This window comes from Pongo abelii, chromosome X (assembly GCF_028885655.2).
Source record: "Pongo abelii isolate AG06213 chromosome X, NHGRI_mPonAbe1-v2.0_pri, whole genome shotgun sequence".
Taxonomy (NCBI): Eukaryota; Metazoa; Chordata; class Mammalia; order Primates; family Hominidae; genus Pongo; species Pongo abelii.
The window spans coordinates 49,030,626-49,101,028 of record NC_072008.2 but is presented as its reverse complement, the minus strand read 5'-3'; the positions used below and the strand labels follow the sequence as shown (position 1 = coordinate 49,101,028).

At 47.9% G+C, this 70,403-nt stretch overlaps 3 protein-coding genes and 1 pseudogene across 7 annotated transcripts in view; 1 reads left to right on the top strand and 3 right to left on the bottom strand.

Annotated features, from left to right (window-relative positions):
• The window catches only part of WDR13 (WD repeat domain 13), a 7,680-nt gene extending 4,469 nt beyond the window's left edge, over window positions 1-3,211 (bottom strand). Inside the window, exons 1-6 of one of the 4 annotated variants that reach the window (XM_024240264.3) lie at window positions 3,087-3,211; window positions 2,665-2,744; window positions 1,755-1,995; window positions 1,249-1,358; window positions 994-1,124; window positions 84-391 (exon numbers count right to left, since the gene is read on the bottom strand). In XM_024240264.3, coding sequence (XP_024096032.1) covers window positions 84-391; window positions 994-1,124; window positions 1,249-1,358; window positions 1,755-1,995; window positions 2,665-2,705 — 831 coding nt within the window. In that variant the 5' untranslated portion in view covers window positions 2,706-2,744; window positions 3,087-3,211. 4 annotated transcript variants of the gene reach the window in all.
• A 20,262-nt stretch (window positions 3,212-23,473) lies between these two features.
• Window positions 23,474-26,605, bottom strand: RBM3 (RNA binding motif protein 3). Its single transcript, NM_001131261.1, is given in 7 exon segments — window positions 23,474-24,099; window positions 24,453-24,536; window positions 24,960-25,056; window positions 25,145-25,250; window positions 25,481-25,749; window positions 25,897-26,003; window positions 26,281-26,605. Coding segments are annotated over 3 exon segments (273 nt in total). The 5' UTR covers window positions 26,384-26,605; the 3' UTR covers window positions 23,474-24,099; window positions 24,453-24,536; window positions 24,960-25,056; window positions 25,145-25,250; window positions 25,481-25,686.
• An 11,950-nt stretch (window positions 26,606-38,555) lies between these two features.
• LOC112131202 (small nucleolar RNA U13) lies at window positions 38,556-38,644 on the top strand (annotated as a pseudogene).
• Window positions 38,645-39,131: 487 nt separating this feature from the next.
• TBC1D25 (TBC1 domain family member 25) lies at window positions 39,132-60,880 on the bottom strand. 2 transcript variants are annotated; one of them, XM_024240531.3, is made up of 6 exons: window positions 60,453-60,880; window positions 58,933-59,042; window positions 55,317-55,471; window positions 41,321-41,448; window positions 40,998-41,186; window positions 39,132-40,732 (listed from the first exon to the last, which is right to left on the bottom strand). In XM_024240531.3, exons 1-6 carry the CDS (start codon window positions 60,573-60,575, stop codon window positions 39,371-39,373), a joined length of 2,067 nt encoding a protein of 688 aa, XP_024096299.1. In that variant the 5' UTR covers window positions 60,576-60,880; the 3' UTR covers window positions 39,132-39,370. The 2 variants fall into 2 exon arrangements, with proteins under 2 accessions (XP_024096299.1, XP_054400490.1); XM_054544515.1 differs by lacking the exons at window positions 58,933-59,042; window positions 60,453-60,880 and adding an exon at window positions 58,863-58,920 and having other exon boundaries at window positions 55,317-55,472.
• Window positions 60,881-70,403: the final 9,523 nt, after the last annotated feature.

Genomic DNA, 70,403 nt, shown 5'->3' with positions numbered 1-70,403 from the left:
CCCTCCTTATACTCTGATTCCCTCGGATAGCCTTCCTGACCCAGCCCACCAGCCCTTGGTGAGTGGGTGTCCTGGAGCCTGACCACAGTGAGGTTGTTGTTGACAGGCTGGAAGGTGCAGCAGAGCAGTTCAGCGCCATCGGGGTCAGGGATCTCCCGGATGCAGCGGCCATCCTCAGAGGCCCAGATGCGCATGGTGGCATCCAGTGAGGTGGACACGAGGATGTCATTGGAGAGGGACCAGGCGAAGTCGGAGACACCGCGGGTGTGGCCCCGTAGCACGCGAAGCACTGTGGGTGGGGCAGGCACCAGCTGGCACAGGGAGATGCTGCCGTCGAGTGAGCAGCAGGCCAGGCGGTGTCGGTCATCATTGGCGAAGCGCACCCTTGGGACTACAATGCCAAGAAGCCATTAGTGGGAGTCTGCACACTCACTGGGCACTTTTCTCTCTAAAAGGCTCTGATGTGTGTGCCTGGGGCTGGGGCCCCACTGCATGAGGCACAGTGGCCTCAGCAAAGGGCTTTCCTTGGCTGACAAAGGGAACTGTAACCCCTGAAGACCCTCTGCCAAAGCTCCCTAAGTCTTAGCAGCTCCTTTGGAGATTGCAAAAATCTTCTGCAACGTGAAAAAGTTCCTGTCTTAGCAAACACTTTATAATCAAGGTCTTGGCAATTTGCAAAACCCTTGACACTGTAGCCCACTCTGCCCTCTGCAAGGGGATTTATCATCAGCAAAGGCTTTGAACTCTTCCAAGTGACTCAGGAACCCAGGCAGCCTGCTGCAAAGGGCTCTCTCTTAGGCTTCTGAGGCCCTTTCCAGTAGATGAAGCACTGACCACTTTGCAGAGGGATTTTCAGTCTACAAAAGGCTTTATGGATGGTCATTCTTCCTTTGGAGGTGTGCCAGGGGCCTTGGATTCAGAAAAGGATGCCTTGGTTGGTTGTCACAGTTTGGGCAAATGCTTGGTGATGTAACCCGCCACCCACTGGCTCACCTGCCTCATCCACGTGCTGGTCAAAAACATGGTACATGCCCGCAAAGGCATAGTTCTCGCTCAGTGATGTGTCCCCGGCCATGGCCCGACTTGCCTCTGCCGCTGATGTGGGCACCACGCTGCCAGGGGGCCTGGGCCCCAGTAGGAAGTGAGGGGTGACAGGAGGTAGATGCGAGAGTGTTCAGTCTGCCATTGCCCCAGGGCCCCTCTCCTCCTCGCAACCCGCCCCCCGCCTTGGCTGCCTCTGGTGCATACCTGTCCTCATAGACGGCACGGTTCATCTGCGCCTGCAGCTGGTAGGAGCCTCTGCTGACAGAACGACGGTGCCCACGGGCCCCCAGAGCCCGAGGATCATCCTCAAAGTCCTGCAAATGGAGAGGGTCAGGGTGGGTGCATCTTGCAAAAAGCCCAAGAACCTTTGAGGTGTGCAGCCCTGAAAATCTACCTAGAGTCAGATCACTTCTCACTGTGTCCCCTGCCACCACCACCGCTGCCCACTTGTACTACTGCAGTGGCTTCCTCACGAGTTCTGCTGTTCCTGCCCTCCCCCTGCTCAGCAGATACTAAAGACAGGGCTTGCTATATGTTTACTGACCTGTTTACCAAGTTTGTGTGTTTACTGGTTTACTTGGCATATTATCTTTTTGTCCTCTGCTGATGCAGAACAGTGCCCAGCAAAGAGCAGGTGCTTGATGAAAGTCAGTGGAGTGAATGTGTGCAGGCAGGGTATGCCCAGGGGGTGAATGTGGCCAGGAGCTCACCTCCATGCGGTCAAGAGTAGTACGGCTACTGCGGACGATGCTGTTGCTATAGGCACGAGCACTGCCTGGCTCGGAGAGGGGCCCGTAGCGCTGGCCGAGCAGCTGCCCCCGAAGCCTCAGGTACTGCCGACGCAGCGCTGGGGGGTGCCCAGCCTTGGCATTCTCCCGCAGCAGCTGGCTGCGCCGGCGGATATACTGCGTCCGAAACTGTGGAAACGTTGGTGTGCGGTACGCGTTGTACCTGCAGGGTCAGGATGCAGGGCAGGCAGCAGGCACAGGACAGAGGGAATCAATCAGCTCGGGGGGGTAGGGCAGGAGAGTGAGGTGTGTGGCAGTGACTGGGGCCTAGGTGGTAAGAATGACTAGCAGTGGTGAGGGGGGACCTCCTGTGGTGGGAGTGAGTCTGCAGTAATAATGAGCATGGTCATGAGGTCAGTTTGCAGACAACAGAGTCAGTCTGCTGCCGTGCTGGGGTCCCTACGGGGTGACTGGGTCAGCGCAGACAATAATTAGGGTCAGTATACCAGGGCGACAGAAGTCAGACTGACATGATGGGGGTCAGCGTTGGGAGGTGATGGGGTCAGAATGGGGAAGTGATGATGTAAAAAAAAAAAAGTCTAGGGGACACCCATAAGGGATAGGATGTCACCTGCCCGAGCCCCACCTCCCTCTCACAGGCAGCCTCTTTGCGCATGCCCACATCTGACCACATTTTCCTAGCTTGCTGTTTAGAATCCTCTCCGGCCCAGCCAACTCACCGCCGGCGTGCCCGCCCCCGCTATTGCGCATGCTCACCTCCGGCATGCCCACGCAGCCGCACAAGGCAAGTTCTCCGCCCAGCCTCACTTATCGCCATTGCGCATGCACCACAGTAAGTTCTGCTCCCATGGGCTTTGACCCCACGCCTCACCTCGCGTCCACTGCTAAGACTTGCTGCCACACCGCGGCCATTCCCCGGCCTCCTCCTCTGGCGTGTCCGCCCGCGGCAGCCTGCAGGACAAGGGCCTGGAATGTGAGCGTCCCGAGCGAAGGGATCTAGTTCCGTCCCTTTCACCAGGCGACCATTGCCATAGACATCGAGTCCCTCCGCGCCAGAGATGTCACGAACTCCCACCCGGCTGTTACCATGGTCATCACCCCAGCCCTGCCCTTCCTGGGCAGCGCCCGGGTGACACACAGCGATTCAGAACAGACACCGCCCCCCCCAGTCGCCATAGCAACGCCCCTCCCCCGCCTAGCATTCCTCGCTTGACATTCCCCACCCATCTTGTCCCCGCCGCCCTCCGCCTTCCCTTCTCAGGTCCAAGAGCATAGCCCGGGATCGGGGACCACCTCCGGGGCTGCCTCCGGTTCTTGAGGCCCCCCGGAGCGGCCCTGAGACCACTGTCGCCGGTTCCTTCTGTCTCTCTTCCCTTTCTCAGGCTCCAGGCAAGATGGCTGCCTGCTATCAGAAAGAGCTGCCGAGCCCAGAGCGAATCGATAGGCATCCTTCCCAGGGCGTGGGAGTCTCGCAGGCGCATTGAGGGACATTCACTTCAAGCCCAAGGACGGAGGCTCCACCCCTCGACTTCTACCCACTCGTTAATGGCACTTTTTGTATATACAAGAATAATGTCCCAGGGACATAGCGTCAGGGGTGAGTTTGCGAATCATTCCCTAGAAATCAGAAGTACAACATTATAAAAAAGAGAAGAAACACGACTTTTAAAACTGGTGTAGGGCCGGGCGCGGTGGCTCACGCCTGTAATCCCAGCACTTAGGGAGGTCGAGGCAGGTGGATCACTTGAGGCCAGGAGTTCAAGACCAGCCTGGCCAACATGGTGAAACCCCGTCTCTACTAAAAATACAAAAATTAGCCGGATATGGTGGCGGGCGCTTGTAGTCCCAGCTACTCGGGAGGTTGTGGCAGGAGGATCGCTTGAGCCCAGGACGCGGAGGTTGTAGTGAGCTGAGATCGCGCCACTGCACTCTAGCCTGGGCGACGGGAGTGAAACCCTGTCTCAAAAAAAAAAAAAAAAAAAAAGTGGTGTAGGCCACTTTTCAGCAGCACAATCTTGTCCAAGCAAAACTTGAATAATAGAATAAAAAATCATCATATATGCAAAGACGCCTTGAAAGTTCACCAGTTCTTGCAGTGGGCCTCTGCACACCCCTGGGATGAGTAAGGTCGGATGTGTGTGTGTGTGACTGGGATGGTTGGACTTGGATGCCCCCAGAAAGCTTGAGGCTTGAGTTTCTTTTTTTTTTTTTTTGAGACGGAGCCTCGCTCTGTCGCCCAGGCTGGAGTCCAGTGGCGCGATCTCAGCTCACTGCAAGCTCCGCCTCCCAGGTTCACGCCATTCTCCTGCCTCAGCCTCCCGAGTAGCTGGGACTACAGGCGCCCGCCGCCACGCCTGGCTAATTTTTTGTATTTTTAGTAGAGACGGGGTTTCACCGTATTAGCCAGGATGGTCTTGATCTCCTGACCTCGTGATCTGCCTGCCTCGGCCTCCCAAAGTTCTGGGATTACAGGCGTGAGCCACTGCGCCCAGCCGGGGCTTGAGTTTCTAAAGACAGAAGATAGAATTAGGCAAAAGAAGCTTTGGGGTTTGGATCCAAGGAGGCTGTCTGAATCATCTCTATTTCAACTTCCAGCAGGAAGCTGCATTTCAAACTGTTCATCTTAACGTTATCAGGGTAAACTTCCTGTTGGATCTTAACATCAACTGACATAAAATTCAAAGCTGTTATTTTCCACATTATTTTTATAACAAATACAATCAATTCAACAATGTTTTAAAGTCACCGAAAGATCACACTGTATTTTATTGACTCAGCATCTCCCTTGTCCCTGTAACAAGCTTATCAGTGTCTTTTCATATTAAATACTCTTTTGTAACATGATTGATAAAGAATAAACTCTATTTCACTGCACAAACGTGTAATCTTAACAAGAACAACTAATATTTATGAGACAATGTGCTGGGTACTGTTCAAGGTATTTTATACATATATTTATTTATTTAATCTTTTTTTTTTTTTTTTGAGATGGGGTTTCACTTTGTCAGTCAGGCTGGAGTGCAGTGACACGATCTTGGCTCACTGCAATCTCCGCCACCTGGGCTCAAGCAGTCCTCCTACCTCAGCCTCCCGGGAGCTGGGAACCACAGGCATTTGCCACCACGCCCGGATAATTTTTCTGTTTTTGGTAGAGACAGGGTTTCACCATGTTGCCCAGGCTGGTCTCAAACTCCTGAGCTCAAGTGATTCGCCTGCCTCAGCCTCCCTAAGTGCTAGGATTACAGGTGTGAGCCACTGTACCCAGCCAATTTAATCATAATAACTGAAGGTTATGGGTCCTGTTACTATCCCCATTTTACAGATGAGGATATCTGAAGCCCAGGGAATTCAAGGGTGACATTTTATTGAACTGGTTCCCTTAAGATTTTTTTTTTTTTAAAAAAAGACATGGTGTCAACTGGGCATAGTGGCTTATGTCTGTATTCCCAGCACTTTGGAAGGCTGAGGTGGGAGGATCACTTGAGTCCAGGAGGTTGAGACCAGCCTGGGGAACAAAGTGAGACCCCATCTCTACCAAAAATTAGGCATGGTGGTACATGCCTGTAGTCCCAGCTACTGGGGAGGCTGAGGCAGAAGAATTGCTTGAGCCTGGGAGGTTAAGGCTGCAGTGAGCTGTGATCATGCCACTACACTCCAGCCTGGGCAACAGAGCGAGACCCTGTCTCTGAAAAAAAAAAAAAAAAAAAAAAAAAAAAGAGGTCAGATGTGGTGGCTCACACCTGTAATCCCAGCACTTTGGGAGGCTGAAGCGGGCAGATCACCTGAGGTTAGGAGTTCGAGACCAGCCTGGGCAACATGGTGAAACTCTGTCTCTACTAAAAATACAAAAAATTAGCTGGGCATGGTGGCAGGAGCCTGTAATCCCAGCTACTTGGGAGGCTGAGGCAAGGACAATCACTTGAACCCTGGAGGCGGAGGTTGCAGTGAGCTGAGATCGTGCCATTGCACTCCAGCCTGGGCAACAAGAGTGAAACTCCATCTCAAACATAAACGAATTAATTAAAAAAGAGAGAGAGACATGGGGTCAGCTGGGCATGGTGGCTTGTACCTGTAATCCCAATACTTTGGGAGGCCAAGGCAAGAAGATCACTTGAGTCTAGGAGTTTGAGACCAGCCTGGGCAACACAGTGAGACTACATCTCTACAAAAATAAAATTAGCTGGGTGTGGTGGTGTGTGCTCATAGTCCCAGCTACTCAGGTGGGTGAGGTGGGAGGATCGCTTGAGCCTGGGAGGTCAAGGCTGCAGTGAGCCATGCCACTGCACTCTGGCTTGGATGTTAGAGTGAGACCCTGTTTTTTTGTTTTTTTTTTTTAAAAAGAGATATGGGGGGTGTCTTGATGTGTTGCCCAGACTGGTCTCGAACTCGTGGACTTGAGGCATCCTCACACCTCAGCCTCCCAAGGAGCTGAGATTTACAGGCATGAGCCACTGCACCCAGCCCTGAACTGGTACCCTATTTGTGACTGGCATTGGGTTTATTTCCATGTTCTTTTTTCACCATAAAGAGTATTGTGATAAATACCTTTCCCATTGACTTCCACCTTCTCTCAACAGAGCCCTGCCCCTTCATCCCACCACTCTGCTTCCAAAGAAATATGATGGAATGAAATAACAGAAGAGTCAGGAATTCGAGTCAGGGATACCTGGGAAATTCTGTTTCACCATTGGAATGAATTCTTTTATTGTTGTTTTTCAATATTAACATATTAAATTTATAAAAATTATTTTTAAAACGTCTTCCTATAAAGCTATAAGATACTAGACAAAACAAGCTAATGAAAGGTTTGTTGGCCGGGCACTGTGACTCACGCCTGTAATCCCACCACTTTGGGAGGCTGAGGAGGGTGGGTCACTTGAGGCCAGGAGTTAGAGACCAGCCTGGCCAACATGGGCACCTCTGCCTCCCAGCTCAAGCGATTCTCGTGCCTTAGCCTCCCAAGTAGCTGGGACTACAATCGTGCACTACCACGCCTGGCTAATTTTTGTGTTTTTAGTAGAGATGGGTTTCACCATGTTGGCCAGGCTGGTCTCGAACTCCTGACCTCAGGTGATTTGCCTGCCTTGGCCTCCCGAAGTGCTGGATTATAGGCGTGAGCCACTCAGCTGGTTTTTCTTGATTAAACACTCCTCTGCTTGTTACAAGCTTTCGGTTAGTTTTCAAAGTTTGAGACCTGCCTGACAGCATGGTGAGACCCTATCTTTACAAAATAGAAAAAAATAACCAGGCGTGATGGTGTACACCTGTAGTCCCAGCTACTCAGGAGGCTGAGGTGGGAGGATCACTGGAACCTGCAAAGTTGAGGCTGCAGTGAACCATGATCACACCACTGCACTCCAGCCTGGGCAATATAGTGAGACCCTGTCTCAAAAAAAAAAAAAAAAACAAGAAATGCAAAGGAACGCAGTGGACCACATTGGCTGTGTCTGCTTTTCATTGCTACCACAGGCTGAAATAAAATCTCAAGTTGGGCCCCAACTTCAGGGGACAAAGTAAAAGTGTAGGTGGGAAAGTGTAGGTGGTTCAGGGTGCAGGTGTGCTGAGAATCAAGGCCAGAGAGAGAAACGGGAGGAGCCATGGAGCTGAGGTGTAATTGGAGTGGAGACACGGAATCCTCATTCACTTATCTCATCCCTGAAGTTTCTTCCTAAATGGGGCGAGTGGGGGTTGGGATATGAGGTCATAACTCATCATTTCCTGATGGGAAAACATTTGCCTCTGAAGCCGAAGTTCTCACAACCCCCAAATGGGGGTTGGTGACAACTCTCTATGCCCTAAGTCAGAAATAAAATTTCTGCCTTTGGAAAAAGCCTCAAACAGAGCACTGTGCGGTCCCCGGCATGCTGAACTAGCGAGCCAGCCTTCTGACAGATACTTCTTCAGTCCCTGGAGCTACGATTCTAACTGCCAAGATCAACAGTAAGAAAGTAATAATGTAAGAAATTGGTAAACTTGTAAATGAAATAGTAGTTTGGCCAGGCACGGCGGCTCACGCCTGTAATCCCAACACTTTGGGAGGCCGTAGCGGGTGGATCACTTGAGGCCAGGAGTTTGAGACCAGCCTGCTCAACATGGTGAAACCCTGTCTCTACTAAAAGTAGAAAAATTAGCTGGGCATGGTGGTGGGTGCCTGTTATCCTAGCTACTGAGGAGGCTGAGGCAGGAGAATCGGTTGAACCTGGGAGGTGAAGGTTGCAGTGAGCCGAGATCACGCCACTGCACTCCAGCCTGGGCAACAGAGTGAGACTCTTCTTTTAAAAAAAAAAAATAGTAGTTTGGTTATTGTTGCTGGGGGCAGGTGTGAAAAATAAATTTGAACTGAAACCAGAATGCACAAAGCCTTGGACTGCTAAGTGTGAGGATAAGGCGGCTGTTAAAGCCTGTCGGCCACGGATTCAGAGCCAGTGGAAATCACTTCACAGGGGTAGGACTAGGGTCACTCTGGTCTTAAGATCTCAATTCAGCTTGCCCAGTGAGGCATTCAGGGCTAGATTGCAGGTCTGGGAGTGTTTAGCCCTTGCATCTGATATCACAGTCCTAGGTGATTACAGCCCTTGATTCACTTTCTTTCCTGCTAATATGTTGAACTACATCTCATGCTTTTCAAATGTCAAGCCACCCTTGCTGTCCTGGGATAGGTCCCACCTGGTTGTGGTGATAGCCTGCATTACTGAGTGCTGACTATACTGATCTTATCTGTACTGTCACAAACCTAAGGAGGTAGGTATGACATTTAAGCCCCATTTTGAAGATAAGGAAAGTGAATTCTAGAGGGGTTTACTGCCCATGGCCGCAGATGTAGACAATACTAGAACTAGTATTTGCACTCCAGTGGGAAGTCGAACTGTTTTTTTTTGTTTTGTTTTTTACTTTAAGTTCTGGGATACCTGTGCAGAACATGCAGGTTTGTTACATAGGTATACATGTGCCATGGTGGTTTGCTCCCGTCATCTAGGTTTTAAGCCCCGCATGCATTAGGTATTTGTCCTAATGCTCAAACTGGACTGTTTCTTATCCTGGACACCAGAAACCACCAACCCCTGGTAACCAGCCAGCATTGTTGACAATAATGCCGCGTCCTTCTCCTAGCTCTGTGCACCCCCAGCACTAAGTCCCAGATCTAGTTCTGTTCCTGGTCTCTTCTGACCTCCAGGACTGCTATATGCGCCAAGGTCTGCAATGGCGTCCAGCTACCGTGAGGGGCTGATCTCCTCCTAGGCTTCCTCTCTAACCTCGCCCCTTGGCACTCTTACTCCATCAGGTTATGTTCCAGCCACGCTGGCTTCCTGTCACATGCTTTGAAAACTGTACAAAGTGTTCCTGGTATCTGGAATGCTCTCTGCTGTGACTCACTTCCCTGACACTTCTCATCCTATGGTCATGTCACTAATAACAAGCACTTTATTTATGCCAGGCACTCTTTGAAGCACTTTATTTATTTATTCATTTTAATTTGTTATTTTTTTGAGACACAGTCTCACTGTCATTCAGGCCAGAGTGCAATGGCGCAATCTCGGTTCACTGCAACCTCCGCCTCCCGAGTTCAAGCAGTTATCCTGCCTCGGCCTTCCGAGTAGCTGGGATTACAGGCATGCGCCACCATGCCTGGCTAATTTTTGTATTTTTAGTAGAGATGGGGTTTCTCCTTGTTAGCCAGGCTGGTCTCGAACTCCTGACCTCAAGTGATCCACCCGTCTCGGCCTCCCAAAGTGCTGGGATTACAGGTATGAGCCACTGCGCCCAGCCTGAAGCACTTTACAATAGAAAACCTTGCGTAATCCTTACAACAGCAGCCTTGTGAAGTAGATACTATTGCCATCTCATCTCACAGGTGAGGAAATGAAAACAAAGAGAGGAAGTGACCTGCCCAAGGTCACACAGCCAGTAAGCAATGGAACTGGATTTATACGTAGGTCACTTGGCTCCGAATTCCTGTTCTTAACCACAACAGTAACACCAACTGTCAAGTTACTTTTTGTGAGTTCATCTAGTGTGGATTCCTAACAAGTACTTTGTCATCCTGCCCTCGCTTTGCTTGATCTATCAGCAAACCCTGTGAGTTCCACCTTCAGAATATGCCAGAATCCGAGCTCTCCTCTCGGTGTCCACTGCCGCCACCACCATCGCTGGTGTGGATGACTGCAGCAGCCTCCTCACCACTGCCATCCTCGCCCCCTCTCCTCAATCTGTCCTCATGGCAGCCAGAATGATCCTGTTGCAACCCAAGTCAGCCCAGGGCCCTCCTCTGCTCAGAGCCCTGCCGTGGCTCTCATCTCTCTCAGAGAAAAAGCCAAAGTCCTCTCCGTGGCCCACGAGGCCCTCCGGGCCCTCCCTGACCTCACCACCCACCACTGGCCCCTGGCTCACTCTGCTCCTGCCCCGCTGGCCTTCTTGCTGTTCCCCACACACCAAGCAAGCTCCTGCCTCAGGGCCTTTGCACCTGTTTGCTTTTCCCTCTGCCTTTAATTCTCCTCTTCCAGATGTCGAAGCAAGGTAAGGCTGACAGGTTTGGCCGGAAATGAAACGAGCCCTTGTTACATTCAGATGTTACTTACGTGGACCACGAAAGCAAGAACATCCACAGATTCTGGTTCATGTCCCTTGTGCCGGGCAACACCGAAATGAAAGGGGTGAGATGACCACACACCAGGTGGCAGGACACCTTGTTGCTGAGGAGCTAATTTCATGCTGCAGCTAAGCAGTTCTATAGCCCAGAGGTGAGGGGTAGAAAGCCTCAAACCCCACCAGAACCTCAGGAGGTAGGGAGAAAACTGTCTTACAATAGGCTCCTTGCTAGATAGGGAGGTGAATGGTAAATGGCCTCGTGAGAACTCCCCACAAACCTTCCGTGCTCTGTGTTCCGAGGATCATAGGGCATTCTGCCAAGACTTACATCAGCTTACCTACGTGGCCCATGTGGAGACGTGCAAGGGAGCCACAGCGCTGTGAAGGAACCATCCCCACGAACTAGATCACTGGATATCCTCCTTGACTGCTCTCCCTCGAACATTGGGTCTCTGTTGAAAGGCACCTTCTCAGAGTCACCTTCCCTGACTGCCGTGTGTAAACCAGCACATCTCACTCTCCACCCCCACCCTGCTTTATTTCCCTTAATGCTTCCCACTCCCTAACATTACATTACACAGCAATGTTTCAGCTTATTGTAGGTGGACCCCACCAATGCATGATATAATGAAACTTCACAAAATCAAGTTTTAACAAATTTAAGAAGAATGAAAACATATGAAGAGCCTTTCTGACCACAATGGTATAAAAGTAGAAATCAATAAAAGGAGGAAAATCAGAACACTCACAAATATGTGGAAATTAAACAATACACTTCTGGCTGGGCACGGTGGCTCATGCCTGTAATTCCAGCACTTTGGGAGGCCAAGACAGGAAGAACTGTTTTTTGTTTTGTTTTTTTTTTTTTTGAGACGGAGTCTCACTCTGTCTGGAATGCAGTGGTGCTCTCTCTGCTCACTCCAACCTCTGCCTCCCAGGTTCAAGCGATTCTCCTGCCTCAGCCTCCCAAGCAGCTGGGATTACAGGCGCCTGCCACCACGCCCAGCTAATTTTTTGTATTTTTACCAGGGTTTCACCATGCTGGCCAGGCTGGTCTCAAACTCCTGACCTCAAGTGATTTGCCCACCTTGGCCTCCCAAAGTGCTAGGATTACAGGCATGAGCCACCGCACCCCGCCAGGAAGATCTCTTGAGGCCAGGAATTCAACACCAGCCTTGGCAACATAGTGAGACCCTTGTCTCTACAAAAAATAAAAGAATTAGTCGGGCATGGTGGCGTGTGCCTGTGGTCTCAGCTACTTGGGAGACTGAGGTGGGAGGATCCCTAGAGCTCAGGAGGTGGAGGTTGCAGTGAGCTGTGATCTTGCCACTGCACTCCAGCCTGGGTGACAGAGCAAGACCCTGTCTCAAAAAAAAAAAAAAAAGAAAAAAGAAAGAAAAGAAATAAAGATCTCAAATAAACTAACTTTATACCTCAAGGGACTAGAAAAAGAATGAAGTCCAAAGTTAGCAGAAAGATGGAAATAACAAAATCAGAGCAAAAATAAATGAAATAGATGAAAAAAATAGAAAAGATTAATGACACTAAGAGTTGGTTTTTTGAAAAGATGAACAAAGTAAATAAAATCAGAAACATTACAAGTGAAATGACAGAAAAACAAAGGACCTGCCAGGCACAGTGGCTCACGCCTGTAATCCCAGCACTTTGAGAGGCTGAGGTGGGAAGATCACTTGAGGTCAGGAGTTCGAGACTAGCCTGGCCAACACGGCGAAACTCCATCTCTACTAAAAATACAAAAATTAGCCAGGCATGGTGATGTGTGTCTGTAATCCCAGCTATCCAGGAGGCTGAGGCGGGAAGGATCACTTAAGCCTGGGAGGTTGAAGCTACAGTGAGCTGTGATTGTGCCACTGCACTCCCGCCTGGGTGACAGAGTGAGACCCTATCTCAAATAATAATAATAATAAGCCTACTAAACACTACTATGAACAGTTGTTACACAAATTGGATAACCTAGAAACAATGGACGCATTCCTAGAAATATACACTCTACCAAGACCAAATCAGGAATAGAAAATCTGAACAGACTGATAACAAGTAAGGAGATTGAATCATTCATCAAAAATCTCCCAACAGGCCGGGCACAGTGGCTCACGCCTGTAATCCCAGCACTTTGGGAGGCCAAAGTGGGCAGATCACCTGAGGTTGGGAGTTGAAGACCAGCCTGGCCAACATGGTGAAACCCCGTCTCTACTAAAAATACAAAAATTAACCGGGCATGGGGGTGGGTGCCTGTAATCCCAGCTACTCAGGAGGCTTAGGCAGGAAAATTGCTTGATCGTGGGAGGTGGAGGTTGCAGTGAGAGCCGAGATCAAACCACTCCAGCCTAGGCAGCAGAGTGAGACTCTGTCTCAAAAAAGGAAAAAAAAAATTGAAGAAGAGGGAACACTTCCAAACTCATTTTATGAGAATAGAATTACCCTGATACCAAAGTCAGATAAATGGTAGTGGCGGTGGGAGGAGGTGGGGGTGGTTAATGGGTACAAAAAATAGAAAGAATGAATAAGATCTAGTCTTTGACAGGATAATAGGGTGACTATATCCAATAAAAATTTAATTGTACATTTAAAAATAACAAATAAGCTGGGTGCGGTGGCTCATGCCTGTAATCCCAGCACTTTGGGAGTCCGAGGTGGGCGGATCACCTGAGGTCAGGAGTTCGAGACCAGCCTGACCAATATGGAGCACCCCCATCTTTACTAAAAATACAAAATTAGCCGGGCGTGGTGGTGCATGCCTGTAATCCCAGCTACTCGGGAGGCTGAGGCAAGAGAATCGCTTGAACCTGGGAGGCAGAGGTTGTGGTGAGCTGAGATCGCGCCGTTGCACTCCATCCTGGGCAACAAGAGTGAAACTCAGTCTCAAAAAAAAAAAAAAAAATAGCTGGGCATGGTGGTGTGTGCTCATAGTCCTAGCTGCTGGGGAGGCTGAGGTGGGAGGACTGCTTGAGCCCAGGAGTTCGAGACTGTAGTGAGCTATGATTGTGTTACTGGACTCCAGCCTGGGCAACAGAGCAAGACCCTCTTTAAACACACACACACACATGCAAACACACACAGACACACACCCAGTGGAACAGAATCAAGGGCCCAGAAAATAGGGAGTATCTCTGAGCCTACTCTGGCTTGGGAGGCTGCCTGATAAAAACAAAAAACAAAAACCAACCCCCAAAACCCAAGAGAGCCCAGAAATAAACCCACACATACAATATAAACTAATCTTATCCCCCACCACCCTAGATGGAGTCTTGCTCTGTCGCCCAAGCTGGAATGCAGAGGTGCGATCTCGGCTCACTGCAACCTCTGCCCCCTGGGTTCAAGCGATTCTCCTGCCTCAGCCTCCCAAGTAGCTGGGATTACAGGCATGTGTCACCATGCCCGGCTAATTTTTTTTTTTTTTTTGTATTTTTAGTAGAGACAGGGTTTCACCATGTTGGCCAGGCTGATCTCAAACTCCTGACCTCGTGATCCGCCTGCCTTGGCCTCCCAAAGTGCTGGGATTATAGAGGGGAGCTACCGCGCCCAGCTAGTATCAACTAATCTTTGACAGAGGTGCCATGAATACACAGTGGAGGAAAGACAGTCTTCAATAAATGGTGCTGGGAAAAATGATGGACCCTTATCTTACACCATACACAAAAACTAAAAATGGATTAAAGACTTAGACATAATATCTGAAGCCATAAAAGTCCCAGAAGGAAACCAAGGGGGAAAGCTCCTCGACATTGGTCTTATCAATGATTCTTTGGACATGAAACCAAAAGCACAGACAACAAAAGCAAAAATAAACAGCCAGGTGTGGTGGCTCGCGTCTGTAATCCCAGCACTTTGGGAGGCCAAGGTGGGCGGATTGCCTGAGCTCAGGAGTTCGAGACCAGCCTGGCTGACATAGTGAAACCCCATCTATACTAAAAATACAAAAATTAGCCGGGCGTGGTGGTGCACACCTGTAGTTCCAGCTACTCAGGAGGCTGAGGCAGGAGAATCGCTTGAACCTGGGAGGCGGAGGTTGAGCCGAGATCGTGCCACTGCACTCTAGCCTGGGCAAGACTCCGTCTTAAAAAAATAAACAAGTGGGACTACATCAAACTAAAAAATTTCTGCACAGCAAAGGAAAAACAATCTACAAAATGAAAAGGCCACCTATGGAATGGAAGAAAATATTTTCAAACCATTTATCTTATAAGGGATTAATACCCAAAATATATAAGGAACTCATATAACTCAACAGCAAAAACCCAAATAAACTGATTTTAAAATAGCCAAAGGACCTGAAAAGACATTTCTCCAAAGAAAACATACAAATGGCCACCAGGTATACAAAAAGGGGCTCAACATCACTAATCATCAGGGAAATGCAAATCAAAACCACAATGAGATATCAACTCATACCTATTAGGATGGTCACTATAAAAATGAGGAAAGGGCCAGACATGGTGGCTCATGCCTGTAATCCCAGCACTTTGGGAGGCCGAGACAGGTGGATTGCCTGAACTCAGGAGTTCGAGACCAGCCTGGCTGATGTGGCGAAACCCCATCTCTACTAAAAGTACAAAAATTAGCTGGGTGTGGTGGTGGGCACCTGTAACACCAGCTACTTGGGAGGCTGAGGCAGGAGAACTGCTTGAACCCAGGAGGCGGAGGTTGTAGTGAGCCGAGATTGCACCATTGCACTCTAGCCTGGGTGAGAGAGTGAGATTCCATCTCAAAAAAAAAAAAAATTAGGAAAGATAACAAGTGTGAAGGGAACCCCTATACACTATTGTAGGAATGTAAATTAGTACAGCTAGTAGGGAAAATTGTGTGGAGGTTCCACAAAACATTAAAAATAAACTACCAAGTCTGGGCATGGTGGCTCATGCCTATAATCCCAGCACTTTGGGAGGCCAAGGTGGGCGGATCACGAGGTCAGGAGATGGAGACCATCCTGGCTAACATGGTGAAACCCCGTCTCTACTATACAAAACATTAGCCAGGCGTGGTGGCAGGCGCCTGTAGTCCCAGCTACTCGGGAGGCTGAGGCAGGAGAATGGTGTGAACCTGGGAGGTGGAGCTTGCAGTGAGCCAAGATCGCACCACTGGACTCCAGCCTGGGCGACAGAACGAGACTCTGTCTAAAAAAAAAATAAATAAAAAATAAATAAACTACCATAGCATCCAGCAATCGCACTTCCAGGTATATATCCAAAAGTTATGAAATTACTATCTCAGAGATATATGCACTTCCATGTTCATTGTAGCATTACTCACAATAGCCAAAATGTGGAAACAACCCAAATGTCTATGGCAGATGAGTGGATAAAGTAAATGAGGTGTATATGTACAGTGGAATATTATTCAGCCTTAAGGAAATTCTGCCATTTGCAACATGGATGGAGGACATTATGCTAAGTGAAATAAGCCACTCGTAGAAAGACAAGTACTGCATGATCTCACTTGTATGTGCAGCCTAAAAAAAGTCAAACTCATAGAAATGGAGTACAATGGTGGTTACTAAGGGCTGGGGAAATTTTTGGTCAATGGGTCCAAGCTTTCAGTTATAACATGAATAAGTTCTGGAGATTCAATGTACAGCACGGTGACTATAGTTAATAACACTGTGGTGTATACTTGAAATTGTCTAAGTAGATCATTAAGTGTTCTCATTTCACTCACAATAAAGGTAACTAAGTAAGGTGATAGATGTGTTAATTTGTTTTATTGTAGTGATCATTTTAAATGTGTATATTTATCAAACACCCTGTTATATATATATATATATATTTTTTTTTTTTTTTTGAGATGGAGTCTTGCTTTGTTGCCCAGGCTGGAGTGCAGTGGCACGATCTTGGCTCAGTGCAACCTCCACCTCCTGGCTTCATGGAATTTCTCCTGCCTCAGCCTCCCGCGTAGCTGGGATTACAGGCATGCGCCACCACACCTGGCTAATTTTTGTATTTTTAGTAGAGATGGGGTTTCACCTTGTTGGCCAGGCTGGTCTCAAACTCCTGACCTCAAGTGATCCACCCACCTCGGCCTCCGAAAGTGCTGGGATTACAGGCGTGAGCCACTGCACCTGGCCTATACGTCTTAAATATCCTCTTTTTTTTTTTTTGGTTAACCACACCTCAAAAGAGCTGGGCAAAAAATTAAGTTAATGTGAAAAGTTTCCATCAAAAAATGACTAATAATCCAGAAAAGATTTGCTAAATAAGACTGGGCATGGTGGCTCACACCTGTAATCCTAACACTTTTGGAGGCTGAGGTAGGAGGATTGCTTGAGTCCAGAAGTTTGAGACCATCCTGGACAACATAAATATAGTGAGACCCTGTCTCTACAAAAACCAAAAAAGATTATTGGGCATGGGTGATGCAGCCCTGTAATTCCAGCTACTCTGGAGGCTGAGCTGGGGGGATTGCTTAAGCCTGGGAGGTCGAGGCTAGAGTGAGCTGTGATCATGCCACTGCACTCCAGCCTGGATGACAGAGCAAGATGTCATCTCAAAAAAAAAAAAAAAAAGTAAAAGAAAAGATTTGCTAAACAAGCTTATAGTAGGGGCATTAATTGATCTTATAGTGTGAATATTGACAGATGTACTTACGCAGTTTTTTTCTTTTGTTTTGTTTTGTTTTTTATTGAGACAGGGTCTCGCTGTTACCCAGGCCAAAATGCCACTCACTGCAGCCTAGACCTACCAGGCTCAAGCAGTCCTCCCACCTCAGCCTCCCAAGTAGCTAGGACCACAGGCGTGCACCATCATACCCGGCTAATTTTTATTTTGGTTTAACAGGGGCAGGGGGCAGGTGGCGGGTGCCTCACTATGTTGCCCGGATTGGTTTGGAACTTCTGGGCTCAAGCGTTCCTCCTGCCTCAGCCTCCTAAAGTGGTGGAACTACAGGTGTGAGCCACCGCACCCAGCCCAGATGTACTTACATTTAAAAAATGTTAGGCTGGGCGCGGTGGCTCACACCTGTAATCCCAGCACTTTGGGAGGCTGAGGCTGGTGGATGACCTGAGGTTGGGAGTTTGAGACCAGCCTGATTAACATGGAGAAACCCCATCTCTACCAAAAATACAAAATTAGAAGGGTATGGTGGTGCATGCCTGTAATCCTAGCTACTCCAGAGGCTGAGGCAGGAGAATCACTTGAACCCAGGAGGCAGAGGTTGCGGTGAGCCAAGATCACGCCATTGCACTCCAGCCTGGGCAACAAGAGTGAAACTCCGTCTCAAAAAAAAAAAAAAGTTTTCATGCAGGAAAATGGTGCTGGCCATGCTGGTGCTGGGGGTTCTGCCATGGCCTGTGGCCTGGGGACTGCTCTGCAACTTTTAGGAGTAACTACAGTGGAAGCTTCAGCAGGGCCTGCCTGGCTTTCCCAGTCCTCTATGGGGATGAGCATCAGCAGGCCGGCCATATTTAGAGCCGGCAAATGATACCAGTGTAAGAATTCCAGCCTTTTGGATAGTATCTTTTGGATGGCAACTCCCCAGAGCAGATGCACCACTGAAGTTAACTGGTGTAGAAGAAATCCTCAGAAGCTTATCAAAGTTAAGAACAATAGGCTGGGTGTGGTGGCTCACGCCTGTAATCCCAGCACTTTGGGAGGCCGAGGCCGATAGATCACCTGAGGTCAGGAGTTCGAGACCAGCCTGGCTAACAAGGAGAAACCCCCATCTCTACTAAAAATACAAAAATTAACCAGGCATGGCGGCTCATGCCTGTAATCCCAGCGACTCGGGAGGAAGGATAACCGCTTGAACTCGGGAGGCAGAGGTTGCAGTGAGCTGAGATCACGCCACTGCACTCCAGCCTGGGCAACAGAGTGAAGCTGTTTCTCAATAATAATAAGTTAAGTACAATATAGACATTTGTTCTGAATGTGATCACCTGTAACAGAAACATGTCCTTTGGGGCCACTGCTATGAGAAGGTGGGCAAGGACACTGCAGAAGTCAGATGACAGATAGGGAAACAAGGAGGCCCTTTTAAGGCTCCCACTGTAGAGACTATGGTGTTGTACATGGGAGCGACACCGTCTGAACAAGATCAGGGTGAGGATCATAGAACAAGACAGGAAGCAGCCATCCTGGTTCACCCACAATTAACACCAAAGATGTTAAAAGGTTAAATTCACAGTAAATCATTTCTCCTGAAATAGAGGAAGATTCTATCTTTATGTTGTTGTGCTTGTTTTTAAATCATCAATATAGCTTAACACATTCTTTCTAAGCAGTTTTGTGTGGGATAATTTGAAGAACATGGGTAAACTCTAAAAAATGTTTTCATGATATCCATGATAACTAGCAAGGAAAATAGCTGATGAGTAGGTGAACTTGCTTTCTCAAGTAGGCACATTCCCTAAGTAAAGGTTTTTGTATGAGTTAAGCCTCATGGTAGATAAACTTGGATAGCAACATATAAACTGATGTTAAGTTGCAAATTCTTCATGTTTCATGCACTGTGCACTTTGGATACCATGGAGTTCAAGCCAGCACACAAGGCAACCAAGTCCCATAAACTGGATGATTTCAATGCAGGCTGACACTGAACTCCCCCGTCTAGGACTCCACTTTCTCCTTTACCAAATGGTTTTCCTTTTTTTTTGAGACAGAGTCTCACTCTGTCGCCCAGGCTGGAATGCAATGGCGCAATCTCTGCTCACTGCAATCTCTGCCTCCCTGGTTCAAGCAACTCTCCCACCTCAGCCTCCCAAGTAGCTGGGATTACAGGTGCCTGCAATTAGGCCCGGCTAATTTGTGTACTTTTGTAGAGATGGGGTTTCACCATGTTGCCCAGGCTGGTCTTGAACTCCTGACCTCAGGTGATCCACCTGCCTGGGCCTCCCAAAGTGCTGGGATTACAGGCACGAGCCACCGCACCCAGCCCCAAGTGATTTTTTTAGTAGCGCATGCCCGACTACCTTTTACAAGACAGACTCACATGCTGATTTTCCAGCCTTCAGCAAGAGTGTGGAGACAAAAGTTACTCCATCTTGGATGCCAATCCACCATGTTTACTTCTGATTAGCACCAGTCCTATAAATGCCTGATTCCTCCTTTGCCATCCCTAGTTTAAGAGCTTGTCAGGGGCCAGGCGCGGTGGCTCACGCCTGTAATCCCAGCACTTTGGGAGGCCGAGGCGGGTGGATCATGAGGCCAGGAGATCGAGACCATCCTGGCTAACACGGTGAAACCTCGCCTCTACTAAAAAATACAAAAAATTAGCCGGGCGTAGTGGTGGGCTCCTGTAGTCCCAGCTACTCCGGAGGCTGAGGCAGGAGAATGGCATGAACCCGGGAGGCGGAGCTTGCACTGAGCCAAGATCGCGCCACAGCACTCCAGCCTGGGCCACAGAGCGAGACTCCATCTCCAAAAAAAAAAAAAAAAAGCTTGTCAACTTTTACATTATCGCACAGATCAGATGATGATGCATATCGCATTCTGCCTGTTCTGGAGTTGCCTTCATCTTGCTGGAGCACACTCTTTCCCTATGGTATGTAAGCCGTGGGTTGAAGAGCAACAGCATGGAGAGTTATCTTGCTGCCACCCAAGGCCATACTTATTTTTGAGACAGTTGGTGCTCTGTCGCCCAGGCTGGAGTGCAGTGGCGCGATCTGGGCTCACTGCAACCTCCACCTCCTGGGTTCAAGCCATTCTTGTGCCTCAGTCTCCCAAGTAGCTGGGATTACTTGGCGTGCGCCACTACACTCGATTAATTTTTGTATTTTTAGTAGAGACGGGGTTTCACCATGTTGGCCAGGCTGGTCTCAAACTCCTGACATCAGGTGATCCACCCACCTCGGCTTCCCAAAGTGTTGGGATGACAGGTGTGAGCCACTGCGCCCGTCCCCACGTCATGCTTCTAAGTCCCCCCAGTAAAGCACCCTTTACTAACAATTTTTGTCTGCCTTGTTTCTTGGCTCCTTCGGCATTTGGAGGTTTGCATACAAGGCTCTTTCATGGGAACAATGAGTAAATGGATATATATGTATTTAAAAAACGAATATACTCTTTCACAGCATATTAGAAATGTTTATTAAGAATAATGGCATGAACTGCTTTTAACAATTTAGAAAAGACCCATTTCCCCCCCCCCCCCCCAGATCCAGGGCACTTCCTCTAAGTAAACACAAGTATTTCTGTAGTGAACTGTATGCATATTCCCACTGAGTAAAGGTTATAAGAAGCCTCAGGTCAGGTCTTACCACCAAAATTGGAAACACTTGGAATGCAGCTGGGCAGGGACTTGAGCAGGTTTTGTCTTGATAAGCAGGCAAGAATGGCAGAACACTGGCTTATTGTCAGCCAATGTTTTTTTATATACCTGAAGTATTCACAGCAACTTATTTTAAGAAGCTTTTTAAAAGTTCTACACCTCCACCCCCACAACTCCCCAATCCAGAACATGGAACAAGGGTGTGGAGCTGTTTGATGGACTTGGTCTGTTCTTAAGATTTTACATTTAATACTCTTAACCCCTAGGCCAGGCGTGGTGGCTCACGCCTGTAATCCCAGCACTTTGGGAGGCCGAGGCGGGTAGATCACTTGAGGTCAGGAGTTCAGGACCAGCCTGCCCAACATGGTGAAACCCTGTCTCTACTAATACAAAAATTAGCCAGGCGTGGTGGCAGGCACCTGTAATCCCAGCTACTTGGGAGGCTGAGGCATGAGAATTGCTTGAACCTGGGAGGCGGAGGGTACAGTGAGCTGAGACTGTGCCACCGCACTCCAGCCTGGGAAACAGAGTGAGACCCTGTCTGAAAAAAAAACAAAACAAAAAAACCTCCTAACCCCTGTGTGAGGTGGGTATTATGATTTCCATTTTATGGATGTTGTAACTGAGGCAGAGAAGAAATTAAACTAGGAAGCAAGGATCTGAAGTGATTTCTGCCTAGGTGGGGTAGGAGGGGTGGGGCTTAAGACTTGAAAGCCTAATTGAAAACCAAAAGCCAATCTCTTAATTTATTCTGGACCTTGACAAGAGATTTGGTGAATGGTTTAGAAAGATTTTTGGTACAGACAAGTTCCAGGGCTTGAAAGTGAAAACTAGTCACAGGCCATGTGTTTGGTCTTTGCAGGTCTTGGGATACATGTTCTCAAGGTACCTTGAGTGTTTGGGGGGTTTCTAGCCTCAGTGGGTTCTTGACAAACGTGCATCAGTTGGATGCTGAAGACAAACCAAAGTAGGAGACCAACAAGCACTTTAAGGGTGGTTGCGGGTTGACCTCAAATCTGGAACTTTATTCATCACGGACTATGGCACTATAGAAAACTGTGGGCTCTCTTCCTTAGAGCAGATAGACAGCCAGAGACTGGGACTCCCTGGGCTGGATGATCACAAAGCACATTGTAAACACAACAGAGCAGAGCAGGTTGAAAGTTGTTCTACAAATAAATTTTGGTCTTCATTGATTCTACTTAGGAACATTTTGTTGCAGGAATATTACTGATTATGGATCCTATCTCAGCTGACACTGGGGGTGAGAGGTACATTGCTATCCTGAGAGGCAGGGAGCAGAGGACCCCCTCCAATCCCCCGACCTACAAGGCATTCACAGCAGTCCTCCTGCCAATTCTCACTGCCTTAGCTCCCTAAAGGCCCAGAATAGGATGCCTCCTCAGACCAAGTATCCACCTGGTGGGGTTAGCCACAATGCCCCACAGCCTGGGCCTGGCTTAGTGGGTGAGGTAGAAGTTTCCAAGTCTCCATCCACCTGCCAAAGCAAATTCATGACTGTTTGGGTTACAGGAAGAAGGGATATTGGGGCCTGTCCTAACTAGCTGGGAAACTCAGGAGGCAGGCCTCCAGGACTGGGACTCATAATACAGGGTGTTCCACAACGCACCAGCAAGGGAATAGGCAGCTCAGGACAATAATGTCCTGGAGTTTGCAACCTGGTGGTAACTTAGCTCAGTATTAGCCAGGTGAAAGCCATGAATACAACAGATTTTTCTGTTCCAAACTAGAACCAATGGAGGGATAACACCCATGGGGCCTCAATACAGCCACTAGAAACAACCATGACTAAAGGGAGCAGAACTGAGGAACTAAGACCAGCTAGAATTACAAAATTACCACCACCTTACCACCCAAGACACACACACACCAAAAAAGATCAAATCCCCGTGACTGAGAGCTTTGCCAACTCTTCTCAGTGGCTTTATATGTCAATTAATCTAACCCTCCACAGAAAATGTAAAATGGCATAAGGCTGAAATTAAATGACTCACCCGAGGTCAAATACCTGGGAAGTAGAAGAGCCCCTACATAAATCCTGGAATCTGAGCTCCTAGCATTGTTTTCAAACCAGGCCTCTCTCATGGCCCTCATACACAAAGATGAGTTCAGTGCATCTCTCCCCAACCCCCATCATTTCAGGGGAAGGAATGAACTGGTACCACTATTTATGATAGGGATTAGCTCACGCCATGAGATTAGGTGCTTACGTTCTCAGAATAATGGGACTGAGACCAGTTTAGGAAACCCAATTCCAGCAGGCCTCAGGCCTCAATGTACACCTAACCCTCTGGCAGTCCCTGCCCACCCACCAACCAAATATTCTCCAAGCCTCCCTCTCATTGATATGCCCCCATTTTTTTTTTTTTTTTTTTTGAGACAGAGTCTTGCTGTCACCTAGGCTGGAGTGCAGTGGCACAATCTCAGCTCACTGCAACCTCTGCCTCCTGGGTTCAAGCAATTCTCCTGCCTCAGCCTCCCGAGTAGCTGGGATTACACGCACCCGCCACCATGCCCTGCTAGCTTTTGTATTTTTAGTAGAGACGGGGTTTTGCCATGTTGGCCAGGCTGGTCTCGAACTCCTGACCTCAGGTGATCCGCCCACCTCTGCCCCCATTTTTAATTTGCAAACTGGGCTGAGTAAGAAAAAAGAAGTTTGTTCTCAGGTTTCATCTTTTTAATAAGCTCTGTGAAAGACATCCTAAGCACTGTATGAAACACAACAGAATATTTTTTCTTCCAGTATTAAAAAAAAAAGACATTTGCAAACATTTTAAAGCCAACTCTTCTATATAATCAGTTTGATGATCTGAATTAGAAAATACCCCTGGATAATCATGTTCTTGATACACATTTCCTTTTTTTTTTTTGAGATGGAGTCTCGCTGTTGCCCAGGCTGGAGTACAGTGGCGCAATCTTGGCTCGCTGCAACCTCCGCCTCCTGGGTTCAAGCGATTCTCCTGCCTCAGCCTCCCGAGTCACTGGGATTACAGGCACACACCACCATGCCAGGCTAATTTTTTTATGTTTAGTACAGATGGGGTTTCACCATGTTGGTCAGGCTGGCTTGATGCACATTTCTTATAGGTACATTTGGAAAATTGCTTTCTAACCACAATAAACACTGTGTACAGGTTTTTAAAATGTCCCTGGATACACATTAATTTTTTGAAGTCAGTCTGGCCAAACTTGCCAGAACCAATTATTGCTAGCTCCAATAATCCTAAGAGCTCAAACTAAAAAATTGGTAAAAAGAAAAATACTCAGGTTCTACAAACGTCCCATAATTTGTCTTTAAATAGGCAGAAAAATTTTAAAAAAAGATGGAACTGTCTAAAAGGTCTTCAGCTACCTTGGCAGGTCAATTTAAAAACAAAAGGTTGATATACTATAAAATAAGATGCTTCAGTGCAGCTCCAAAAACCTTTATAAATACAGCCATTTTGGAAGGACGATCCTGGATCAGAAATTATTCCTTGTGTATCTGAGAACAGCAAGAGGGGGAGAATTGTGATGTCAAGAAGGAACAGCTGACAACATGCTCACCTCCTAGAGCTGATGAAGATGCTGAGGGTTGGACAACAGGGACACACCTTCATTTCCTCCATCCCACACAAGAGCAGATTTATAGGAGATGGGTTTTCAGATCCCACCCCCTAGCAAACTTGCTCTGACATGCACCTGAGAGCAAGGAAGGCCTAGCTAGGAATGTTTGGTAGGTTGGCTGGATGAGGTATGAGGGCAGCAGAAATGCAGAACAGTCTTGCCAGAAAAGGTGAGAGGGTCACGACAGAGTGTGACAAACAGGTTCACTCAATGCTGATATCCAAGTCTCACCTATATTATGTGCATGTCTCATTTCAGTTGTCATAATTGTCTCTGTAATTTCCTCCTGAGTAGCGGTCATAACCACCCTGGTTTCTGGGGGGAAAAAGAAACACAAGAAAGTTTTCTGGGACTGCATTATACACCACTGTCATTAATTATATGCGTCACGTTTTATAGTATGGGTCATAATGTAAACCTTACATATCAAAAACAGGATATGTTAAGCATATGAGTATCACAGTGAACAGTTTTATGGCATACAATTTATACGCAGTATATTAAATCGTATTACATGTTAAAGCAATATAGTTATATAACCCACACAGCACAACATATATAGTATACTTTACCATGTCGCAACTATATGACCACACAATTAACTTAAAATGCTAAATTTCATACTCCTTTTAGGCACACATTAGTAACAGCAAGGTGTGGTATGCATAAACACCCAGGCGCTGAGTTCTTAAGGAGAGGAAAGCAATAGCAGAACATTCCAGGCCCTTGGCTACCCACCTGCCATTATAGTCTCTGGAACGTCCATATCCATATCCATACCCTCCAGGTCGACTGTCATAATACCTGCCACTCCCATAGCCCTGGTCCCCACCACCTAGAGCAGAAAAATATTTAAATGGCAGTTGTCCACACATAGGCAACTCTCCCTCTCACCCCATGATCAAAACGATCACTGCACTCACCTCTAGAGTAGCTGCGACCACGCCCATGGGCCCCAAAGCCACCTCCTCTGGTTCCCCGAGCAGACTTGCCTGCATGATCCACACGGATCTGACGACCATCCAGAGACTAAGTGTGGGAGACACAAGGAGGATGGGTTGGCAGTCAGTCAGGGCAATGGTGAGGGAAGAGCAGACAAGGGTAAGTGGGCAAAAGAGGCCAAAAATTCCTGCTGGGCACCAGGTTCTGGGTGCCATGTTCCAGAATAAGCTCCTTTACCCCAGAATGGCTTCATCAGGAGCTATAGAATCCCACACAAAATGACCTGAATGCACCATGTTCCCCTTGCTACTACTTACATCTTGACTGAACTCAGGCTGAGTTCTCCTCCCCACTCCTCTAAGCTGCCCGACTATCAGGGCTAGACAGACACCTCTCTTGGTTTGAGGCTTCAGAGTCCATGTCAGAAGACTCACGAGGTCCTCTCCGGGCCAGGCCCACAGGTCTGCAGACTCTACTACCTAAGCCCAAGGCAGGTCAACCATCCACAGGTGGCTTCTCGGCCTCATGCAGGACCAGTCGTCGCCTCCCAGGCGGCCAGGCTCTGTCTGCCGCTGCCCTCCACCCCCTAGAACAAAAGGCAGTCATGCTCCTGTGAGTGGGCACTGCGGGGCTTGGTGGCCACGCTGCCCCGAGCAGACACAGAGGGAAAAACAAAAAGAATGAAGGAAGCCGCAGATGGGGGCAAGGTCCCTCTGCAGATAGGAGGCCCCACCTCTCCGTTCATGGCTCTCATGGCAACTGAAGCATGCTCTGGGTTGGTGAAGGTGATGAAACCAAAACCCCTGGACCGCTGAGTCTCCCGGTCCTTGACAACGACCACTGTGAGAGGGAGAGAAGATGGAGCAATGTGGACCAGTCAGCACCCCAAAGGTTAAGTGGCAAAGGGTGGCCGGAAAAGGAGATGGCGTAGGTAGGGAAAACGGAGCCCTCCCACCAATCCCGAAGACGGTTCCCCTCATCCTTAGCCTACACCATAGGCTGACGAAGAAAAAGAATTTGGAGGCGTGGGTCCTAACTTTTCAGTTAATACTCCTTGAAATGCAAGGATCCCAGACTTTCTCTCACCAACCCCCATTGTGAGTCTGGCCCGTCTCACCCTCAGAGATAGGTCCGAAACTGCTGAAGTGGTCTTCCAGTGCCTGCTCGTCGGTGTTAAAGTTGAGCCCTCCCACGAAGAGCTTTCCTTCTTCAGAGGACATGGCAGTTCAAGTCCTGTCGGAAGAACATCAAGAATGGTGGCAGGAAGGAGGAAGAAAATGGAGACGTGAGAAAACAGCGAGAGGGAAGGCAGAGAAACACATAAAATAGACAAGAAAGAGGAACAAAATATGGGTAACTACAGACAAGCTGAGAAAGGCGGCCAATAAGGTGGTAATCTGCGGAGCTGGCTCAGCGCAGCCACCATTAGGGGGCCACATTGCGCATGCTCTCACATTCACAGCCTCCACGCCCGTCATTTTGTGCCACTGCGCAAGCGCAGAACATCTCTGCGTTCCCTCAACGCCGGCAGAACAAAATGGCGGCGGCCACGTGGGATAAGGAAAGCAAGTGTCGGCTGTCGCGTGGTCACTGCCACCACCGACGCCACCAGTCCCTCCCGGTAGGCCTCACATTCAGATACAGCGCGCCGGCCTCCCACCAACCGAAATGTTTCACCTCCGAGCACGGGACCCGCCCGCCCCAGAGAAAGCCAAGCCTACGTGTCAGCGGCCATTACTCTCCCCACTCGCTATTCCCCGGTCACGGCCGGCGTGGCGCGTATGTGGCGAGGAGCCGCCGTCCCGCAGGGCATACGCAACTTACCTGGAAATTAAAACGTAAAAAACCCGGACAAACAGCAAGCTCGAAGGAGCACAGAAAACAGGGATGGGGCTGCGCGGGAAGACGATTGATAAAGAGTACGTAGCGAGAACGCCCGGAACGTTCCCCTTGCGCGTCCCGGCGTGCGTGCTGATTGGCTGAGGCCAGCAGGGGCGGAGTGGTGGGGAGAGGAAGGGACAGCAAAGCGAAGGGAGCAGTGTTCTCTGCGAAATGGGGTGTTTCCGGAAATGGGGTCGACTTTTGCACAGCTGGTGCACCCTAAACGTCAGCATCCCCCCCACAACCGGCTGAGCTGCCTTGATCCCTTCCACAAAGGAACCTTCTCAGTCTCATACTACTTGCCGTCCCTGACATCATCCTCCCGTCCTTGCCATTATTTCCCCCGCTGGATCTGATGTCTTCCTCACCATCGTAGTCGTCTTCCTCTAGGTCCCTGCCATTCTCTGATGTTAACCTCTTTCACCTAGTTCTTTAACCTCATACCCTTTAAAGGCCTGACATTTTATCCCCCACCGTCACTGATGTCATCACCCTTCACAGTCCATGATGTCAGATCCAACGTTTTAAGGTTTGACCCTGACTCCTACTCTTTCTCCTCTGTGCTCAACATCTAGCAGCCTGTCATGGGACCCTTTTCCCTGGCGTCATTCCATCTCATCTCTGACTTCAGCCCTCACCCTTGTCTGACTGCTGGTGTGAAGCCAGCCCCTTAATTTTCCCACCAATAGACTGCCTGAGATGGCTTTTACAAAACAGGATGCTGGCCGGGCGCGGTGGCTCACGTCTGTAATCCCAGCACTTTGGGAGGCCAAAGTTCAGGAGTTCGAGACCAGCCTGGCCAACATGGTGAAACCCCATCTCTACTAAAAATACAAAAAAAAAATTAGCCGGGTGTGGTGGCACGTGCGTGTAGTCCCACCTACTCGGGAGGCTGAGGCGGGAAAATCGCTTGAACCCGGGAGGCGGAGGTTGCAGTGAGCTGAGACCACGCCATTGCACTCCAGCCTGGGTGAAAACAAAACAAAACAAAACAAAACAGGATGCTACGATCTTCAGAGGTTGTAAATCCCAATCCACAGAGCAATTTTTGCTCTCTTCGAAAGTAACTGAGCCCTTGCCGGGCGCAGTGGCTCACGCCTGTAATCCCAGCACTTTGGGAGGCCGAGGTGGGCAGATCACAAGGTCAGGAGTTCAAGACCACCCTGGCCAATATGGTGAAACCCTGTCTCTACTAACAATACAAAAAAAAAATTAGCCGGGCGTGGTGGTAGGCACCTGTAGTCCCAGCTACTCAGGAGGCTGAGGCAGGATAATCGCTTGAACCCGGGAGGTGGAGGTTGCAGTGAGCTGAGATCATGCCACTGCACTCCAGCTTGGGCGACAGAGCAAGACTCAGTCTCAAAAAAAAAAGTAACTGAGCCCTTGATTCACAGAAGGGACTTTCACAATACACAATAGACTTATCCCAATCAAGTAGTGTCTGAGCCCACTGTTCACAATTTGGTCTTCAGTGTCTTGGCCACCTTTACAATAAATGGATTTGACAGATTTTTCACTTCTGAGCACCACATCAACGAAGAATAAGTTAGTTTGCCCTCAGAGGCTAAATTTCTTATCCATAGAATGAATTTGCCCAACACAGACCAAATTTGCTAACATACAGAATACAGTACATCCATATTCCTGTTGGGGTAATTCCCATATTTATCTTCCTGTTGATTGTCAGGGATTCCTCACATAGTCTCAGTATTAATCCCTTAGGTGTTGGAAATAGCCTCTCCAGCTCTGGCATTTGTGTTATTAACTTTGTAAGCAGTAAACTTAGTTGAATAAAGATCCATAATTTTGATATAATCATTTTTCCCCCTATGGTCTGTGCTTTTTTCTGAGACGGAGTCTCACTCTGTCGCTCAGGCTGGAGTGCAGTGGCGTGATCTCAGCTCACTGCAACCTCCGCCTCCCAGGTTCAAGTGATTCTCCTGCTTTAGTCTCCTGAGTAGCTGGGATTACGGGCGTGTGCCACTATGCCCAGCTAATTTTTGTATTTTTAGTAGAGACGCGGTTTCACCATGTTGGTCAGGCTGTTCTCAAACTCCTGACTTCATGATCCGCCTCCTCGGCCTCCCAAAGTGCTGAGATTACAGGCGTGAGCCACCATGCCCGGCCTGGTCTGTGCTTTTAAAGAAATCATTCTCTTCCCCAGGTCACAAAATGTTCCCCTACAGTTTCTTTCTTTCTTTCTTTTTTTTTGACAGAGTTTCACTCTTGTTGCCCAGGCTGGAGTGCAATGGCACTATCTCGGCTCACCGCAACCTCCGCCTCCTGGGTTCAAGCGATTCTCCTGCCTCAGCCTGCTGAGTAGCTAGGATTACAGGTGTGTGCCACCACGCCTGGCTAATTTTTGCATTTTTAGTAGAGACAGGTTTTCGCCATGTTGGCTAGGCTGGTCTTGAACTCCTGGCCTCAAGTGATTCGCCCGCCTCGGCCTCCCAAAGTGCTGGGATTACAGGCATGAGCCACTGCGCCTGGCCACATTTAGGTCTTTAATCCATGTAGAGTTCGTCCTTGTATATGATATGAGATAGAGCTCCAATTTTATTTTTCTCTGTGTGATGAGCCAGATGCCCCATCACCATCTATTAAGCAATCTGTCCCATCCCTGTGTGTGTTTTACCACCTCTATCATGTATCAAGTTCCACAGATATATGGGTCTGTCTCTGAGGTGGTTTGTTGCTGGTTTTGTTGTTGTTATTGTTGTTTTTAAGAGATGAGCCCAGGCTGACTCCTGGCCTCAAGCATTCTCCCCAACTCAGCCTCCTGAGTAACTGGGATTACAGGGGAGCACTATTGTACCTGACTTCTGAGCTTTTTTTTTTTTTGACAGAGTCTCACTCTGTCGCCAGGCTGGAGTGCAGTGGCGTGATCTTGGCTCACTGCAACCTCCACCTCCTGGGTTCAAGTGATTTTCCTGCCTCAGCCTCCTGAGTAGCTGGGACTACAGGCGCGCACAACCACGCCCAGCTAATTTTTGTATTTTTAGTAGAGATGGGGTTTCACCATGTTGGCTAGGGTGGTCTTTTTTTTTTTTGAGACAGAGTTTCGCTCTGTCGCCCAGGCTGGAGTGCAGTGGTGCGATCTCAGCTCACTGTAAGCTCTGCCTTCCAGGTTCACGCCTCAGCCTCCCGAGTAGCTGGGACTACAGACGCCTGCTACCACACCCAGCCAATTTTTTTTTTTTTTTGTATTTTTTAGTAGAGACGGGGTTTCACCACGGTCTCGATCTCCTGACCTTGTGATCTGCCCGCCTCGGCCTCCCAAAGTGCTGGTATTACAGGCGTGAGCCACCGTGCCCGGCCTTCTCTTCTAATTGGTCTACTTCTTAGCTCTTGGGCCAATATAGGTTTGTTGTTTTTTTTTCCCCTTTTATTACTAACACCTTTAATATGTCTTAATATCTAGTGGGCAAATCCCCATCATAACTCTTTCTTTGAAGGCTGTCTTAGCTGTCCATGATTCATTAGTATTCTAAATTCTAATGTAAGTGTATTGCAGTTCTAACAAAAAGAAGTAATGAGGTCAGGCATGGTGGCTCACGCCCAAATCCCAGCTACCTGGGAGGCTGAGGCAGGAGGATCGCTTGAACCCAGGAGTTGGAGCCTGCAGTGAGCTATGATCGTGCCACTGCACTCCAGCCTGGGCAACAAAGTGAGACCCTGTTTCAAAACATTAAAAAAAAAAAAAAGTAATGGAAGTTTTATTGAGATTGCATTGAATTTTTACATTTTGGGAGAAATAACGTTTTTTTTTTGAGATGGAGTTTTGCTCTTGTTGCCCAGGCTGGAGTAAAATGGTGCAATCTCTGCTCACTGCAACCTCCGCCTCCTGGGTTCAAGCAATCCTCCTGCTTCAGCCTCCTGGGTAGCTGGAACTACAGGCACCCACCATCATGCTCGGCTAATTTTGTATTTTTAGTAGAGACAGGGTTTGTCTATGTTGGTCAGGCTGGTCTCAAACTCCCGACCTCAGGTGATCCACCTACCTCGGCCTCCCAAAGTGCTGGGATTACAGGTGTGAGCCACCATGCCTGGCCAAAATGACATCTTAATAATATTAACTGTGGAGGTTTTAAGATATGGTCACACTCTGATACTGCACTCGTCAAGAGTTGGAGCCTAACTCCCTTCCACTTGCATGTGTGCTGGACTTAGTGACTCAATTGTAAAGCACAGAATGAGGTGGAAGTGATAGTGTGTCATTTCCAAGACCAGGTTGTAAAAGGCACATCTGCTTCCTGCTCTCTGTCACACAGACTGCTCACTCTGTGGGACATTAGCTGGTATGTCATGAGCAGACCTATGGAGGGATCTAGGTGGCAAGAAAGTAAGGCCTCTTGCCAACAGCCATGTGAGCAAGCCTTCTTAAAGGTGGATCCCAGCCTTCAGATAACTGCAGTCCTGGCCAACATCCTGATTGTAGCCTCATGAGAGGCTCTGAGTCAGAACCACCCAGTTAAGCCACTCTCAGAATCCTGACTCTCCGAAACCATGTGAAATAATAAATGTGTATTGTTTTAGCCACTAAGTTTTGGGATAATTTGTTAAAAATAACTTATGTATTACCAAAATCTTTCCAGCAAAGAGCATAAAATGTCTCTCTTTTATTCAGATTGATTTCTATTGTTAGAGTTTAAATTCTTTAAAATAGAGGTCTCTTGTATTAAATTCATTCCTACTTTATTTTTTTGTTGGTTATTGCTGCTATACAGAAATGCTTTTGATTTTTACAGGTTGATGTTGATTTTGTATTGGGAAACCTTGCTGAACCCTTTTTTTTTTTTTTTTTTTTTTTTTTAAGATGGAGTTTTACTATTGTTGCCCAGGCTGGAGTGCAGTGGTGCGATCTCGACTCACCGCAAACTCCACCTCCCGGGTTCCAAGCGATTCTCCTGCCTCAGCCTCCTGAGTAGCTGGGATTACAGGCACGTGCCACCACGCCCAGCTAATTTTTTGTATTTTTAGTAGATACGGGGTTTCCTCATGTTGGCCAGGCTGGTCTCGAACTCCTGACCTCAGGTGATCCACCCGCCTCAGCCTCCCAAAGTGCAGGAATTACAGGTGTGAGCCACCACGCCTGGCTGCTGAACTCTCTTATTAGTCCTATTAGTTGTTTTTGTCATTCTGTTTTTTTTTTTTTTTTGTTTGAGAGGGAGTCTCGCATTGTCACCCAGGCTGGAGTGCAGTGGCGCAATCTTGGCTCACCACAAGCTCCGCCTCCTGGGTTCACGCCATTCTCCTGCCTCAGCCTCCCAAGTAGCTGGGACTACAGGCACCTGCCACCACGCCCAGCTGATTTTTGTATTTTTAGTAGAGACGGGGTTTCACTGTGTTGGCCAGGTTGCTCTCGAACTCCTGACCTCGTAATCTGCCCACCTCAGCCTCCGAAAGTACTGGGATTACAAGCGCGAGCCACCACACCCGGCCTGCATTCACTAATTTTCTAATTTGGATCAATTGTATTCCTGGGATAAACCCTACTTATGATTTAAAACAAAATGCACTATTGAATTCAGGTAGCTAATATTTTATTTGAATTTTTGCATCTATATTCATAAGTCCAGTGGGTCTATAAATTTATTGTTTAGTATTTTCCTTATCTGGTTTTAGAATCAAGACTATTTTAGTCTCATAAAATGAGGTGTATGGCTTTTTCTCTTTTCCCATTTTCTGGAACAATTTGTATAAGATGGGAATTACAGTTCCTTGAAAGTTTGATAGAACTATAATCTGCAAAACCGTCTGGGGCTGGGCCTGAGGCTGTTTATTACAATAAGATGGGGTATCTTTGATTATCATTTTAATTTTTCCTAAAATTTATTGTATATTCAAGTTATATTCAAGCTTTCTATTTCTTTTTGCATTCATTTGAGCACATTTTAATGTTTCCTGAAATTTTTGTTTTTCATCTATCTTTTCAAGTGTATTAGCTTACAATTTGTAGCCTTTTTGTATCTATAATTTTCCTTTGTTATGCATTTTGCATTGCATTGTTTTAAATCAGTCTTGGCAAAGGTCTATCATTATTAATTATTTTCAAAGTACCAGCTTTTTTTTTTTTTTTTGAGAAGTCTCACTTTGTCACCCAGGCTGGAGTGCAATCTCAGCTCACTACAACCTCTGCCTCCTAGGTTTAAATGATTCTCCTGCCTCAGCCTCCCGAGTAGATGGGATTACAGGTATGCGCCACCACACCCGGCTAATTTTGTATTTTTAGGAGACGAGGTTTCTCCATATTGGTCAGGCTGGTCTCGAACTCCTGACCTCAGGTGATCTGTCCACCTTGGCCTCCCAAAGTGCAGGGATTACAGGCGTGAGCCACCACGCCCACCTAATTTTTTTTTGTATTTTTAGTAGAGACGGGGTTTCACCATGTTGGCCAGGCTGGTCTCAAACTCCTGACCTTCAAGTGATCCGCCTGCCTCGGCCTCTGAAAGCGCTGGGATTACAGGCCTGAGCCACTGTGCCTGGTGTTTTTTTTTTTTTTTTTTTGAGATGGAGTCTTACTCTGTCACCCAGGCTGGTGTGCAGTGGCACAATCTTGGCTCACTGCAACCTCTGCCTCCCAGGTTCAAGCGATTCTCCTGCCTCAGCCTCCTGAGTAGCTGGGACTACAGGCATGCACCACCATGCCTAGCTAATTTTTGTATTTTTAGAAGAAACGGGTTTCATATGTTGGCCAGGCTGGTCTTGAACTCCTGGCCTCAAGTGATAGGCCTGCCTTAGCCTCCCAAAGTGCTGGAATTACAGGTGTGAGCCACCGCGCCTGGCCTATTCTGTTAATCTTTATTATTACTTTACAATTCTCTATTGTATCTTTTTCCTTCCTTATATTATTTCCTCCATGACTCAATCCTTTGGGTTTGTTCCTCTCTCTTTTACCAACTTCTTTTTTTCTTTTTGAGAGTCTCCATCTGTCACCCAGGCTGGAATGCAGAGGCACAATCTCAGCTCACTGCAACCTCTGCCTCCTGGGTTCAGGCGATTCTCCTGCCTCAGCCTCCTGAGTAGCTGGGATTATAGGCACATGCCACCATTCTAGGCTAATTTTTGTATTTTTAGTAGAGACGGGGTTGCACCATGTTGGCCAGGCTGGTCTTGAATTCCTTGCCTCAAGTGATCTGTCTGCCTCGGCCTCCCAAAGTGCTGGGATTATAGGCAAGAGCCACTGCACCCGACCTATTTTCTTAGCTATTAGGATAGCTATCTTAGCTTTCTTTGGGCTTTTAATGTGCCATATCCTTTCTTCATCTTTTCATTTTCTTTTTTTTTTTTGAGACAGAGTCTTGCTCTGTCGCCCAGGCTGGAGTGCAGTGGCCTGATCTCGGCTCACTGCAAGCTCTGCCTCCCGGGTTCACGCCATTCTCCTGCCTCAGCCTCCTGAGCAGCTGGGACTACAGTGGGACTACAGGCGTCCGCCACGACGCCCGGCTAATTTTTTTTTTTTTGAAACGGAGTCTCGCTCTGTTGCCCAGGCTGGAGTGCAGTGGTGCAGTGGTGCGATCTCGGCTCACTGCAAGCTCCGCCTCCTGGGTTCACGCCATTCTCCTGCCTCAGCCTCCCGAGTACCTGGGACTACAGGCGCCCGACACCACACCCGGCTAATTTTTTGTATTTTTAGTAGAGACGGGGCTTCACCATGTCAGCCAAGATGGTCTCGATCTCCTGATCTCCTGACCTCGTGATCCGCCCGCCTCAGCCTCCCAAAGTGTTGGGATTACAGGCGTGAGCCACCGCGCCCTGCCATCCTTTCATTTTCAACATTTCTAAATCTTTGTGTGTGTGTATGCTGTTGGACTTTTTTCTTTAATCCAATGAGGGTCTCTGTTTCAAATATTTTTGTAATTACTACTGGGACATCTCATTCCATATTCTCCATTTACAGTTTTTTTATTTGTATTTTTTTGAGACAGGTTCTTGCTTTTGTCATCCAGGCTGGAGTGCAATGGCACGATCTCAGCTCACTGCAGCTTCAACCTCCTGGGCTCAAGTGATTGTCCCACCTCAGCCTCCCAAGTAGCCAGGGCCATAGGGGTGCACCACCACACCCGTATTTTATGTAGAGATGGGGTTTTGCCACGTTGCCCAGGCTGGTCTCAAACTCTTGAGCTCAAGTGATGTTCCTGCCTCGGCCTCCCAAAGTGGTGGGATTACATGCGTGAGCCACCACGCTGGGCTGTTTTGTTTTTCTCTACCATCATACTCACACCTAACATTTTTGGGGGTCCTTTTTATAATCTCTAGTTCCTGTTTTGTATTCTAATCTTTTTTTTTTTTTTGAGACGGCGTCTCGCTGTGTCGCCCAGGCTGGAGTGCAGTGGTGTGATCTCGGCTCACTGCAACCTCCGCCTCCTTAGTTCAAGCAAGCGATTCTCCTGCCTCGGCCTCCCAAGTAGCTGGGACTACAGGCGTGTGCCACCACACCCGGCTAATTTTTTCTATTTTCAGTAGAGACGGGGGTTCCCCGTATTAGCCAGGATGGTGTCATCTCCTGACCTTGTGATCCACCCACCTCGGCCTCCCAAAGTGTTGGGATTACAGGCGTGAGCCACTACGCCCGGCTCTATATTCTAATAGTTTTTATTATGTTTATTTAAAATTTTTCATCTGTCTCAATACTTCTGCTTCAGATATTATATGTTACCCAGTGTAGGAGCCAGCCTCCAATACAGCCCCCCATGATTCCTGCCTCCTGGTATTCACGCCCTGTATAGTCCCCTCCCATGTTGTGCTAGGGTTGGTCTATGTGACCAATAAAATACAGCAGAAGTGATGGTCTGTCTTTTCTGAGGTTAAGATAGACATTGTGGCTTCCGTCTTGGTCACGGTCTCACCTGCTCGTTAGGATGACATGTTGTGAGGAGCCCCACGGAGATGCTCAGGTGGTGAGAAATTGAAGCCTTTTGCCAACTGCCCGGTGAGTGGGCCATGTTGGAAGTGGGTCTGTCAGCCAAGTGAAGCCATCGGCTGACTGCAGTCCTGGCTGCCAACTTGAGTAAAACGTCAGGAGAGACCATGAGTCAAAACTACCCAGCTAGGCTGCTTTCAGATTCCTGACCCTCAGAAACTGTGATGGTTTTTGTTGTTGTGTTTTTTTTTTTTTTTTTTTGGAGGCGGAGTCTCACTCTGTCACCCAGGCTAGAGTGCAGGGTCACAATCTTGGCTCACTGCAACCTCCGCCTCCTGGGCTCAAGCGATTCTCTTGCCTCAGCCTCCCAAGTAGCTGGGACTACAGGTGCGCCACCACACCCAGCTAATTTTTTGTATTTTTAGTAGAGACGGGGTTTCACCATGTTGGCCAGGCTGGTCTCAAACTCCTGACCTCAGGTGATCTGCCCGCCTTGCCTCTCAAAGTGCTGGGATTACAGGCGTGAGCCACCATGCCCAGCCCAGAAACTGTGATGTTTTAAGTGGCTAAGTTTGGGATAATTTGTTATCCAGCACTAGAGAATGTCCAGTTTATTTTTCTTTGGTGGAAGTCATACTGCCCTGGTATCTGGTTATTTTGGTGGTGAACTTACATGCCCCTGAAATTATCCGCTCTCCTGGCTGACAGAACGTACTGAGGAAAGGCTGAAGGCCCGACTCGAGTCAGCTTAATGACCTGGAGCTCCAGGGGTAAAAGGATGTGTGGGAGAGGAGCCAGAGGCTGGACAGCCACAGGTACCACAGAAGCAGTTATCCTGCTCACTTGCCCTTTGGACACCTGACAATCCCCTTAGCTTGGGGTTCATCTTTAAACCGTCAGAGGAAAACCGCTTTAAGAGGTGCCAGTTTTGGCTGGGTGCGGTGGCTCACGCCTGTAATTCCAGCACTTTGGGAGGCCGAGGCGGGCGGATCACCTGAGGTCTGGAGTTTGAGACCAGCCTGAACAACAAGGTGAAACCCCTTATCTACTAAAATACAAAATTAACCAGGCGTGGTGGCAGACGCCTGTAGTCCCAGCTACTCAGGAGGCTGAGACAGGAGAATTCCTTGAACCCGGGAGGCGGAGGTTGCAGTGAGCTGAGATCACGCCACTGCACTCCAGCCTGGGTGACAGAGCAAGACTGTCTCAAAAAAAAAAAAAAAAGAGGTGGCTGTCTCCTTAGGTGTAATCCACCAGCCTGGGTGTCTGAAGGGGGAGAGGTGGAGGACTGATTTCCTCTGGCTGCCTATTTCTTTCCCCTGCAGGGCCCTTGCTGCCCTGATCCTAGTCCCCCAGACATGTGTACCAGTGGTTTGGATGATAAATGCAATGAAGGGGGCAAACAAGGACCTCCCCAAGGCAATATAGGGGAGAGGTGAGAGCCAGAACTTAAATCTCTTTTTCCCTAACCTATCCTCTATTTACTGCCTCTGGCCATCCGCCCGTCAAAACACACACCAGTTAAAGACAGCCTTCCATTTCCCCATGGGTCTCTCATTGCTATGTTGCAATTTCTGGAACCCATGTTTCCCTCTCTAGTTTCTCCAGAGTTGGTTTCGGGCAAAGGAATCAGTAACTTGTGCTGTCTGCCATCTTTGCAGGAACCAGAAACCCCAAGTATCCTAGAGGAATATTAGAGGTTTCTGCCTTTCAGGGTATCTGAGCCTCCTATTCACAGAAAGGACTCTTCTGTCTCTCAGAGGTCCCAAACTACTATCCACAGAATTGGCTTGTCTGGTCCTTCAAACACCTGAGCTCATAAATCACAGAATGCATCCCAGAGGGTATTAGCTGTTTACTGACAAAAGAGACATTTCAGGACCTCAGAAGGCCAGACACTCCCATAGGTTGGATGGCCCTTCGGGGAGTCTGAGCCCATTTCCACAAAATGCATTCGTTAGACCCACACACAGTGCTTGAGCCCCCTAGACACAGAATAGTCTTGTCCTGTTCTTCAAGTGACTGGGCTCTCATCTGAGGAATAGTCAGCTTCCCCCCAATACTGGGGGTGATGGGAGCCTTTTAAGGGTCATACCCAGGTTTGTATGGCATTCTTGGGGCAAACAGCAGAGGGGATGACTGCCCTGATGCCTCCTCATCTCTGGCAGCATTGCCTAGTGCAACAGCTCTGGCCAGAACCCAGCCTGGTCTACAGCCATACCATCCTGAACATGCCAGATCTTGTCTGACCTCTGAAGCTAAGCAGGGTCAAGCCTGGTTAGTACTTGGGAGAAGCTGGTGTGGCTAGACCGTGACTTGAGGACCCCAGTTATTTCACCCATCCTTTGTGGATGACAGCACCTGGCCTGTGAGAGAATCCCACCCTCTGAGCATGTCAGTGGGAAAAGGGACCTTTTTTTGATCATTATCCTCCAAATAATGAAGTGAATTCTATTAGGGTCTGCGTTTTATCAGTGCTTGATGTTTGTCCATATTAGTGAGATGGAGAAGGTAAATAAGTGGTTTCCACTGCTGAAATGGTTAAGACAGGTGCTGTGAGCTGGAATCCCAGTTTAGGGCCCCTAGGCATGGGCTAGGCCAGTCTTTCAAACTGGCTCCAAAGCAAGTGACAAGAATAGGAGCCCTAGATCCTTTTGTAATTCAACAATGTGATGATTGGGCTTTCACACTCATGTGTGTCAAACCTTGTTAACATCTGCACGGTACCTGTCTGAAGTGGAAAACAAAAAGGAGGCCGAGGCCCCTGCCCAGGGCTGCCAGCATTGGTGCATAAACCTCACAGAGAGGCCAAGATCCTAGAAATGGTGACATGTGGAATGCCAGGTGTGGCTGGTCCAACGCTTCTAAGTAGCCCATACTTCCCAATCTCAGTAAAGAATTTTGTCCTTTTTTGAGCCAGGAACTCTCTTATCTCTCATCCAGGGGGCTGTCCTGAAAATATATATTCACAGCCATAATACAGACCCTTACAGGCTGATGGATGTACCAAAAAAACAGACTCAGGCCTTCTTCAAGCAGTGCTCCACCTGGGCTCACCTTTGGGAACTGATTGTCAGCATCCACTCTCCCCATCACAAGGGGGAAGCTGGAGCCTCTCTCCACCAAGTGAAGTATTTCCCCTCCATCAGGTAAAGGGCCCCTGAGGACTCCATCTACAGCAAAACCCAGGGAGGAGGCAGAGAAACACACAAACCACAGTGACCTTCTTGTGTGCAAAGTATAGTTGTTAAAAACAAAACAACAGAAACAGAATAAAGAGGCATGGCCTCTGTGGGGCAGTGCCAAAGCAGAGCTCCACATACTTAGGCCTGGGGAGGAAGGGCTCTATGCTCCAACAAGTCTAGGGCTGGCAGGCAGGGAGGGAGGTGGGGTCTCATGTGTTGGCCCTCACAGCAAAGAATGAAGATCTGGTGGGGCCAATGGAGGGCTCAATAAAGCCTGATCAAGATGCGGCTGTGGCCTCAGCCCCCTCCTCTGAGTCCCACACCTCTGACTGCAGGTAATCAGCAAAGAGAGCCCTGGCCCGGCGCAGGACGCGCCCCAGGTGGTGTTTTCGCACAAGGCGGTCAAAGTGCATGGCCAGCTCGTTATAATCCAGCCCATTGCGCATGATGTGGTCGCGGTGCTCCAGCAGGATGGCCAGGCAGAGGAATAGCATGAATGGGTTCCCCCGGCCAAACTCCTGGGGCGGGGGCAGGCCCATTGGTGGTACAGGTGGCAGGGACTTTCCAGGGTCTTTTGGGGAGCCTACCTCTTGCATCAAGGGGGATCCTACAGCCATATCACCAGTGGGAGAGGCCTCCTGGGTGGATGGTGGAGATGAGGAAGACGGGGAATCAGGGTGGGAAAAGGAGGAGAGCAGTGGGTCTGGGGAGTTCAATAAAGGCTCAGAGAGGGACTTGGAGCTGATAAGGGCAGCTGGGTGGGGCAGCTGGACCAGAGGGTCCCTCCTGGAGCCCATGTTATCCCTGAGTTGCTGGAGGCCATCCAAGCTGGCCTGTCTCAGGAGACGCCCCCCACCACCAGGCCCCTGACTTGCTGTGGCCAGGTGGTCAACAGCATCTTCAAAAGTACTACCTCCTCCACCAGCAGGCCTCAGCATGTGCCTCTGTCGCACGGGCCACCCCCTGTGGCCACCAAAACCAGTGTCTGCCACTTGGCTGGGGGGTCCAACCAGCTCTACCTCATGTTCAGGAGGATCAGGGGGCAGCGAACTCCAAGTGACCTCAAGCATGCGGAGGGCATCGTCGAAGGCGAACTCACGCTTGAGCTCTAGCAGCAGCCAGCGGTAACAGAAGAAGAGGTCATCAGCGCCTGCCTCTTGCAGGTATTGGTAAAAGTCAGGGTCAGCGTGTCGCAGCAACAGCTTCAAGTGTGCAAACTTGGTGGCCATGGCACGGCCGTCAGGGTGGAAGTTGGCGGCCAGGCGCTTCATGATGCCACAAAAGCAAACAAAGGCATGGCCCTCATGGTCCATGACGGCGAGGATGGGTGAGGCAAGGTCACTCATGCCCTGGCAGTAGGACACCTGTGGGTGGGTAACGGCATAGGTGGTGAGCAGGTCGTGCAGCGCCCGTAGATGTGGGCCATCCTCAGGCCCCGCATAGTAGGGGTGGGCCCGGTCAGTGCGCAGTACATCCTTGAGGACCGTGCTGCGGATGAACTCCAGGTCCTCAGGGCTCGCTCGCTGGGCCCACTCGCTCTTGAGCTGCTCATACTCGCGGCTCTTGCGTTTCATGTAGTCCATCCGCTCTCGGCCTGTCAGTCCATCTGGATACACGTTCAGCAGGTACCGCCACACCACCTGGCCAGGGGTGAAAGGGGTGAGGCTGGAGTTCTCCAGATAAACCATACCCCAATGTCTATCAGTTGCCACCCACCAACCCCCCTTGGGCCTCTGTCTTCCTTCTAAGTCTGCTAGGCCTCCGACTGCTTGCCCCTCCTTAAAGAGAGCTTCGTGCCCTGGAACATCTCCACCCTTGCCCACAGCAGTGTGGCTGACTGCACGTCTCAGGAGCTGTTAATGAGTGCAGCAGTGATGGACCCAACAGATGACTGAGGATGCTCACCTTTCGCAGCGAGGGCTCCACACCGCCATGATAGATCCGCAGGCGCAACTCCTCGGGTCGGGAGAGCTGGCCCTCGTGGTTCAGGTACATGTGAAACTCAGCATCACTCAGGGGTGGCTTGAAGGGCTTGACATCTTCCCCATACGACCAGCTCAGCACTTGTTGGACCTTAGACAAGGTACGGCCCACCTATGAGGAGGGAGGGAGGCCACCATCAGCTGCGTGGACTAGGGGCAGATGCCAACCAGCATGCTCAGAACCAGGGTGCCAGGTAGGCTCTTGCCCTCCAACCACAGCTGGATCCCCAGGGTCCCTGAAAACACCTGAGTGAGGATGGACTGTGTAAAGGGCAGGGCGGCAGTCGTCAGTGATGACCGTTTCTCAGCCAGCAACACGTCGGAGCCAATGACATCTTTGGGGCTGATTATGTCCCAGTCTTCTAGCAATGGGCCTGGGCAAACAGAACAAAGTGCTATAAGAATGGAGATGATAACCCAGACCTCAAGGCCAGCTTCCTCTCCTTCTACTGAAGCCGGGCTACCTGCAGGGGAACAAACGACTCCCAGTCCCTCTTCCTGTATCATCCAAATCATGTAAAATACAAAATCAAACCAGGAACAATTCTTTTGTAGTAGATGTCTCAGGAACTGGCTGGGCAGCGTCTAATATTTTAATGATATAAAGTAATATTTATTGAGCAGTTACTATGTGCCAAGCACTAGGACAAGCGCTCAATAGCAATATAAGAAATAATAATACTAGCTAATGCTTCCACAGTGCTGTATGCCAGGAACTATTCTGAATTCTTTGGCAATATTGACTCATGCAATAGTCACTTCAGTCCTATCGGTTGAGTACTACTACTACCATGACTCTCTTTGAGGAAACAGGCACAGTCATGATAAGGTACTTGCCCAAGGCCCCTTAGTTAGTGAGTGAAAGAGTGGAAATTTGAAGGCCAGGCCCAAAGCTCAAGAGCCCAAACTCCTACTCTCATATTTTTGCCAGTCCTCCTCCCACAAACAGTGCACACTAATATTACCATTCTCATTTTATAGACGATGACAAAAAGGTTTGGAACAAATAGTAAGTGACCAAGATTCTACAGCCAGGAAACAGTAGGGCTGGGATCTGAACTTCATTCACCCTAGTCCAGAGCCCAGACATACTTTAGAAATAAAATATTTGTGCAAAAGTGGAACAAGTATGCCATATATGCTTTTTTTTTTTTTGGAGAGGGAGTCTCACTCTGTAACCGAGGCTGGAATGCAGTGGTGTGAACGTGGCTCACTGCAAACTCTGACTCCTGGTTTCAAGTGATTCTCCTGCCTCAGCCTCCCAAGTAGCTGGGATTACAGGTGCCTGCCACCATGCCCAGCTAATTTTTGTATTTTTAGTAGAGATGGGTTTTTGCCATGTTGGTCAGGCTGGTCTTGAACTCCTGACCTCACGTGATCCACTTGCCTTGGCCTACCCAAAGTGCTGGGATTATAGGCATGAGCCACCGCACCCAGCCTCTTTTTTCTTTTTTTTTGAGATGGAGTCTCACTCTGTCACCCACGCTGGAGTGCAGTGGTGTGATCTTGGCTCACTACAAACTCCACCTTTTGGGTTCAAGCAGTTCTCCTGCCTAAGCCTCCCAAGTAGCTGGGATTACAGGTGCCTGCCACCAGGTCCAGCTAATTTTTTTTTTTTTTTTTTGAGGTGGAGTTTCACTCTTGTTGCCCAGGCTGGAGTACAATGACAGGATCTCGGCTCACTGCAACATCCACCTCCTGGGTTCAAGTGATTCTCCTGCCTCAGCCTCCCGAGTACCTGGGAGTACAAGCGTGTACCACCATGCCTGGTTAATTTTGTATTTTTAGTAGAGACGGGGTGTCTCCATGTTGGTCAGGCTGGTCTCAAACTCCGGACCTCAGGTGATCCACCTGCCTCGGCCTCCCAAAGTACTGGGATTACAGGCGTGAGCCACCACACCTGGCCTAATTTTTGTATCTTTAGTAGAGATGAGGTTTCGCTATGTTGCCCAGGCCGGTCTCAAACTCCTGACCTCAGGTGATCAGCCTGCCTTGGCCTCCCAAATTGCTAGGATTACAGGCATCTTTTTTTTTTTGAGACAGTCTTGCTCTGTCCCCCAAGGCTGGAGTGCAGTGGTGCGATCATAGCTCACTGCAGCCTCAAACTCCCAGGCTCAAACGATCCTCTTGCCTCAACCTCCTGAGTAGCTGGGGCTACAGGCGTGTGCCACCATGCCTGGATGATTTTTTTTTTTTTTTGGTAGAGATGGGATCTTACTATATTGCCTATGGTCTTGAACTCCTGGGCTCAAGAGATCCTCCTGCCTTGGCCTCCCAAAGTGTTGGGATTACAGGTGTGAGCCACTGCACCTGACCGTTTCCCTTTCTTTTTCATTTTGCCCCGCATCCTTTCTTCCCACCTCACATAAGATGTGGTGGTTGAAGCAGCAGTGGCCATCTGAGGGTAGGTTCGAGAGGATCTTCAGAGATCCTCTCCTACAGCCCTGATACCAGAGGGCTACTAAGCCAACAATGGCAATGTCCAGTGGCTTTTTCTTTTTTTTTTTTTGAGACGGAGTCTTGTTCTGTCACCCACACTGGCGTGCAATGGTGCGATCCTCGCTCACTGCAACCTCTGCCTCCCAGGTTCAAGCAATTCTCCTGCCACAGCCTCCCGAGTAGCTGGGATTACAGGTGCCTGCCACCATGCCTGGCTAATTTTTTGTATTTTTAGTAGAGATGGGGTTTGCCAGGCTGGTCTCCAACTCCTGACCTCAGGTGATCCACCCGCCTTATGTGGGGAAAAGAAAGAGAGATCAGATTGTTACTGTGTCTATGTAGAAAAGGAAGATATAAGAAACTCCATTTTGATCTGTACTAAGAAAAATTGTTCTGGTTTGAGATGCTGTTAATCTGTATGTAACTTTAGCCCCAACCCTGTGCTCACAGAAACATGTGCTGTATTGAATCAAGGTTTAATGGATTTAGGGCTGTGCAGGATGTGCCTTGTTAACAATATGTTTGCAGGCAGTATGCTTGGTAAAAGTCATCGCCATTCTCCGTTCTCTATTAACCAGGGACAAAATGCACTGTGGAAAGCCACAGGGAACTCTGCCCAAGAAAGCCTGGGTATTGTCCAAGGTTTCCCCTCACTGAGACAGCCTGATATATGGCCTCGTGGGAAAGGAAAGACCTTACATCCCCTAGCCCAACATGCATAAAGGGTCTATGCTGAGGAGGAGTAGTGAAAGAGGGAGGCCTCTTTGCAGTTGAGATAAGAGGAAGGCTTCTGTCTCCTGCTTATCTCTGGGAATGGAATGTCTCGGTGTAAAGCCGACCATTCATTCTATTCTGAGATAGGAGAAAATTGCCCTGTGGCTGGAGGCGAGATATGCTGGCAGCAATACTGCTCTGTTACTCTTTGCTACACTGAGATATTTGTGTAAAGTGAAACATAAATCTAGCCTACATGCACATCCGGGCACAGTACCTTTCCTTGAACTTATTCATGATACAGATTTCTTTGCTCACATGTTTCCCTGCTGACCTCTCCCCACCAACACTCTGTTGCCCTGCCACACTCCCCTTGCCAAGATAGTGAAAATAGTGATCAATAAATACTGAGGGAACTCAGAGACTGGCGCCAGTGCAGGTCCTCGCATGCTGAGTGTGCCAGTACCCTGGGCCCACTGTTCTTTCTCTATACTTTGTCTCTGTGTCTTATTTCTTTTCTCAATCTCTCGTCTCCACCTGACGAGAAATAGCCACAAGTGTGGAGGGGCAGGTCCCCTTCACCTTGGCCTCCCAAAGTGCTGGGATTACAGGTGTGAGCCACTGCATCCGGCCCAAGTGGCTAACTTTCAAATCTCTTGTGTGAAACCAATCAACTTCTATTTGTTTAAGCCACTGTCATTTGCAAGCAAATGCCATCCCTAAACAGCATTCCCATGGAGCCCAATTCTCCCATAGAGATGAGGGGGGAAACAAACCCTAGGACATGTTTGCATGTCACTGCTTTTCCCTGCATGTCTCATGGGGTACTGCAAACCTATGGGGTCCAAAGAGAGGAGCCCAAGATCCACTCTAGACATGGCCTCCTCCTCTACTCCTCATCTCAACAAACAGCATCTCTATCTGTTCAGTTGTTTAATAGACCAGAAACCTGAGAGACATCCTTGTCCCCCTCCCACTCTCTTAACTCCCAGGTCCAAACCACCACCAAGCCCTATGGCTACTGCATGTAAAGCATTCCTCCATCCTACCTGTTCTCTCATCTCCATCTTCTCACCCTGTCTCAGCCACCATATCTCTCACCTGAAACTGCCTCCTAACCAGTCCTCACTTCCTCTGTATTCCTCTCCAATCTCTCCCAACAGCTGCTAGAATGGTCTTTCTAAAACATTAATCAGAGCATTAAAACACTTAACAGGTAAAATGAAGAAGGTCACATTATGAAAAATCAGTAATGGTCTGAAAGTCTGAACAGAAGAACCACTGCAAGGCATGGAGCTAAGGTTCGATGATTTGAGTGAAAAAGTAGAGAGACCTGGATGCCAAGTCCAGGAGACCAAATATGGAAATAATACGAAATGCAGGGGGAGAAAAGGGATCAGGTGGAGATGTCAGAATTAAACAAGTATGAAAGAAAATTTCCCTGAGATGAAGGAATGGCTCACCAAGTCTTAGATAGGATTAATTAACTAACAACACACAATAGGCCCCCCACCAACCCTATTCTTTTTTTTTTTTTTTTTTTTTTTTTGAGATGGAGTCTTGCTCTGTCACCCAGACTGGAGCACAATGGTATGATCTCGGCTCACTGCAACCTCCACCTCCTGGGTTCAAGCCATTCTCCTGCCTCAGCCTCCCAAGGAGCTGGGATTCCAGGGACATACCACCACGCCCGGCTAATTTTTGCTAATTTTTGTATTTTTAGTAAAGACAGGGTTTTGCCACATTGGCCAGGCTGGTCTTGAACTCCTGAGTTCAAGTGATCCGCCTGCCTCAGCTTCCCAAAGTGCTGGGATTACAGGTGTGAGCCACTGTGCCCAGCCCGAAATGCCCAAATTCTAAGAATAAAGAAAAACTCTTTAGGCCGGGCGCAATGGCTCATGCCTGTAATCCCAGCAATTTTTTTTTTTTTTTTTGAGGCAGAGTCTTGCTCTGTTGCCCAGGCTGGAGCGCAGTGGCATGATCTTGGCTGACTGCAATCTCTGCCTCCTGGGTTCAAGCGATTCTCCTGTCTCAGCCTCCCAAGTAGCTGGGACTACAGGTGTGTGCCACAACACCTGGCAAATTTTTGTATTTTTAGTAGAGACGGGGTTTCACCATGTTGGCCAGGCTGGTCTTGAACTCCTGAGTTCAAGTGATCCGCCTACCTTGGCCTCCCAAAGTGCTGGGATTACAGGCATGAGCCACCACGCCCAGCCTAATCCCAGCACTTTGGGAGGCCAAGGCGGGCGGATTGCTTGAGCCCGAGAGTTCAAAACCAGCCTGGGCTGAACATGATAAAACCCTGTCTCTACCCAAAAATATAAAAATTAGCTGGGCATGGTGGCGCACACCTGTAGTCCCTGCCACTCAGGAGGCTGAGGTGGGTGGGAGGATTGCTTGAACCTGGGAGGCAGAGGTTGCAGTGAGCTGAGATCACGTCACTGCACTCCCGCCTGGGAAATAGAGACCTTGCCTCAAAAAAAAAAGAAAAAAGAAAAAGAAAAACTCCTGCAGCTTCCAGAGACAAAGAATGGCTGCTTACAATGGAAAGAAGGTCAGACAAGCAACAGACTTCTGCTTCACAACCCTGGAGGCAATAAGACAGTAGCTCACGGCACCTATGGAGCACTAAGAAGAAAGACCTGAGATCCAAGGGCCCCACACCCAGCCAAGACAGTACAGATCTATTCAGCCAAAGAAAAACATTTTTGACCATTAGAGTACATCTAACCCATGCACACTTTTGGAGGAGAACAAAGAAGTTCTCTGAGCAAATGACTCCTGCATGACTAGAAGGGCTCAAGATAGGGAGAAACAAACGGGAAGGTAAATGGTAATATTTATATATTATATATATTACATATTTAATATTTATAGTTAAAATGACAATGATAACATGATTGGGGGTTTGTAATATTGTATGTTACATTAGGATTCCTGAAACATAAGTGACTTGGTGTGTTAGTAAGAAAACAGAATGATAACCTGGAATTTAAAAAGAAAAAAAAATTGGCTGGGTGTGGTGGCTCATGCCTGTAATCCCAGCACTTCGGGAAGCCAAGGCAGGCAAATCACTTGAGGTCAAGAGTTCGAGACCAGCCTGGCCAACATGGTGAAACCCCATCTCTACCAAATATAAAAAAACTAGCTGGGTGTGGTGGTGCGCTTCTGTTATCCCAGCTACTCGGGAGGCTGAGGCAGGAGAATTGCTTGAACCTGGGAAGAGGAGGTTGCGGTAAGCTGAGATTGTGCCATAGCACTCCAGCCTGGGCAACAGAGCAAGACTCCATCTCAAAAAAAAAAAAAAGTTGTCTAAGCAAAAGCTAGAAGTTAAGGGTTAGGGACCAGAAAACGAATAAGAATTACAAGTGTTCCAAAGCTCCATTTTAAAGGCCAGAAAAAGTGGGAGAGATTGAAGGAGAAAAAGTAGCCTAAATATTTCACTGTTGGGGCGGGGTGCAGTGGCTCACGACTATAATCCCAGCACTTTGGGAGGCCGAGGCAGGTGGATCATGAAGTCAGGAGATCGAGACCATCCTGGCTAACACGGTGAAACCCTGTCTCTACTAAAAATACAAAAAATTAGCCGGGTGTGATGGCGGGCGCCTGTAATCCCAGCTACTCGGGAGGCTGAGAGAGGAGAATTGCTTGAACCCAGGATGCAGAGGTTGCAGCGAGCCGAGATCGTGCCACTACACTCCGGTCTGGGCGACAGAGCGAGACTCCATCTCAAAAAAAAAAAAAAAAATTCACCGGGCATGATGGTGTGTGCCTGTAATCCCAGCTACTCGGAAGGCTGAGGGAGGAGAATTGCTTGAACCCAGGATGCAGAGGTTGCAGCGAGCTGAGATCATGCCACCGCACTCCAGTCTGGGCGACAGAGCGAGACTACGTGTCAAAAAGAAAAAAAAGATTTCACTGTCAGTTGTCTTAAAAAGCATAAATTCTGCTATGAGGTTTTTATGAGAGGTATGAGAGACATACCTAAAACTAGGTGACACAAAAAGGTTAAAAACTAAAGAATCCTAAAGGTATATCTGGCAAACACAAACAGAAAAAAATAGTAGCCATGAGAATGTCAGAAAAAGCATCACTCAAGGCCAAAAGCATTTAACATGAAGAGACATTTCATATCCCACTAATAAAACAGGCAAAGAGGCCAGGCGTGGTGGCTCACGTCTGTAATCCCAGCACTTTGGGAGGCTGAGGTGGGCAGATCACAAGGTTGAGACCAGCCTGGCCAACATGGTGAAACCCCATCTCTACTAAAAAATACAAAAAAAAAAAAAAAATTAGCCAGGTGTGGTGGCAGGTGCCTGTAATCCCAACTGCTTGGGAGGCTGAGGTAAGGAGAATCGCTTGAACCTGGGAGGCAGGGGTTACAGTGAGCTGAGATCGCGCCACTGCACTCCAGCCTGGGCGACAATGCGAGACTCTCTCTCAAAAAAAGGAAAAAAAGGCCGGGCGCAGTGGCTCACACCTGTAATCCCAGCACTTTGAGAAGCAAGGCGGGCGGATCACAGGGTCAAGAGATCGAGACCATCCTGGCCAACATGGTGAAACCCCGTCTCTACTAAAAATACAAAAATTAGCGGGGCATGGTGGTGCGTGCCTGTAATCTCAGCTACTCAAGAGGCTGAGGCAGGAGAATCGCTTGAACCTGGGAGGCAGAGGTTGCAGTGAGCCGGAATTGTTCCACTGCACTCCAGCCTGGCAACAGAGTGAGACTCTGTCTCAAAAAACAAACAAACAACAAAAAACAGGCAAAGAATATCTACAAACACAAACTCACCTAGTAGCAAAACCTGATCTGAACTGACAGGAGACTATATATAGTCTTTATATAACCCACGTAGTGTGAATATGCACACATTTCCCTGAAGAAACATCCAAGTGTTTCATTATGGGCTGCTGGGCTGCTGGCCCAGACCCTGCTTGTGGTATTACATAATATTTGTGATACACCCATTTCCTTATCATAAAATAGTCAAACTTCCCAAACCTTAAATTAATATATAAACTCAGTGCAATGCCAGTCAGAAATTGAATGGGGGTTTTTCCTGGAACTGGATAAAATTATCTTAAGGTTTCTATAGAAGAATTCACATTTAAGAATAGCTAAGACAGGCCGGGCGCGGTGGCTCATGCCTGTAATCTCAGCACTTTGGGAGGCCAAGGCGGGCAGATCACGAGGTCAGGAGATTGAGATCATCCTAGCTAACATGGTGAAACCCTGTTTCTAGTAAAAATACAAAACATTAGCCGGGTGTGGTGGCGAGCACCTGTGTTCCCAGCTACTCGGGAGACTGAGGCGGGAGAATGTCGTGAACCCAGGAGGTGGAGCTTGCAGTGAGCCAAGATTGTGCCACTGCACTCCAGCCTGGGCGACAGAGCAAGACTCCATCTCCAAAAAAAAAAACCAACAAAACAAAACAAAACAAAAAATAGCTAAGACAACAGTGGGAGGATGGCAAAAGCTTATTGCCTGTAGTCCCAGCTACTAGGGAGGTTGAGGCAGGAGAATGGTGAGAACCCGGGAGGCGGAGCTTGCAGTGAGTCGAGATTGCGCCACTGCACTCCAGCCTGGGCGACAGAGCGAGACTCCGTCTCAAAAAAAAAAAAAAAAAAAAATTGACCACAAAACCACTGTCATAAAAATAACATGGTGTTAGCACAGCAGTAGACAAATAGAGCCCGTTGGTAGAATGTAATAGAAAGCCCAGAAATAAATCCAAGCTTGTATATATGGGAATTGAATATGTGACAAACGTGGCATTTCGAATCACTGCAGAAAAGGTGATTATTTGATAAATAATGCTGGCAGGCCAGGTGCAGTGGCTCATGCCTGTAATCTCAGCACTTTGGGAGGCTGAAGTGGGTGGATCACCTGAGGTCATAAGTTCGACACCAACCTGGCCAACATGGCAAAACCTCATCTCTACTAAAAATACAAAAATTAGCTGGGCATGGTGGCGGGTACCTGCAATCCCAGCTATTTGGGAGGCTGAGTCAGGAGAATTACTTGAACCCAGGAGATGGCGGTTGCAGTGAGCTGAGATTGTGCAATTGCACTCCTGCCTGGGCGATAAGAGTAAAACTTCGTCTCAAAAAAAAAATTAAATTAAAAAAAATGATGCTGGCATAATTGACTATCTTGATTTTTTTAAAGCTAGGTCTGCTTATCACAATGCTGACAGAGAAAAGATTTATATGTAAAAAAGAAAACAATAAGCATAGTAGAAGAAAATATAGAATATTTGCATAAGCTTATGGATGGGGAACATGTTCCAAAGTAAGAGGAGAAACTCAGCCAGGCGCAGTGGCTCACGCCTGTAATCCCACCACTTTGGGAGGCCCAGGCAGGTGGATCACTTGAGATCAGGAATTCGATACCAGCCTGACCAACATGGTGAAACTCCATCTCTACTAAAAATACAAAAGTAGCCAGGCGTAGTGGCACATGCCTGTAATCCCAGCTACTTGGGAGGCTGAGGCAGGAGAATCATTTGAACCCAGGAGGCGGAGGTTGCAGTGAGCTGAGATCGCGCCATTGCACTCCAGCCTGGGCAATGAGAGCGAAACTCTGTCCTCCCACCTGCAATAAAAAGGAGAAACTCAGAAATCATAAAGAAAAAGACAGATATCTGTGTAGGCGTGCAATCAAATGTTTAATTTTGATAGGACAAAACAGATCCATCCCGTAAGCAAAGCCAAAAAACAAAAGATCAACTGGGAAAAATATTTGCAGTACATATGATAGAAAGGAGGTTGGGGGCTGGGTGCGGTGGCTCCCGCCTGTAATCCAAACACTTTGAGAGTCCGAGGTGGGTGGATCACTTGAGATCAGAAGTTCGAGACCAGCCTGGCCAACATGGCAAAACCATGTCTCTACAAAAAATACAAAAATTAGCTGGGCATGGTGGTGCACACCTGTAGTCCCAGCTACTTGAAAGCCTGAGGCAGGAGGAGAGCTTGAGCTCAAGGCTGCAGTGGGCCATATTTGTGTCACTGCATTCCAGCCTTGGTGACAAAGAGTCTCAAAAAGAAAAAAAAAAAAAAGATTCATATCGGAAAAGTACAAATTGGTCAAAGGTCTAGGCTTTGTAATCTCCCAACTGTAGAGGTGACAGAAACTGGCTTTTTCCCAGAAAGAGGGACTGGGCCATCCAAACAGTCCCAACATGTCTGTTGCTTTCACAGCCATGAAAATGATCATGAGAATGCCATTAATATGTCTAATGATAGCTCCATATATTGGACACTTACATATTAATGTGTAGAATACCACTTATGTTAAACACATACCGTTTATGTCTACAGACACACAAATATGAATATACTCACATACGTGGATAAATGTGTGTGTAGGGAGTGTAAATAAGTAAAAGACATGCAAGGTTACACATCAAACCAATTCCCTCAGGGCAAAAAGGGTAGGGTAGGGGATTGAGATTAGGCATAGCGTTCCCAGGAGACTTCAGCATTATTTAAAATGCTTTTATTTTTAATAAGAATGTATTTACTGGGTAATGAAAGATTAGTTTCTCTTAAAAATATGACTCCAATCAAATTCCCATCAGGATTTTAATGGAATAATAAGCTAACTTATTAAATAAAAAGAACAGTAAGTGAACAAGAATATTCAAGAAAAATTTTTAAAAAGGAAAACGTGAAAACATATCATAAAACTATAATGATTAAGGCTGGGTGCAGTGGCTCTTGCTTGTAATCCCAGCAGTTTGGGAGGCTGAGGCGGGCAGACTGCTTGAGTCCAGGAGTTCAAGACCAGCCTGGGCAACATGGCGAAACCCTGTCTCTACAAAAAATACAAAAATTAGCTGGGTGTAGGGGCATGTGCCTGTAGTCCCAGCTACTCAGGAGGCTGACTTGGGACAATTGCTTGAGCCTGGGAGGCGGAGGCTGCAGTGAGCTGAGATTGGGCCCCTGCACTCCAGCAAGGATGACAGAGTGAGACCCTGTCTCAAAAAATAAAAAAAAAAAAACAAAAAAACAAAAACAAACCCCAAAACCAACCAAACAAACAGAAAACAAACTACAATGATTAAAACAACATAGAATTGGCTTAGAATTTAATAAATAGATCAACGTAAGAGAATCAGGAATTCAGAAACAGACCCACGTTGTGCAGGAATTTGGTAAATAAGACAGAAGGCTTTTTTTTTTTTGGAGATGGAGTCTAGTTCTGTCACTCAGGCTGGAGTGCGGTGGCACGAGCTTGGATCACTGCAACCTCCACCTCCCAGGCTCAAGCAATTCTCCTGCCTCAGTCTCCCAAGTAGCTGGGATTACAGGCGCCTACCACCACGTCCGGCTAATTTCTGTATTTTTAGTAGAGACAGGGTTTCACCATGTTTGGCCAGGCTGGTCTGGAACTCCTGACCTCAGGTGATCCACCCGCCTCGGCCTCCCAAAGTGCTGGGATTACAGGCGTGAGCCACGGCGCCTGGCCTAAAAAGATAACCTTTTAAAGATGTATTCCTGCCAGACTGCTGGGTGTCTTTCTGTCTGTCTCTCTGCTTTATCGGCATTTGTCTCAGTTCTCATGCACTTGGGGTTTTCTCCACGTTTCGTAGCCATGCAGATTTGATTTTTTTCCTGAAATAGTGCTACTGTGTCTCTTTTACAGGTGAGGAAAACAAGGCCCAGGGAATTAAGTGACTGACATAAGCACATATGGCTACTCAGTGGCAGAGGTTCCTGTGTGTCTGGCTACCTGGCTTTTCCTATTTGGCTTCCTGCCCATCTCTGTCACTGTCTTTCCCTCTGACTCTTGTTTCTCTCTCTCCTCTGTCTCTCTTTTGCAAAGCTGCCAATTTTAACAAGTCCAAAATGTTGTAGAGTTAAATAGTTAAGAACAAGGACTCTGGAGCCAGTTCAGCCACTGCCTGGGTTCAAATCTTGCTCTTCAACTTATTGTCTGTATAACTGGGACGAGTCCTGTCACCTCTCTGAGCCTCAGTTTCCTCATCTATAATATGGGGAAAATGATTGTCCCTACTCTATAGGATTATTTTGACAATTCAATGAAAAAATATTATGTGCACAGAATGGCCCTAAGTGTTCACTACACATTAGCTATTTATATGTTATTATGACATCAATAAAGTGCTTGACTCATCCCAAATGGGCACATGAGTTCCCTGAGGCTGGGAACCACATCTTCCACTCCACAACTATTTAAAACAATTTCAAACCTACAATAAAGTTAAAAGAATACACTGAACACCCATACATACTTCATCTAGATCCTCTATTAACATTTTTTTGGGCCAAATTTGCTTTATCTCACTCTCTCTGTATATAAACACATTATTTTTGCCAACTTATTTGCAGACATCATGACATTTTACCCCTTCATACTTAACTGTGTTTTTCCCAAGAACAAGGATATTTTCCTTCAATAGATATGATACCAGTACCACACTGCTATGGTTTGAATGTGTCCTCCCAAATTCATGTGTTGCAATTCAATTACCAATGTGATCATATTAAGAGGTGGGGGCCTTTAAGAGGTGATTAAGTCATGAGGGTAGAGCTCTCACAGATGGGATTAGGGCTCTTTTTTTATTATTTATTTATTTTTTGAGATGGAGTCTTGCTCTGTTGCCCAGGCTGGAGTGCAGTGGTGCGATCTCAGCTCACTGCAAGCTCTGCCTCCCGGATTCATGCCAATCTCCTGCCTCAGCCTCCTGAGTAGCTGGGACTATAGGCACCCGCCACCACGCCCGGCTATTTTTTGGTATTTTTAGTAAAGACAGGGTTTCACCGTGTTAGCCAGGGTGGTCTCGATCTCCTGACCTTGTGATCCACCTGCCTCGGCCTCCTAAAGTGCTGGGATTACAGGCATGAGCCACCGTGCTCAGCCTCTTTTTTTTTTTTTTGAGATGAAGTCTTGCTCTGTCACCCAGGCTGGAGTGCAGTGGCAAGATCTTGGCTCACTGCAACCTCTGCTTTTCGGGTTCAAGCGATTCTCATGCCTCAGCCTCCCGAGTAGCTAGGATTATAGGCATGTGCCACTACACCTGGCTAATTTTTGTGTTTTTTTTAGTAGAGACAGGGTTTCACCATGTTGGCCAGGATGGTCTCGAACTCCTGACTTCAGGTGATCCGCCTGCCTCAGCCTCCCAAAGTGCTGGGATTACAGGCATGAGCCACCGTGCCCAGTGGATTTGGGCTCTTATAAAGAGGTTGAGGGTGTGGGTTCACTCTCTTCTGCTCTTCTGTCATGTGAGGACGCAGCAAGAAAGCCCTCACCAGACACACAACCTGCCAGCATGTTGATCTTGGACTTCCCAGTCTCCAAAACTGTGAGAAATAAATTTCTCTTCTTTACAAATTCCTCAGTCTGTGGTATTGTTATAGTAGCACAAAATGACTAAGACACACACCCAGGAAATTTAATACTGATACAATACAATTATCTAATGTATGGTCTGTAATCAAATTTTGAGACCATGTCCTAATTTATCTGTGTGCTCGCAGGGACCAGAATAGGCAAGAGTGGAAGAACAAAAATGAGAAGAGAAAAAGTGGCTGAGAGGTCAAGGGAACAAATGAATGAGTGAGCAAGAATACAAACAAATGAATATGGGTGCAGAATGACTGAATGAATAAACACAACTAGCATTATTATAATACGCATTGTTATATTTAGGTATTATAACTGAAATATATAATGCTAAAGCTATACCGTTATACTATATTATAAATCTGCATTATATCTAATTATTACATACATTACTTGGTTATATAATAGTATAATACAATATAATTATCATTATTAGAGATAACACTTTCTGAGCCTTCATTATGCAGTCATGCACCGTTCCAGGCATTTTATATGAATTTCCCCTCACAATGGTTCTAAGATTCAAGGCCTCACAATGGTTCTAAGATACAATTATCTCTTTACAAGTGAAGAAATTGAGGCCTAGTGGCTGAGCCAGGATCTATAGCTAGGATACCTTGCTACCCATCCCACCATGAGGGAGTGTACTGTGAGGGGTGGCATCACCCTGTGGGGTAAAGAGGTTCCAGAGCAGTGCTCCTGGGGGCACTGGGTACTCACTGTCCTCCGAGGGCCGAATATCTACACGCAATTGCAGGTAAGGTTTGGAGGCAGTGGCAAAGGCTGTGCTGAGGTCCCAGTCAGATAGAAGTGAGAGGTAAACTTCCTGTCCTAGCCGGTCCCGGCCCAGGTAGCTGATGCCAAAGTTCTTCTTCCTGGACAGGGGATACGAGGGAGCTCTCAGGGCCCCTGGTGCCCTGGAGGCCTCAGGGACAGTTTCCAAAACAAGGAGGGTAATATAGAAGGTGTTGAAAACAACTTCCTACTATGTGCAAGGTACTGTGCCAAGGATTATGGGCAGCCTGAGATCAAGTCATTTATACCTACTTTGTTACACAAACACATACAAGCAGGTACACACCTGCTTGTATCTGGAGGTCACATTGGAAACTGGTAAAATGTTGGCCGGGTGCAGTGGCTCACACCTATAATCTCCGCACTTTGGGAGGCCGAGGCGGGTGGATCACCTGAGGTCAGGAGTTTGAGACTAGCCTGGTCAACATGGTGAAACCCCTTCTGTACTAAAAATACAAAAAAATTAGCTGGGTGTGGTGGCAGGTGCCTGTAATCCCAGCTACTCAGGAGGCTGAGGCAGGAGAATCGCTTGAACCTGGGAGGTGAAGGTTGCAGTGAGCCAAGATTGTGGCATTGCACTCCAGCCTGGGCGACAGAGCAAGACTCCATCCCCCCCCAAAAAAAAAAAAAAAAAAAAAGTTGGTCCCCTCTGGGGTAGATGTGGGACAGAAGTGGGAAGAAAGCAGTCTTCTTACTACATAAAAAAATAAAGCAATCTGTGTTTGTTATTTTTCACAACAAAAATGTTTATGTAAGAAAGTCTAATAACAACTAAGAATTTATTATTCAGCTATACTTGTGCAACTATGTAAAGAAGTTTGTTGCATGGTGCTCACCATAACCATGGAAACATCCTAAATACCCAACAATTTTGTACTGTTTGAATTTCTTACCATGTGTATGTATTCCTCCAAAACCACCACCACAACAAAATGACTATCACATCTGCCCCCAAGAGACACCACTTTTCAGCTATCAGATTGGCAAATTTTGCAGTTTTACAGTAACCAGTGTTTGTGAGGGTGTGAGGGAAACAGGCATTTATGTGCCGCTGATGAGATCATAAATTTGTTTGTTTTTTTTTTTTTTTTTTTTGAGATGGAGTCTCGCTCTGTCGCCCAGTCTGGAGTGCAGTGGCACGATCTCGGCTCACTGCAAGCTCCGCCTCCCGGGCTCACGCCATTCTCCTGCCTCAGCCTCCTGAGTAGCTGGGACTACAGGCGCCCACCACCACGCCCGGAGAATTTTTTGTATTTTTAGTAGAGACGGAGTTTCACCGTGTTAGCCAGGATGGTCTCGATCTCTTGACCTCATGATCCACCCACCTCGGCCTCCCAAAGTGCTGGGATTACAGGCGTGAGCCACAGCGCCTGGCCGAGATCATAAATTGATAAAACCTGTCTGGAGAGCATTTTGAAAACACCCATTAAAAGTTTAAAAAGCAGGCCAGGCACGGTGGCTCATGCCTGTAATCCCAGCACTTTGGGAGGCCGAGGTGGGTGGATCACAAGATCAGATCGAGACAACCCTGGCCAACAGGGTGAAACCCCATCTCTACTAAAAATACAAAAATTAGCCAGGCATGGTGGCGCACGCCTGTAGTCCCAGCTACTCAGGAGGCTGAGGCAGAAGAATTGCTTGAACTCAGGAGGTGGAGGTTGCAATGAGACGAGATTGCACCACTGTACTCAAGCCTGGACGACAGAGTGAGACTCTGTCTCAAAAAAAAAAAAAAATTTTTTTTAAAGCAAATACCCTTTTACCTGGCAATACCACTGCTAGGAATTTATCCCATGACTAGATGTTTCCAAATACAGTAGTCCCTCTTTATCTACAGGGGATACATTCCAAGACCCCCTCGAGTGGATGCCTGAAACTGCAGATAGTACCAAGCCCTATATATACTATGTTTTTTTTTTCATATACATACATACCTATGATAAAGTTTAATTGATAAATTAGGCACAGTAAGAGATTAACAATAATAGAACAATTATGACAATACAGATGCTTCTTGACTTATGACAGGGTTATGTACCAATAAACTCATCATAAGTTGGAAATACTGTAAGTTGACAATGCATTTGGCTGGGCGCAGCGGCTCACCTATAATGCCAGCACTTTGAGAGGCTGAGGCGGGCGGATCGCTTGAGCTCAGGAGTTTGAGACTGCCCTGGGCAACATGGCGAAACCCTGTCTCTACAAAAGATACAAAAAATTGGCCGGGTGCAGAGGCTCACGCGCCTGTAATCCTAACACTTTGGGGGGCCGAGGTGGGCAGATCACTTGAGATAGGAGTTTGAGACCAGCCTGACCAACCTCATGAAAATTAGCTGAGTGTGGTGGTGCACACCTGTAATCCCAGCTACTCCGGAGGCTAAGGCATGAGAATCACTTGAACCCGGGAGGCAAAGGCTGCAATGAGCCAAGATCGGGCCACTGCACTCCAACCTGGGTGACAGAGTGAGACTCTGTCTCCAAAAAAAAAAAAAAAGAGAAGATCAAAAAACTGTCTGGGGCTGGGCACGGGGGCTTACACCTGTAATCCTAGCACTTTGGGAGGCCGAGGTGGACAGGTAACTTGAGGTCAGGTGTTCGAGACTAGCCTGACCAACGTGGTGAAACTTTGTCTCTACTAAAAATACAAAAATTAGCAGGCGTGGTGGTGCGTGCCTGTAATCCCAGCTACTTGGGAGGCTGAGGCAGGAGAATCACTTGAACCCAGGAAGCGGAGGTTGCAGTGAGCTGAGACTGCGCCATTGCACTGCAGCCCAGGGGACAAGAGCAAAACTCCGTCTCAAAAAAAAAAAAAATTATCCGGGCATAGTGATGCATGCCTGTAGTCCCAGCTACTTGGGAGGCTGTGACAGGAGAATCACTTGAACCTGGAAAATGTCACTGCACTGCAGCCTGGGTGACAGTGAGACTCCGCCTCAAAAAAAAAAAAAACAAAAAAAGAAATAAGAAGGAAAATGCATTTAACACACCTAACCTACCAAACATCACAGGTTAGCCTAGCCTACCTTAAACGTGCTCAGAACACTCACATTAGCCTACAGTTGGGAAAATCATCTAACACAGAGCCTGTTTTACAACGGTGTTGAATATTTCATGTAATTTATTGAACACTGTACTGAAAGTGAAAAGCAGAATGGCTGGGCACTTGCAGTACAGTTTCTACCGAATGCGTATCGCTTTTGCACCATTGTAAAGTTGAAAAATCCTAAGTCCAGTTATTGTAAGTTGGAGACTGTCTGTAAACTGTAATAAAAGTAATGTGAATGTGGTCTCTCTCTCTCAAAATATCTTATTGTATGTAATATTTGCAGACTGAGGTTGACCATGGGTAACTGAAACTGCAGAAAACAAAACCACAGATAAAAGTAGACTACTGTACTCCAAGACATGCATACGTGGCTGTTCACTGTGGGATTATTTGTAGTAGTAAAATAAACAAAAACCCTACCAAACAAACAAAGGCCAGACAGCCACCGTAGAGGTGGGTGGCCCATTGGCCAGTCCCCAGCATCTTCCCACTCACCCACTCAAATCAAAGGCTCGGATGAGGATGTGCTGCAACACGTCGAGCGAGGTGATCTGGGGATCTACAGCAAAAGAGCGGAACTCTGGCGGCAAGAAGCTCTCACATTTCTGGGGAGAGAAGACATGGGGTAGGCCACCAGGGGCCTCATCACCATGCTGAAGAGTGAGATGCAGAGTGGTAGAAGGCAAAGTCAGAGAGGTGCCAGGGGCCAGATCAAGGCAGGTGTTCTGGACCACAGGGTCCAGTGAGGAGGAGGTTACTGCAAGGGTTCAGGCCCCTAATCCTTCTTCTATATCCCTTCAACTATGGTTGCCAGAATCACTGTGTCCAGTCTGGCTCCTGTTAAACCAGTCCTCTATGATGCTGTAACCAACCTAACACATCTACCTACAACACTCCCCTGCTTAAATCTCTTCAATGGCAACCCTAGAGTCCCAGCAAGCGGGCCTATGGGGCCCCAGCCAGCCTCTCACCAGGTTTTTTGAACTTTACACTCTAGTAGTACCAAACTGTTAGAAGTTACCTTGAGACCATCCTGACTCCAGGCCATTGATTGTGCTGACCCCGTCTGGAACATCCCTCCCACTTTCTTCACGTGGTTCACTCCCAGCTCAGGCATCATCTTTTTTCTGAATGTCAAACTTCTATCTTAGAGCTCTATTACACTGAAGTGATGTGTGGACCTTCTTATCACTGCCAGTGCCACTGGTTGGTCGGAGCCACCATCATTGTTTACTGGAACTATGGCAACAGCGTTCTTCCTCAGCATACACACCAAAGGCCCTTGGCGATCTGCCTCTGTCTTAGCGCTCTGATTCACCTCCTACCACTCTTCCCCTCATTTTCTCCACTCCAGTAATCAGGAAGCTACAGGAACATGCCAGGCTCATTCCCATCCTCTAGTCTTTGCCCTTGCTATTCCTTCTGCCTAGAATACTCTTCTCTTCTAGTATGCACATGGCTGACTCCTTTTATTCGGGTCTCTGCTCCTTCAATACCTCCTCTGGGGATTTCCCTGTACAACCTTGGCTAACGTGACTCCCTATTTCATAACCTTTTTCATTATTTTAGTGTCCGAAGCATCTCATTTCTTTAGTTGTCTCCATCCACGAGCCTGTCAGCTCATCAAAGTGGGAACTTGCACATAAGTGCACTCTCAACACATGGGTTGACTGACTCCAGAGCCAGCACCTTCTCATTCCTCAGAGCCCCACCCTCAACTACTGCGGCCCCTCCTCCAGCCCCATAGCCCCTCCCCTTTGTCTATAAGCTCCACCCATTCATCCCATAGACCCCCACCTCGTCCTTCCATTTTCAGTCCCACGCCCCAAGGTACGTCGCTAACGCTCCCAGGCTCTCAGGCCCTCCCTCCCCCTCGCCACCATCACTTGGCCCTCAAGCTTCGCCGCTCAGGTTATGTCCCAAATCTCAGGTCCCGCCCTCCATCCTATGACAGCCACCGCCTCCCCCTCCCCTGGGATGCCTCGGCGGCTGGGCCGACTCACCGCCAGCCTCACCTTGACTCGGACCCGCACCACTTCTCGCTCCTCCTCCTCAGCGGCCGCCGCCGCCTGAGCTCCCACGCCGGGCGGGGGCGCTCCGGAGCCAGACAAGTCCGAGGCCCCGGAGGTTGTCGCCATCCCGCCGCCGCCCGTCTCAGGGTGACGGCTGACCGTTGCCCCCCCACCCGGCGCACACTCTACTGTACTGACGCCCGCCGCCCCACCTCGTGCCGGGGCGCAGGCGCAGAGGGCGCCGCGCGACCCTACCCCCCACCGTCCCTCCCACCTGGCCCTGCCTGGAGGTCGCCTCTGCGCCTGCGCCTAGTCGGGCATTTTGCTTTATTTCAGCTAGCGTGCAGACGTCTACTGAGGCCCCGCCTCCCCCAGCCCGGTGGTTTGGTTGTTTTGACAGCATGCTTCCGGCTTCACGGAGGTGTTAAACTGACACCTCGTTCGCCAAGAGAAGGGGGCGGGGAAAAGAAGAGGCTGCGTGATGACGTCAGGCCCCACACCCCGCCTCAAGTTGCCTCACGCCTCTGCTGGTAGATGATGTCATCTATTTCAAATACCGGTGGCCCTCGCTTCAAATGAATCCACTGAACGGAAAAAAATCCTTTTTTTTTTTTTTTTTTTTTAAGGCAGGGTCTCGCTCTGTCATCCAGGTTGAAGTGCAATGGCGCGATCACAGCTCACTGTAGCCTCAAAGTGAGCTATGATCAAGCGATCCTCCTGCCTCAGCCTCCCAAGAGCTGGGACTGCAGGCGCGTGCTACGACGCCCAGCCAATTTTTGTATATCTTGTATAAACAGAGTTTAGCCGTGTTGCCCAGGCTAGTCTCGAACTCCTGACCTCAAGTGATCCACCCGTCTCGGCCTCGCAAACTGTTGGGATTACAGGTGTGAGCCACAGCCCTCGGGTAAAGTGTTTTTAAAAATATACTCAGCAGGGTGCAGTGGCTCACTCCTTATAATCTCAGCACTTTGGGAGGCCGAGGCGGGCAGGTCGCTTGAGCCCAGGAGTTCTAGACCAGCCTGGGCAACACAGCGAGACCCCGTCTCTAACAAAAAATTAAACAATTAGCTGGACGTGGTGGCGCACACCTGCAGTCCCAGCTACTCGGGAGGCTGAAGCGGCAGGATAGCTGAGCCCAGGAAGTCAAGGCTGCAGTGAGTGGTGATCACACCACTGCCCTAACCTGCACCACAGAGCAAGGCCCTGTTTCAAAAAAAATTAATAATTTATATCCTGACTTAGTAAGGTCAGATAAAAAACAGGAAAATGGTTTACGCATTGTGAAAATTCATGGAGATTTTGTACACTGATGATTTTTGTACTTTCTGTATGAATGTTATACTTCATTAAATAATTTGCCCCCCAAAAACACTTTTATGCTCTCTGGAGTTCTAGCTTTTTAGTTTGCCTTTGTCTGAAACTTGACGAGATCATACTTTCCCAAGTTTATACATCTAGGAGGCAAACTTCCAGGTAATTCAACTCCAGGAAGGACACTAATGCTTCTAATTGAAACCCAGGAAGAAGTTAACAATCAAGCCTTCAGAAGGCAGAAAGCGAGACAGACCCAGGGAGCTCAGCAGCATATCTCTAAAGCTCTGCCATTATTGAACCAGCTCAAAGGATCCCCGGTCTTTGTGTCCCTTTTCCAATTTTCACATTCTCAGATCTTGGGGAATCACTGAATCATTGGAAAAGCCCTCTGTCCAGCTTGGTCTAGAGATTTCTTTGAAACCTGACTAAAATGTTGGTACTGACTGCCAGGGACCAATTGAAAGAGAAGTGGCCAGGCTCAACTATGAACCAATCAATGGGGCCCAAATGATACCATCTGTAAAAGATCAGCTTTCTGGGGTCCCAGAGCAGGGTGGATAATGGATCCGGAAGAGCAAATGGGGAATGCCCAGCAGAGCATGCAAAAGGCTTAGCAATGTGCTGAGCACATAGTTAGTGCTCAAAACAATGAATGGAAGAAGCCAAGAATAAATGAAGAAAAAATTTAAAAAATAAACTGAGTCGGGCACAGTGGCTCACACTTGTAATCCCAGCACTTTGGGAGGCCGAAGTGGGAGGATCGCTTGAGCTGGGGAGTTCGAGAACAGCCTGGGCAACATAGGAAGACCCTGTCCCTACAAAATTAAAAAAAAAAATTAGCTGGGTGTGATGGTGTGCACCTGTGCTCCTAGCTATTCGGGAGGCTGAGGTGGGAGGATTACTTGAGCCTGGGAGGTCCAGGCTGCAATGGACTGTGATCACGCCACTACACTCCAGCCTGGGTGACAGAGTGAGAACCTGATTCAAAAAAAAAAAAAAAAAAAAAAAAAGCCCACAAAACTTTGCTTTTGTCTTACCTAATCTTCATAACATGTTAAAGTTGGTCCTGTTCTTAAATGGTGTATGTCTACTAGATATTGGCTGAATTATTGAATATATCTTAGACTCTTCTGAGAAACTTTATATGTGGCAAAATGCAAAAAGGCAGTCTTCCCACTTAATTGCACAACATCCGTGCGGTTTGGACAAAATACAGGCTGCACTTACAAATGTTATTTCTGGCCGGGCACAGTGGCTCACGCCTGTAATCCCAGCACTTTGGGAGGCCGAGGCGGGCGGATCACGAGGTCAGGAGATGGAGACCATCCTGGCTAACACGGTGAAACCCCATCTCTACTAAAAATACAAAATAATTAGCCAGGCGTGGTGGCGGGCGCCAGTAGTCCCAGCTACTCGGGAGGCTGAGGCAGGAGAATGGCGTGAACCTGGGAGGCGGAGCTTGCAGTGAGCCGCCACTGCACTCCAGCCTGGGCGACAGAGCAAGACTCCGTCTCAAAAAAAAAGTAAACAAAAAACAAAAACAAATGTTATTTCCAACAAAGGAGTCTTGTAAGATACTAGCGCTCCAACTATTGTGTCTGTGTCATATGGACGCAACCCTCAAGGTTAACTTTTTAGGTAAGTCTGCAATTCTATTTTGGTGTCTTTTAAGATAACATGTTGCCTTGGTATTAATATTAAATAGATATCTCTATTTTTAGAAGGTATAAATAATGGGGATTTTCTCTGAAAGCCAGAAAAGGATTATTGGCATGTCTCTCTTGCCCCATGTGTTTAGAGTCAAAATCACCTATAGCACTGCTGGATTTTCTGATGGAGACAAGGAGTAAGAGCCTGCTTTTCATTTATCATAGGGTGGGATGTGCAAACCATTAGCCTGGAGTTTGGAATCGATCCTGAGGACACTGGGGCAAAGGTTTAGACAGGGGTATGATGTGGTCAGATGCCTCTGTCTTGGCCCTGGGGAGAGCTTTGGATGGAAAGATACTGGAAGCAAGGAGATCAAAAAGGAGGTCCTTGCCATAGTCCTGGGGAGAACTTTCTTTTTTGTTTATTCATTCTTCCATTCAACAAATATAAAGTATATGCTAGGCAGTCTACATAAATTAATTCTTATAATCTGCATAAAAACCTTGTGAGGTAGTATCTTAGTCCATTTTTCTGTTGCTATAATCAAATACCCAAGACTGGGTAATTTATAAAGAAATTTGAGAGGCTGAGGTGGAAGGATTGCTTTGAGGCCAGTTCAAAACAGCCTCAGCAACATAGCAAGACCCTGTCTCTACAAAAAAATTTAAAAATTAGCTGAGCATGGCAGTATGCCTGTAGTCCTAGCTACTTAGGAGGCTGAGGCAGGAGGATTGCTTATGCTCAGAAGTTTGAGGCTGCAGTGAGCTGTGATCATGCCACTACACTCTAGTCTGGGTGACAGAGTGAGACCCTGTCTCTAAAAACAACAACAACAACCCCCCACCCCCCAAAAAAAAGAAAGAAAGAAAAGAAATTTATTTCTTACAGTTCTGGAGGCTGGGAAGTCCATGGTCAAGGAGTCACATCTGGTGAGGGCCTTCTGCTGGTGGGGCCTCTCTGTGGAGTGGCGAGGCAGAGCAGGGCATCACATGGTGAGGGTGCTGACCTTGCTAGCTCAGATCTGTTTCTCCTCTTAGAAAACCACTAATGCCCCACCCTTATGACCTCATCTAATCTAATCCTAATTACCGCTCAAGGTCCCATCTCTCAAATACCATAGTCGGATTTCCCACCTCCTTAATACTGTTAAAATAGAGATTTAGTTTCAACATGAGTTTTGGAGGGCAGAAACATTCAAACCATAGCAGGTAGGTGTTATTACTCTAAGCATTCTACAGATTAGAGTACTGAAAGCCAGGGAGAAACAAGCTCAAGGTCAAATGGGGTAGTGTCACAGAGAGTAGGCAGTGCAATGGACGGAACTTGGGGCTATGCCTGTTGTGTTTGAGGAAGAGCAAGGAAGTCAGCATGCCTTTAAGTAGAGTGAATGATAGGTGAGTGACAGCAGACGAGGTGAGAATGGAGTGAGATCATGCAGGGCTTTGACCTTAACAGTGAGGCATTTCTCCAAAGCTATATACTGTAGGCCTAAGCAGAGCCAGGACTTGAACTGAAGTCCACAGGTCACTTGATATTTCTTTTTTTGAGACGGAGTTTTGTTCTTGTTGCCCAGGCTTGAGTGCAGTGGTGCAGTGTCAGCTCACTGCAACCTCTGCCTCCTGGGTTCAAGTGATTCTCCTGCCTCAGCCTCCCAAGTAGCTGGGATTACAGGTGCCTGGCACCACACCTGACTAATTTTTTTGTATTTTTAGCGTAGACAGGGTTTCACCATGTTGGCCAGGCTGGTCTTGAACTCCCGACCCTCAGGTGATCTGCCCGCCTCAGCTTCCCAAAGTGTTGGGATTACAGGAGTGAGCCACTGCGCCCGGCCTTACAGAGGTCCCTTGAAGCCAGTCTACAGGTATCTGTGGTTTTATTATTTATTCTTTTCCATCTCTTCAAAACTTCTCAAGTACCCAATTGTTTTATGACGGAGGGTCTATAAGGTAATGATGGACTGCAGGATGAGTGATGGGGGTCTGTAGAGTAAGTGAGGCGTGTCTGTTGGGTGAATGATAGCAGGTCTGTGGCGAGAGTGATGGAGGATCCCTGGGGTGGATGGGAGTCTGTGGGTGCATGATAGGTGGACTATGAGGTAAGTCATGGGGGTCTGAGGGGTGAATGATGGCATCTGTGGGTGAGTGATGGGGTGTATATGGTGGAAGGTGGAGGACCGTGAGTTGAGAGATGGGATGGTGGTGTGAGTGATAAGGGGTCTGTGGGATGAGAGATGGACTCTGTGGGTTGAGTGATGGGTTCTGCAAGGTGAGTTATGGGATGCTTAAAGGGTTAGTAAAGGGGCATCTGTAGGATGAGTGGTGGGTCTGTAGGGTCAGTGATAGGGGTTGTTAGGGTGACTGATGAGGGGCTTCTGGGGTGAGTTATGGGATCTTCAGAGTGAAGATTTTGGGGGTGATAGGGGCCTGTGGGGGTGAGTGATGGGGCTGAGGTCTGTGTGGTGAGTTACGGGGTTTCTGTGGGGTCAATAATGGGCAATCTGTGAAACAAATGAATGTGTGTTGGTAGGGAGAGTGATGGGTATCTTAGGAGTTGATGGAGTATGTGGGAAGAGTGATGGGGGATCTGTGGGGCGGCTTATCAGAAGCCAAGAGGCTGAGTGATGGAATATGTGCGGTAGGAGTGTTGGGGGCTCTGTGAGGTGAGAGCTGTGGCATCTGTGGGGTGAGTGATGGGGAGTGTTATGAACTGAATGATGTCCTCCTCCCCAAATTCATATGTTGAAGCCCTAATATCGGGGGAACCAGCCCCCAATATTTCAACGTAATGTCACTATATCTGAAATAGAGCCTTTAAGGAGGTAATTAAGGTTAAATGAGGTTATAAGGGTGGGGCCCTAATTCAATAGAACTGGTATCCTTATAAGAAGAGGGACACTGGGCATGAGTGCACAGAGAAAGGGCCACGTGAGGACACAGCAAGAAGGTAGCCATCTGCAAGCCAAGGAGAGAAACCCCACCAGATACCAACCCTGATGGCACCTTGCCCTTGGACCGTCCAACCTCCCAAAGTATGAGAAACTAAGTTTGTTGTTTAAGCCACCTGGTCTGTGGCATTTTGTTATGGAAGCCAGAGCCGACTAACACAGGGGAGGATTAGGGTCTGTGGGGTTAGCAATGGGGCCGCTGGAAGGTATGATGGGGGACAATAAACTGAGTAATAGGGATCTGTGGGGTAGTGACGGGGTCTGTAGGGTGATGAGCCTGTGGAGTGAATGATGGGGTATTGAGTGGCGAGTGGCAGGATTCTGTGGGATTAATGATGGGGACTGTGGGGCAAGTCTGTAGGGGGAGTGAAGGAGGTCTTTGAGGAATGGGGGATCTATAGACGACTGATGAGGATCTATGGGGTGACGGGGGCATCTGTGGGGTGGGGGAATGACTGGAGGTCTGTAGGGGTGCTGATGTGCTAGCTCGTAAGGAGAGGGGGCTTTGTGGTGTGAGAGATGGAGGGCCTGTGAGATGAGTGGGAGGCACCTGTGGGGTTAGTAATGGGGTGTCAGTGGGGTGAGTCATTAGAGCTCTGTAGAGTCAGTGATGAGTGAGTCTGCAGAGTGAGTGAAGTGATTAGGGGCCAATAAGCTGAATGATCCAGGGGTGGAGTCTGTTGGATGAGTAATGTGGCTCTGTGAGGTGAATGACGTGAATATGTAGGGTTCACGATAGGGCCTGTGGGGTGAGTGATGGGGGATCTTTAGGGTTTGTGATGGGAAGTCTATAGGGTGGGTGTTGGGGGGGGGTCCATGTGGCAGCAATGCAGGGGAATCTGTGGGCTGAGTAATCAGGGCATGTGATGGGGGTCTGTGGGGTGAGTGATGGAAGATCTGTGAGGTTAAGCATTGGGGAGTGAGTGGGGTGAGCACAGAGCGATATTACTGACTGAATTGTATCTCCCCAAAATTCATGCTGAAGCCCTAACCCCCAATACTTCAGAATGTGACTGTATTTGAAAATAGGGCCTTTCAAGAGGTGATTAAGTTAAAATGAAGTTGGTGAAGGCGGGTCCCAATCCAATCTGGCTGGTGTCCCTATAAGAAGAGATTAGGACACTGACATGCGCAGGCAGAGGGAAGACTGTGTGAGGACACGGCGAGAAGGTGACCATCTACAAGCCAAGGAGAGAGGCCTCAGGGGACACTAAACTGGTTGACACCTTGAACTTGGATTTTCCGCCTCCAGAACTCTGAGGAAATAAATTTCTGTAGTTTAAGCCACCAGGTCTGTGGCATTTTGTTACGGCAGTCTTAGAAAACTGACACAGATTTTGGTCCTGGGAAGTGGGGTGCTGCCATAACAAATACTTAAAAATGTGGAAGTAGCTTTGGAACTGGGTAATGGGTAGAAGCTGAAAGAGTTTTGAGGTGCATGTTACAAAAAGCCTATGTTGCTGCTATGGTCTTAATATTTGTGTCCTCCCCACCTCCAATTCCTATGTTGAAACCTAATCCCCAGTGTAATGATATTAGGAGGTGGGGCCTTTGGGAGGCGATTAGGTCATTCCCTTAGGTCATTCCCTTATAAGGGATGAAGGGACTGGAGTTCTACCTTCCCACCATGTGAGGGTACAGAGAGAAGGAGCCATCTGTGAGGAAGCAGGCCCTCACTAGACACTGAATTTGCCAACACCTTGATTTTGGACTTCCCAGACCCCAGAACTGTGAGAAATAAATTTCAGTTGCCCATAAGCTACCCAGTTTATAGTATTTTGTCAGAGCAGTCCAAACGACTAAGACAATTATCTTGAAGGCTACTGGTAGAAATATGGATGTTGAAGGTGCTTCTGGTGAGGCCTCAGAAGGAAATGAGGAACATGTTATTGGAAAATGGAGGGAAGGCAAAGAACTTGGTTAATTGTGTTCTAGTGTTTTTTGGAAGGTAGAACTTGTGAGAGGCGAACTTGGGAGATGTAGCTAAGGAGATTTGTAAGCAGCATATTATGTGGCCTTTTTCTCCTTGCTGCTTCTAGTAGAATGCAAGAGGAAAGAGAGAAATTGAAAAAGAAATTGTCAGGCAGAAGGGAACTCGAATGTGAAGATAAAAAAATTCTCAGCCTATCCAACACTGCAAAAGCTGAGAATGTGTTCTGGTGAGAAGACAAAGGGTGTGGCTAAACAATCATGCCACAAAGAGATCATGGGTGTGACTCACTAACCTAATCAGCCATCTTGGCAGAAGCCAGGAATACAGATGGGTAATACCAGCAGAAACACAGCCAGCTGGGACTAAAGAGGACAGAGATGGGACAAAATGAAAGAAGTCTGTAGGACTTCTGGGATTCAACAGGACACGACAACAGAGCTTTCTGGCTGTGAACATGCATTATACTTCAAGAAAAAGGGAGAATGATCCCAAAGGTGGGGCTGTCTCCTCCTCAGTTCCAGAGGGCAGAGAGGCCTCCTCTGTTTCAGTGGGTCAGGCTGCCACCCAGGGCTCAGGGAGAGACACCGCCTCTCCTCCAATCTGGTGGGCCCAGAGGACAGAACATAGAGCCAAACAGGATTATTCTCAAGCCTTAAAAATCTATTAGAATTTGCCCTATTCAGTTTCAAACTTATTCGGAACCTGTGATCCCTGGTTTTTCTCCTGAGACAGGGTCTTGCTCTGTCGCCCAGTCTGGGGTGCACTGGTGAGATCAGGGCTCACTGCAGCCTCGACCTCCTGGGCTTAATCAATCCTCCCACCTCGGCCTCCCGAGGAGCTGGGACTATAGGCATGTACCACCATACCTGGCTAATTTTTTAGTTTTTTGTAGAGACGGGGTTTCACCATGTAGCCCAGGGTGGTCTCAAATACCTGGGCTCAAGTGACCCTCCCATCTCAGCCTCCCAAAATGCTGGGATTACATGCGTGAGTCACCACGCCTGGCCTGTGATCCCTTTCTTCTTTCTGATTTCTCCTTTTTGGAATGGAAATATCTATCTAGCTTATGCTTGTCCTACCACTGAATTTTGGAAGCAGATAATTTATCTGGTTTCACGGGTTCACAGCTAGAGAAGAATTTTTGCATCAGGATGAATCATACCTCCAGTCTCATTTACACTTGATTTGGATGATATTTAGGTAAGACTTGGGACTGAAAGTTAATGCTGGACTCGATTAAGAATTTTCAGAGTGGCTTATGGCACAGTGACTTATGCCTATAATCTCAACACTTTGGGAGGTCGAGGTGGGTGGATCATCTGAGGCCAGGAGTTCAAGACCAGCCAGGCCAACATAGTGAAACCCTGTGGTTACAGTGACCTGAGATCATGCCGTTGTACTCCAGCCTGGGCCACAGAGCAAGACTCTGTCTCCAAAAAAACAAAAGAGTTTTTGGGCCGCTGGGATGGGGGTGAATGTATTTTGCATGCAAGGACATGAATTCTGGGAGGCCAGAGAGAGCAGAATGTTATAGCCTGAACTGTGTCCTTCCCAAATTCATATGTTAAAGCCTTAACCCCCAATACCACAGAATGTGACTATATTTGGAGATAAGGACTTTAAAGGGGTGGTTAAGCTAAAATGGGACTCATAGAGTGGGCCTAATCCAATACAAATGGTGCCCCCCACTTTTTTTTTTTGGGACAGAGTCTCACTCTGTCGCCCAGACTGGAGTGCAGTAGCGCCATGATGTTGGCTCACTGCAACCTTCACTTCCTGGGTTCAAGTGATTCTCCTGCCTCAGCCTCCCAAGTAGCTGGGATTACAGGCATGTGCCACCACGCACGGCTAATTTTTGTATTTTTAGTAGAGATGGAGTTTCACCATGTTGGCCAGGCTGGTCTCAAACTCTTGACCTCAGGCGATCCACTTGTGTCAGCCTGGGATTATAGGCATGAGCCACTGTGCCTGACTGGTGCCCACCCCCTCACCTCCTTTTTTTTTTTAAGACAGGCTCTCACCGTGATCATGGCTCACTGCAGCCTACACCTCCTTAGCTCAGATGATCCTCCCACTGTGGCCTCATGATGCCCAGCTAATTTTCAAAATTTTT

Bases quoted from the DNA above. Each gene is read 5' to 3' on its own strand.
- TBC1D25 (XM_024240531.3), bottom strand. From the start codon at position 60,575: ATGGCGACAACCTCCGGGGCCTCGGACTTGTCTGGCTCCGGAGCGCCC. The intron at 55,472-58,932 runs GTGAGTGGGAAG...TCCCCTGTCCAG, and splicing joins CGAGCCTTTGATTTGAGTGG to GAAGAAGAACTTTGGCATCA. The intron at 40,733-40,997 runs GTGAGCATCCTC...ACCCCTGGCCAG, and splicing joins TGGAGCCCTCGCTGCGAAAG to GTGGTGTGGCGGTACCTGCT.